The 72,089-nt window shown below is 40.7% G+C and overlaps 2 protein-coding genes across 2 annotated transcripts; one reads left to right on the top strand and one right to left on the bottom strand.

The window, feature by feature from the left end:
- Positions 1-39,076: 39,076 nt before the first annotated feature.
- On the bottom strand, positions 39,077-40,532 carry LOC147884888 (uncharacterized). Its single transcript, XM_087397713.1, has 2 exons — positions 39,965-40,532; positions 39,077-39,847 (listed from the first exon to the last, which is right to left on the bottom strand). Exons 1-2 carry the CDS (start codon positions 40,523-40,525, stop codon positions 39,350-39,352), a joined length of 1,059 nt encoding a protein of 352 aa, XP_087253839.1. The 5' UTR covers positions 40,526-40,532; the 3' UTR covers positions 39,077-39,349.
- Positions 40,533-48,731: 8,199 nt separating this feature from the next.
- On the top strand, positions 48,732-62,667 carry LOC147884887 (nudix hydrolase 11-like). The gene is made up of 4 exons (XM_087397554.1): positions 48,732-49,191; positions 59,347-59,489; positions 59,587-59,706; positions 62,353-62,667. The coding sequence occupies exons 1-4, from the start codon at positions 48,876-48,878 to the stop codon at positions 62,569-62,571; spliced, it is 798 nt and encodes a 265-aa protein (XP_087253680.1). The 5' UTR covers positions 48,732-48,875; the 3' UTR covers positions 62,572-62,667.
- The last annotated feature ends 9,422 nt before the right edge of the window (positions 62,668-72,089 follow it).

The raw sequence follows: 72,089 nt of genomic DNA, 5'->3' as shown, positions 1-72,089 counted from the left end.
ATTTTTCCTTATTTCGAATAGTATTATGATAAGCAGATGCTCGATTTTTCGTAAATGTTCTCTTCATTTCTATGAATGATACCAAATATTTCATAAAAGTACTTGGTCTTTAGATGTGCTTGTAGATGGCTCCTCGTATCAATTGCTCGCAATACACATGATATTGGAGCAGATGACAAGGCATGTGAATTGATGATAGAGTTCGCAGTGTATATAATCATATGATCATGTGAGAGCATGATCATCTTGGCACAAATTTCATAATACATTTAACCACATGTTCGTGTAACTACACGTTCCTGTGGGGGAAGAGTTGGCATAGCTTCTCTCCAAAAATTATAAGACCAAGGAATGTGCCATTCCTTGGGATCTTGTATCCTGTATTTTGCATCCTATATTTTATAAATCGCATAATGTCTTTTGCATATTGCATAGTGTATGTTTCTTTAGAGAATTTTTTGATTGTTTTTATTTCGATAGAGAAGGTTACAAGAAGTAGTGAATGTACCTGTTTAATGAAATTCCTTGTATGGAATAATGTTTATCAATCAGTCGCAATACCTACAATGGTAACATTTAGTAATGTTACGGATTTATAATATGTACGAAAATTGATGAGAAATCTCCTTGCCTAAATAATGTATCAATCTAAAAGCTGAACCAGACAAGTTAAATGCCAAAGCAATTGAGGTCTTCATAAGGATTTTAACGCTCGAATATTGGAATAGGACTACTATGAAATCTAGATCAAAGTTTGAGAGAAGATAGGATGAGGAGGAGGCGTGCATGGATCAATCACAAGTTGTAACAGAATACATCGCTTCTAAGCAGCTATAATGATGCGTAGATTGCTACGAGTAGGTCGACAGCGCGGGTATTGGGTTCTGTATAAGTATTGGGTATTGGGTATTGGATGTGGCATCTATAAAATGTCAAAGCGATCATGATGCATAGTTCTGAAACCAAAAAAGCTGATGGAAATTGCCCACTCTACTCGGATAAGATTCCCCTCAAATCTCTTTAGAACGAATTCTCTAACGTATCAGGCTTTTGGCTGTCATCAGGCTTTGAATTAAGCTCGGGGATACAGGCTTTCCTCCTCCGCATCCACAGCAGCCAAATTACCCGGTCGCGGTATTTCTTGCTTACATCGAGCATCTCAAGCTTCAAAACATTCTGAGAAATGATGCAGAATTTATCGTGGGTCGAGGAAGGAATTGAAGAGCTCTTGCTGCCTTCAGAGGACGAATACAGGCAAGTGGAAGGGCTTGTGTGGGCGGATTAGGAGATAAATTTTGCGGAGGTTAGGTCGCATCGAGCCAGCATTCCGGCCTGATTTCCGCCAATGTTCTGGCCTGCTTTCAAGCCCCAGGTCAGGGGAAATGGGTTTCCCGGCTTCAACGTCTGAATCGCCCTTCTGCTCAAGTTCTCCCATTAATGGTCCGCTCTACAAACCATCCATTCTCGATTCTTCTCCTGCTCCCTCTTGATCTTGATTGATTGCATGACTGCTCCAAAGCCCCGCCGTGTGCGCTCATGACCAAAGGATTCGGGAATGCAGGTGGAGCGCTCGTGAGAGGATTGCAGATGGTGGGGAATTGTTTTGTCGGCTGCTTCTAGCTGTCGGGAAAGCAAAATCTCCGCACTACGGATGAGTATGTCCTTGGCCACTATTTGGCTCCATAAAAGGATCCGGAGTTGAGGTGTTTTGGGCAAGCCGTAGGCATTTAGGAAGCTTGGTTTGCCGTGTGCGTACAGATCCGCATGGAAGCCAAGAAGTCAGGAAATAGAGGCGGGATCCGCATTGGAAACGAGTTTCTGTGCAAATAAATCTCCCAAAACTCGACAAAGGTACGTCAGGGAAATCATGCAAATATCTGGCGTCTTGGTCATCTTTCTACCATTTAGAATGTTCCTCTTAGAAGGAAATAGCTTGGAATGTATACATTCCGTCAACAAGCCACGGGCATTGGTAGGGCGTCGATGGTGAAAGTGAATCGCAAAGTACTTGCCCTCCCGTCAAGATCGTCTGGACCCTCCGAGACAGATCTTTGTTGTCAAGGAATCAGAGATCGCTTTAGCGGACCAAGCAATCTGCATTCAACGACGTGCACAATATGCTTGCCATTGCTCTCGCTCTCTCTTCTGATAGAGAGCACAGCGCTATTGCAAGAACTGATTGGCGAACGGATCCAGTGGTGAGCAGCAAAAGTGTTCTTGTTGTTGAGGGCGAGTGGAATTTACTCCAGGGCCAATTCCGCCTGGCTACTTGTAATTTCAGTCGACTCTCTGGCTATTCACTGACACTCGAACCTCTCAAGTGTGGCATTTTGGTAGCTCTACAATTTCCAACTAGCCTTGATCTGATCTTTCGATATGCTTTTGTGGGACACGCGAAGAGCGAACGTGAACGGGGTATCGCCACAGAAGCTTGCAGAATGCAGCTACCTCAGAGATGAGAAACGGAGTGTGGGCTAAAAGCTGGAAGAATTCTTTAACCTTGGAGTTATACAAGGAGGCGCATAGCGTTTCGGTTCTACTCTGTAGCTGCGTTTACAGGTTTTGCTACAATGATTGAATGACACTCTTGTCTGTCAGATAAGAAAGCTCATGGAAATATGTTCTGAGACCTCATTTGGATCAAAGCCAGGGCGGATGTGCAGCAGCAAGCTAAGGAGCTCATTTTCCAGGGGAATGGAGTAGTAGAGGATTGTTCAAACCTCTGTCAGCTAGCAAGAAAAGCGAGGAGGTGTGTTCCTTTGAGTTCCATCGTCACTTTGTCATGCTTTGCAACAGCCTTTATTTTTCAATGGTCGGCCATCGCTGCTGTTTTTGAGGGGCCTTCTCATCACCATAGTCATCGTTATCGCTCCTTCTATACTTGAAGATGAAGAGGCTCACGATCTATGCTGCTAAAGAATAGAAAACTTGAGGTTCTTTACAGACTTATTGGGGCTCTTAAACGAACCAAAAGGTGGACAATTTTCCAGCACGACATGATCTTGTTGCACAACTTAAAGAAGATCATGAAGGCAGAATGAAGCATCACTTGCTACCTCGATGATTTACTCAATGCATAAAAAATCCACATACTGATTCATGCGTTAGCAGTGGCGTTGAGGTGCCCATGACACTACCAATCCTCGTTTTGCTGTTCGTGTTCGAAATTTGCTTGGCAACACGGTTGATTCGTCTTCAACAACCAATCCGTGGATGGAACTTGGTAATGATCGCATATACAATGGAAAAATTATGTTGGGATTGCCACAATTCACAGAGAAAAGGATGAATTGGCAAACTTCTGGAGAAATGGCAAGCGCACAATTTTAGTTGAGAGAAGGGATGCACATTGCATGGTAAGATAGTACCAGGGATAGTATAGGTTTGATGAAAGCCTCCAAGCTACTCAGAAGACCAGGGCTCTACCAGAGGCAAGTGGGCACTGCGCATCAAGCGATATCTATTGGTTGATCAATCAAGAGACACAGAGAGAGGGAGAGAAGGAGCACTACGCTGAATCTGCTCCGCATACAATCCAATCACCTAGAACCAATTTTGTTTTGATCCAAAGCCTCTGAGCTGCACGATTGCAAATTGCTCCCTTAATCAAGACTACAAACCACACACGGAAAAAAAAGGTGAAGGGGAGGGAAAGGCGAACCTCACAGGCTCCTTGCTACTCTTGACAACATAAGCTTTCAACTGACGAACCGACAAATCAAAGGAGTGGAACATGAAGGTGAGTAGAGGCAGTAGCAGCAGAGAGTGTCAGACGACAAGGGATGAAGAAGATGAAGACTGAAAGCTGCATAATTGATTCAGTGGCATCATGCAATACCGCTATGCAAGCAACAAGCAAAGAATTAGGACCACAGCTTGAATTTGTAAACCATCAAAAAGCAAACCGTTCAAGGATCATGCAATACTGCTATGCAAAAATCAAACCGCCCTTATCAAAATCACGGCTTGAATTAGGGTAACACGTGGCTCAACCACGACTTAGATTTTGTATTGATCCCGCTATGCTGCCTACCTAAAGAGGAATTCGACAATGCGACAGAAGCGTTGACCAAACCCTAACATAGCCAATACCTCGATTAGGAAACCCACTGCACCCTATCATATGCCTTATCTAAATCAAACAGAAACTTTTGACCCGACTCATACGCATAGTCAAGTGCAAGAGGGACATTGAGAATGTTTTTGAAGATGTCACTACCTTTTGACCCGACTCATACGCATAGTCAAGTGCAAGAGGGACATTGAGAATGTTTTTGAAGATGTCATGACCCTTAACGAAACCACGTTGCTCGCTGGCTCTCTCATGGAAATATCCTTAACCCAACTAGCTATGGCTTTGGAAATAATATTGTGAGGCATGTTAAGCATAGTTATTGGCATGTAGTCCCCTACTCTTTTCTAGTTGGGTTTCCTAGGGAAGAGTGTAATTAAACCTGTATTGACATGCTCAGTGGGGGCCCCACGAGCTGCTAGTCCAACTAATTAGATCCCAAAATTCTCTGAAGAGCTTTGGAGTGAATCCATCCAGTCATGGGGCTTTGTCACACTTCACCAATAGAATCTGTGTTTTTAAAATACTAAGGGCTGCACTAACCTTCTCATTTCTCATCCTCTTAATCTTTGCTTCCTCCATTTTCTTATGAGAAATTGCATATGCATCCTTGGCAATGCCTGTTCTTCTTTCTATATCTTCAATTAAAGATTTAATTTTCAAGGCCTCACCTTGTAGCACGTGATCTGCAAGAGGGAAAGTAAAATTGCCACTATTTGGTACTTCTTTTGACTGAGTAATTATTTCATTTTGGAGAGGCCCCCCTTGCTGTCCTCCGTGCCGATGTTACCATTGTATAGCCTCGAATGCATATAGTGGCTATCAAAGTATCCCCCTTCCTAAAGGTCACTATTGTGATCTTTGGCAACAATAGCCCATAGCCAAACTATATCCGCGATAGGCAAACAGTGAGGCGTAATCATAAGCACTGCGAACTGTGCTGGTTTTTTTTTTTTTGTCACAGTTTTTATTTAATTGTCAAATGAGAAACGAACACTAATTTATTTTGTAGTGTTTTGAAATTCAATGTAGTTAACTGATAATTGAAAGATCCAAAAATAGCCATAAGTGTTTATGTTGGTAGGTAGAGACTATTAAATGACACTGACAAAAGAACATTGTTTTCGTAACGAAATAATTGATTTTTCAAAAGGAAGACTGATTTATTGAAGATTAATGTAGGTAAATCATAACAAAATTACTCAAAGTAGCCAAAAGTGATGATATTAGCTCAATGCTTTCGTACATGATTCGAAATGGAGTAACAAAAATATAGGCTTAATTTGAGCCCCCAAAAAATGCAATTAAATAAGTCTCCTTTGCTTTAACACTATTTTGGTAGCATAACAGGACATAAAAGTGTATTTTTCAGGTTTTGGCAAAAAAATCACAAGTTAATGCAGATGCACTTTTTAGTGATTTCCTCTCTTAAGCTTAAGGTAATCTCATAGGAATATTTTCTAAAAATATAAGGAGCACAAAAAACTATTACATGTGATTACAAAATGCTCACAAATATATGGTAACATAGCATTTCATGCATACATCACTCAGATTTGAAACTTTATTTAGCATGCCTTAAAATAAAAATGATTTCAATGAGATCATTTTTTAGAGAGTGTTTATAAGTATATAAAACACATAAGAGTGACAAACATTTATTAAAAAATCATTTGGCAAGATTGATTTAGCAATTAACAAGAGCGGTTAGCCTAGCGGGTTGCATTGTAAGTCGCATTTCATAAAGAAGCATCATCATATACTACACATAATAGCCACAAAGTGTCACACCTTAACTATAACAATAATATATTATAAGGAAAGTCACCACATCACAGTAAAGGCTAAAACTCAAATAGATTATGTTCTCCTAATCTCATCTACCAAAACAAGTTCCATATTAAACCTTGCGTTTATAGTTTTGAATTATCTTGCATATAAGTGTTTTGCAATAACCCTTTTTAATTTGTATCACTCTTCATGATTAGAGGAACCATATAAGTATAATTTTATGTCTTGAAGGTTCTTATGATACCCTTTAAACCTTGTACCTTAAATTTAGCATGAATTACAACATAATGAACAATCAAAATACGGTTTGAATTTGGCGTTCTACATGATATTAGGTCTCCTCAAAACTCACGATACTCTATAATATCCTATTCAAGACATATACAAAGTATGGTTGAATTTGGAACTTGCTATAAGTGTCAAAGAATTTGCAAAAGATCAAAATTTGCCTCGCTGTGTTAGCATTCTCTAAAATTATGGTTGAGGCCATAAACTTTAATAGGTATGATTATCTAGCTTTAAAGCAATCTAAACATATGTGTTATAGTTATCCTTAGACTCTAGAACTTACAAAATCTTAAAAAACTCATTCTAATGAAAAAGTATGGCCATTTTATCTAAAACCTAAGAAAATAGCTTCACATTTTGGTGTTAGGTTGACCTTAAAACTTTCGATAAAACTCAAAGTAACAAGTCCAAGTTCCAATCCATAATAATTCCAAGTTTTTTTCAAGATATACGCTATTATGGCAGAAAACAAAAAATCCCAAAATAGCTTATGGATGCTTTTGAATAATTCTAGGAATTGGGTAAGTTGACATGACATAAAAGTGTCCTAGGACATTTTTATGTCCTTCTACCAAACTAGTGTTAAGTAGTAATACTTCCTAAGACTTGCTAGATTTCCTTTTATGTTATTGTAACCCCTTGAGATTGATGTATTTCTAGGCTTAGAATGTGTTGGCGCTCCAAGATATCTGCCTTCTTTTTGCTCCGAGTTGATGCTAGTATGTCCATCTTGAAGTGGCTTTCAAATGGAGCATACCTGTGTACATCATTGAGCATTTTAGTTTGTGGGTTAGTCTTGTGTTGTTGTAGTCGCTTTACGACGTCTGTAGTCTAGCCAATGTATTTCTTTCCGTTGTCAAGACAAGTGATGCAATAGATAAAATTCATTACCAAAGTCTCCTTTTTTATTCTGGCACTTTTGTCTGTCTTTGCAAGGTTTGTGGATCAGTGGAGCAAAGAGTTAGTTTAATTTCATGGTGTTCTCAAAGCAAGATAGTAGACATTTATGTAAACTCTACTTTACCTTCTGCTTTCTTCTTTATTGATGCTGGGAAGATAGTTTCTGCCTTCTTGTAATGTTGTTCAGTGAATTTTGGGTCCACCTTGTACGTCACTTTTTCAATAGTTACCAAGTGATTGACTTGCCTCCACATCTTATACGTCTCTAAATTGTTGAAGTATGTCATTCGCTTCTTTTTTGTCTAATTGGGTGAGCTCTTTGATGTCGACATTGAGTGTAAAGCATAGGATTGTCATGCAGTATGTGGATATTCCTTTGCCATATTTATGAAGGAGGATCTACACCATCAAACAAGTTAATTATTCATTGACAGATTCATTTCCATCTGAGAGCTTCTGTATGATGTACTTAATTAGCCCATCTGCGAGGTTGTTGGACCCTTTTGGTTTGTCTACCAAGATCAGGGTTACTCTTGTCATTAGTGGATGATATTCTTCATGAGAATTGAATCCATAGATGTATTTTGCTGGTACTAACACCTGCTACGTTAGCTCTTTGCATTTGTTTGCTGTTGAAGTATATCTTTGTTGCCTTTTTTTGCATCTTGGAGGTGCGTTCTTGTTCAACTATCTTCTGTATTGCCTTTTGGAAGAGCTGCAAAGTAGTGAATGTCAAATTTGTTGAATATCGTCGAGGCACGTTTACTTTGATATAGCAAAGCCAAAATGTAATACGTTTACCTCTTTTGCGCTAGCCATTACTCTGAGATCTCCTCTCTTTTTTTGGGCTGCTTGATCTGGCAAAACGAGATATGGCAACTCAGTTATATTTTATTACATTTGTTTGATTTTATCCTATGTCGGCCTTATTTTGTTATTTATTCTTAGAAAACTGCTAGTTGGAACGTAAGAGTGGACGTGATGGTTGTTCTAAAGAAAATACCTCTTTTATTCCGATGGTGCAATGTATGGCATGGATACAAAGTTAGTCGATTTTATGCCATGCAAGATACGAAGATCCTGATGAGTAGTCACTTGAGAGAGCATGACATACGCCAATCCTAGAGTGAACGACTACCATATCATGATTAATGCCTCCCCTTCTAGTGTTGCGCCTTGTGACTTAATCATGGCATATGCGAGTGTGATTGGGAATGTGGTTTTGTGGTACCACGTTCCATTTAGCACCCTTCATGTGTGCTTTGAGCATCTAAGGATTATATGCTCTCATGTCGAGTAGAGGATGGCATGAATCCTTACCAATATGGATGTTGTATCGTCCCACTCCAGTCTTTGAATAGTTCTTGTTGCCCCGATCATCAAGTTGATATTCTCTATTAGCATGAAATTTGCCCCAATTGCCACATGAGAAACTTTGTGGAAATCTAGCTCCATGATCCATTCTTGTAGTTCATCAGTGCTGGTGGCATTTGACACGACTTGGACTGGTATGATGTTAGAGCCCGCGAATCATGATGTCAATATTTCATCGTTAAATCGATGTACATCCTATCTATGAGTGCACAGAATAGTCATCTCTACATCAATGAATGTTGCTGCCTCCTCTTCTATGATCATGAGCCCACTAAGGTATCGTTCGATCTGCTCTTCTGTTGGTGGTGTTGTGCGAATGATGTTTAAGAACGTATTGAAATTTGGATCTTCCAAGTGCCATATGGAGGCGTGCATGTAGTGAAATCTTCCCATTCTCCAGAAGGGCGAATTACTGATGTGGCATTTTCAGCAATAGTCCTTTGCAGTGACTCTACATTTGCATATTGGTGGCAATTGTTGCATGTCATTGAAAAGAATCACCTTCTTGGATTGGAACGGGTCTAGCATACTGTTGTTGCAAACCTCACATAGCTGTCGAACCACTAGGTTCATCATTTAAGATGTCATAGATATCCCGCTTCCATCCTCGCAAATGCTCAGAGAAGTATCATCCATGGCTCATAGAGGACTCTTTTACAACATCATGTTGATTATTTATTGTCTTGTCTCATCGACAAGCATAGCAATCTTACAGTAATTTGAAACGAGTGTATCGATGTCCTACTCTGTATAAATAATCCCACACGTGACATTCTAAAAAGTACGACCTTGCTTGATTGGATGTCGAGAGCAATTTGTTCTCATTCTTGAAGGGGACTTTCTTTAGCAATTTCTTGAAGAAGAAAGCCCCCAAAGTGGTGGGCGGGATGGTAATCGATAAAGCGTACGAGTTGTGTGCTGGGATATACGTAGTTGCCGAATAAATCCTTCATCATTGCATGGGTTTTGTCGCGCCTTCGTTCTTTTTGGGACATGAATGATTTCCAATACTGTTGAAAGGTGCTATAGTACAACGGATGTGCACAATAAGTGTCAATTGGATGCATTGTTGTGACACAATAGTTTGGCAAGTATCTTTGACGAAGCTTCGGAGGGGAGGAGTCAATCGAGTACACAACTTCGTTGTGATGGATTGTTTGTTCTTGCAAGCATGCCAATGTTGCCTCGGTCGATGATGTCAGTTTTGATAAGACGTATGTTGATATCATCTTTAGCTTCCATGGATCTAGCGTCTCAACATCCAGTCGCTTGGCATCCTTGACATTTAGGTTTACTCTGCCTACCGGTTCTGTTTTCATAGCATACTTCAGCAGATAGTATGACAGACTAGTATTTGTGATTCTTTGAATATTCCTATGTCCTTGCCATAATAATAGGACTACAACATGATATGGTACGATATTTCGGTACTTTTGATTTGGGCAAAATACAACCATCGATGTGTCTTTGGATCCATTGATGACTTTGTGCCTAGATGGTCATCAAAGCCATACTTGCATTTGCATGAAATCTGCGGATCATGCTTGTAAGAACTATTGCAATTATGGATCTACTTTCTTTGCACCAGCCTACGTAGTTTTATCTCTAAAGAAGCATGTGAAAGCTGTGAAACCTAGTCTTCTTCATATGGAACGTGAGCGTCTATTTCATTTGTCACTTGCTCAAGCATAATGTGTGCATGAAGTGATCCACAATTTTGCATTTCATACCTAATCAAGTAATGATTAACTCTTCCCAACCAGCCGTTAATATATTGGTGCAAGAATTATAAAATCATAGCACACTCGACAAGGCAATCTCTCCAAGTGAACTCTCGGTTGTACTGCTTTACGAGTTGCTCGAGATCATCAAACTCTAGCCATCGTGTGTCTATAACCTCATCAGTCCCATTAATGTCAAGAGTGAATGAGGCTCGAGGGGGTCACTCATCATATGTAACCCTATCACGTGAGTTCAACAGAAGGATTTTTTTTATTTCTAAAATTTACAGAGATAAATATACATAAGGGACTATTTAAAAAAGTTTTGGAAAAAATTTACAGATTTGTATAGAAAAGGGGTACATTTTATTAATGAAATTTTTTACAGATAGGCCTTGAACACACGTGATATAGAGAGTTTATACATAGTGACCCCCCCGAGGAATGAGGTAGACCCCACTAATCCACCATTGCCACACTACACACGGATCCTATTGCGACGTTTACGTATTGACATTTAGCACGCACGGGGCGCTAATCGTCGATATGAAAAGCGCGTCCCGTAAAGCATCGCTATATAGTGACGATTATAAAGGTCGCTATATAGCGACTTTTAAGTGTCGCTATATAGCGACACTGAGATACTATTTCATAGCGATGTTTTCCAGAGATGCTTTTTACTCATATAGGCCTTAAAAGTTAGTTTTTTCCAATGACAAAATTTTTTAAATTTTCATACATGTTTGATCTCATAGAGAATAAAAATACGAGAGCATGTACATGTTTGATCCTTTGAAAGAATAAAAGTACAAGAGCATGTACATCAAGTTCGAAGCTCATATATTCATGTCTACATTTGAGACTTGGCTTCATCTTGAGCCAAGTCTAGTGTGCCAAACAAGTTTATCTCCAACTCTATACTGAGTTGATCTCCTATATCATCATCGCACATTCACCATAGACTTGATTATCTTCTTCAATAAAGTCAGGCGATTCTTGATGATCGTCACCTTCTTCCTCAATATCGTGATCTCCATCTTCCTCCCATATGATGTCATTATGCACATCTTCCTCTTGGCTCATATTGTGATCTTCATCTTGTTCTCTAAATCCATCTAGATCAATTGGATCCGACATTGGTAGTGGTATCTCCATGTCCACATGATCTCTATCTTCATATCCACATTGGTAGTGTGAAGGTATACGCATACCACCCTCCTCATCCTATCTCAAGATTTCGTGTCGTGTATGCATGCAATATTAATCATAAACTCAAATAGCAATGACTTTTTGATGATCCATCACCATGTGCACCACCAACGGTGGGTATTGGTTTGGGCTCCTCCCCATACATCCTCAAGTGGTGCATGACAATACAGCATTGATGTCATACTTCTCGCTTGCAATGAGTGCAATGACAATACAACCTCTTCGTAAGCCACTCTGCACTCCTGAGCATTGGCGCATCATCTGACAAGATTTCACTCGTCCGTTCCATTTGCACACCTCTAAAGTCACAACACAAAATGCAAGGAAACCATTAAGATCCAAAAAATAGCCACCCATGAGCTCCTTCCCTCTCTTCTTAGATCAAGTGCCTTGAATTGACACTTTTATGGTATAAGTGTCGCTATATAGCGCTATTTAGCGACTTTTAGGGTTAAAGGTCGCTATATAGCGACTTTTAGGGTTTAGGGTTTAGGGTTTAGTGTTAAAGGTTGCTAAATAGCGACTCTTTATAGCAACGGAAAAGCATCGCTATATAGCGACGCTGTGGGTTAAAACCAAAACCCGTTGCGACGCACAACCTTTCTTTAGCACTCTATAATCTCTATTGTAAGCAAAGCAATCTCTCCTCCCACCTATTTCTAACGACCTCCCACTCTATTCTCCACTCCTTACCACTACTCACCCCTCTCCTAGCTCTTGTGCTCCCCCTTTACCCTTCTCCCTCTTTGGTTTCTTGAAAGGAAGTTTTTGAAGAGATGAGTCTCTTTGAACAATGTAAGTAGGTTTTTTGTGAGATTTCGTTTTGTGAGTACTTCTCCTTGTATTGCTAAAGCTGCTTACTAGTTTTCATGCTTGATTTCAAAGGATTGGAACAAAAGACGAGATTTCAAGAAAGAAAGAAAACTCCTCTTTTTTGTAAAGCCAGTCCACAAAACACCGAGCAGGACATACTATTCAAGGTAAGTGGTCTTAAGCGCTAGCTGCAGTGATGGACATAGGAACCCTCTCTTCCCCTCTCTTCCCTCTTCTTTCCCTCTTCTCTCCTCTTCTTTCCCTCCTCTCCTTCTCCTCCTTCAATCTTTCAATCTCTTTCCCCCTCTTTTTTCCTCTTTCGTTTCTCTCTTCTTCTCCTTTTCCCCCCCCTCTTTTCCCTCTTTCATGCTCATGCTCTTATGCTCATGCATAAGCATAAGCATAAGCATGAGCATAAAAGAAGGAGACATATGCTCATAAGCATGAGCATAAAAGAAGGAGACATAAGCATGAGCATAAAAGAAGGAGACATAAGCATAAGCATGAGCATAAGTCTCTTTTTCCCTCTTTCCTTTTCCTCTTCTTCTCTCTTTCTTTCCCTCTTTCCCCTTTTCCAATCTCTCATTTCTTTCCCTCTTCTTCTCTCTTCTCTTCTTTCCCCTCCTCTTTTCCCTCTTTCATGCTCATGCTCTTATGCTCATGCATAAGCATGAGCATATGCTTATGCTTATGCATAAGACTCCTCTTATGCATAAGCATAAGAGAAGGAGGCAAGCATAATCATTGTTTAATCATATGCTTATGCATAAGACTCCTCTTATGCATAAGCATAAGCATAAGAGAAGGAGGCAAACAATGCTCTTTCCTTTCCCTCTTCTTCTCTCCTCTTTTTCCTTCTTTACTTTCCCTCTTCTTCTCTCTTCCTCTCTTTTTTCCCCTCTTTTCCATCTTTCATGCTCATTCTCTTATGCTCATGCATAAGCATAAGCATGAGCATATATCTCCTTCTCTTATGCTTATGCTTATGCTTATGCATAAGCATAAGCATAAGCATAAGAGAAGGAGACATATGCTCATGCATGAGCATATGTCTCTTTTTCCCTCTTTACTTTCCCTCTTCTTCTCTCTTTCTTTCCCTCTTTTCCCCTTTCCGTTCCCTCTTCTTCTCTCTTCTCCTCTTTTCCACCCTCTTTTCCCTCTTTCATGCTCATGTTCTTATGCTCATGCATAAGCATAAGCATAAGCATATGTCTCTTTTTCTCTCTTTCCCTCTTCTTTCCATCTTCTTCCCTCTTCTTCCTCTCTTTCCTTTCCCTCCTCTTCTCTCTTTCCCCTCTTCCAATCTCTTTTCCTTTCCCTCTTCTTTCTCTTTTCCTATGCTTATGTTTGTTTTTTGTTTTTTATTTTCGTGTTTATGTCTATGGGAGTGACGGTCGATTGGGCTGAGGTGGCTGCTTGCACGGTATAAGTCTACTCCTACTTGTAATCTCACTTTTTAAATTGTTTAATTCTTCAAGTTCCAATCTAATTTTCAATTTATATGGTTCACTCTTAGGGTGCAAGCTCCAGCATCCCATCACCGGAGGAAAGCGATCAGTAGGGCCAAGGATCAAGGAGAAGGCGCAGCTCAAGAGGACCAAGGATCAGGCCAACAAGATGAGGAGAAGGACAAGGCAACGAGGACGATTCGAATGAGTAGTAGCAGTAGTAGTAGTACTAGTAGTAGTAGTAGCAGTTTGCATGTACTTCGCCATGTATGTCATTTTGTATATCCGCTCGTTTGAGCAATTTTGTATCACCCTTTCGAAAGGGTAATTTTGTAATAAACAATGTTGTATATGTTCGACATGTATATCCTTTTGTTGCTCCATCATTTCATTTGAGCGATTTTGTATCACCCTTTTCGCAAGGAAAATTTTGTAATAAAAAATTTTTATAATTAAAAAAAAAAAGCATAAGTGGGGCAAAACAGGGCTTGCTATGGCCCTGTTTAGCCCCACTAATGCTTTTTTTTTTACTATATTAATCGTCGCTATATAGCGACGTTTACCAGTGTCGCTATATAGCGACGATTATCAATGTTGTTATATAGCGACGTTTAACAGCGTCGCTATATAGCGACGGTTCTTTTTCGATGCTTTTAGCAGCTTTTATAACGACGTTTGCGCCCATGAAAAAAAAAATTTAATATAAAAAGCGTCGGTATTTTCGTCGGAAAAGAACCTATGCCTTGTAGTGCCATTAAATCCTTTAGGTTTCTTTTATGCTAGGAGGGAGAGCCTAGGATTATTGTTGGGATCTTGAATTTGACTATGTCTCTTATCAACTCCTCAATTTTTGCGTTCGATCTTTCACGGCACTTTTGATTGATTTCTCTTTGAAGGATAGTTGTTTGTGTCATGTTTGCTACCGCAAATGCTTGATGGAGTTGATACATTCAAAGATACGACTTGTATAATGTGAATAGCGAGAAGAATTTAGACACCCTCATTTTTAAATAGTCATGGAAGAAAAGATGACCATCGTGCCAACCATGCACGAAAGGGAAAAGAAATGGAAAGAGGGAACTCTCGATCGTTAGTTCCTTGCCTTCTATCATGCCATTTCTTGTGTGGTGATTGCCGCTTGCTCCCTTGAATTTTCTTTTGTACGTACGATGATCGACCCAACCTCTCTAGTTACCGGCCTGAGAATTGACTTATTGGAAACTTGGTCAATGCATTCCAATATGGACAAGTACTTCCTTTCATGTGGAGCACCCATCGCCTCAAATGGAGAATTCGTAGAGTATTTTTCTAGTATTGTTGCGATAGCATCTGACGAGACCACACTAATCCCTAGTCTTTGATGAGGTCTTTCCAGCATTGTCATGTATTGCTTTAACCATGGGTTCGAGGCAAGATTTAAAGAGAGGATGTCTCTAGTGGCCATCCAGATATCTTCGATGTTTTGATAGAATTGCTCTTCTTGATTCTAGCAAATGAGAGGATTATCTAGCAATGATCTTGATGTCAACTGCCCTACTGCCAATGACTACATCACTTTGCTGATATTTATACTTACATCTAAGAGCGATAGCATCTGCATCTAGAAGACATTTGTGTGAAGGATGCCTTGTATGTATTCAACCTCATATGGAACTGAGTATAACTTTTGAAAAGGCTTACAGACACACCCCTTACAGAACATTTGTGATGCCGGGTTACCATGCGCTTTCTCTGCGTGTACATGAAGTAGGATATTGGAGAAGAAATAAGGAGGAACTATGTTTGATTCTACCACATTCTGAAATTGTGAAAGTTTTCAACTTCTGCCAGTCTAGAGCTCACACTTTCCACACACAGCACAAAATTGGAGCTTCTTAATTTGTTGTGAGTAGTCATTATTCTAGTTTGCCAATGTTTGATCTAGAAAGATCCAACTTCTTGTTGATGGCTCTAATTTACACTTCTTCATATTAAACGTTCTTCGTACAACGAGGTGACGTCTCTCAATAATCAACTGCCTCATCATGAAGGTAGTTGTGTGTAGCTATCTTATCACCAGATGCAAGCATGTAAGTTATTTTCTACATTTCTCATACCAATCGGTACACATTCTACATGAAAGTAATATCACACGCCTACTGTATGTGTTTTCTAGAATTCAATAACAATTGCATGACAAAGTTGGAGAGAAGGAAAGTACCTTCTGCTATACTACTGTAGTGTCGAGATGGTTGGAACTTCGAGGAGAGAAAAAGCACCTCACAATGAAAGGAAATGAGGTTAGATCATGAAATAATAAGGTGATAAGAAAGAGGAATGAAATATGATCGTCTAATAATATATTGTATAATTATAGTAACCACACATAGTGTGGGCGGGGAGGTAGCGCACTTCCATCCCCAAAGAGTTATAATCTGAGGGAATGGGCCCTTTCCTAGGCATTGAGTTTTTAAGAATCAAGAGTAGTAGCATCCAATAGCTTCACAAAGAGGTAGCGCCAATGCATAGGATGTTGATTTTATACCTAAATGTTAGTAGTTGGTCTTGTACTACGCTGTAGGAAAGCAATATCCTGGTCCAAATCAGTACGTGTATATGGGTGTCCTACAAACGCTGGAAAAGAAACTTTAAAAATGGAGTGCATATCTAAATAACACTGTCATTTTTATTACGGTACATTGACTACAACGATGAACTATTCAATATAGACAATGGTTTTGCTCAAAATCTCTAATGCTATGGCTTGTCATCATCGACATGAAACCATACGTATTTTCCCCTTGATTACATACAAAGAAAGTCAAAATTTCCTTTGCCATATATATGAAGCACATCAAGATATGACCGAAGGAATTTTTTGGGTCGAGTTTGAAACTTCATTTTCTTCTTCTTATGAGCTTGCTGATTCTCTTTTTTATTTTTGTCCATTCTCTTCTTGTTTGAGACCTTGAGCTTTTCTTTATTGCTAGACACTTGCATGCTAGTTGATAAAGTCATTGATGAATGCTTGCTTCTGGAGGAGCTTACTATATTGAGATTTCGTACGAGCTGCTGTTGCTGCTTTGGATGGCCGGTTGAATCACATAGTTGGAACCACAAAGACAAATTATTTGAGAAATTAATTCTATGTTTTTAACATAAAAATATTTATGTAGTGAAACTATGGCATCCTTGAATCTCGCTGTCATTGAATCTCACTCTCATTGAATCTCTCTCTTGAATGGAACAAAGGGACGACCCAAGTCTAACACATCTACATCTAATAAAGGAATGATCCCAAAAAACAAAATCACCTCTAAGACCATCATAATTCCAAGAGTAAGATAATAATTCAATTTGAGGACCAATGAGATTGATGTACAACAACACGAACATGGCTTTCACACATTCTACAACTATGACGAGTAAAAGCTTCTTTGCTATACTCCAAAGCAACCAGAGGAACTTAAAATCGAATAGTTTGCAAAAAAGCCAATTTGTCTAAATTTCTCCTGACCTCATCGTCTTCCACATATTTTGTTAAGTGCGTGCTTAAGGAAGTTGCTGTCCTCTCCTTTGCGTAATGACAAATTTTAAAGTTTCTCATCTTAAGTATATGCATGACGCAACGTAGGAAGACTTGCAAAACCATCGCATGCATATTCTTTATTAAATCCTCCCCCTGCATACCATAGATCTGCTACTTTGTAAGCCCGTTTGAGAGCCTTCCCCGATGCCACATCGGCTCAAGAAAAATGAATGTTCCCGTTCAGTTTCGGACGTGTGTTTCCTGAAGATCACGATCAGCCGCAGTAGTAGCAGCGCTACCATGATCATCATCATCATCATCATCTTTACTTCTACCATCCCACTTTCGCTCTACCCTCCCATTACGAAGACATGGCATGGGCTCTCTCGCCACTCTCTAGCGTTTGCGGGTCTCGCCTATCTGATTGAACCTTCGCCCCCATGACCTTAGAATGCCCGTCTACTACTTTGCAGTGTTCGTTTCTATACATTCAGAGTGCCGATTAAATTGTTAGATGCGGAGAGCTTCTCCGTGGCCAGCAACCTATTTGATCGTTGTTTTTTGAACTACCGAATTTCCTGCGACCTGCTCAACTTCTTGAATAATCAATTTTTGAGAGTTTCCACTCCAGGTCGTGGATCACGTTGTTGAGCTCATCCTTGCTGAGTTTTGTCTCCACGTTACCCTTCCTGTTGAAACCATATCGACAGAAAATCTTGGTGTTGTCACGTTGCTTTACGTTTTTTGTGTGGTGTAAGGCAATCAAATAGAAGGCATGGCAAATCTATTCAAGAGACAATGAGGAAGCCCATTTTATCAAGATTGCCTCCACAAACGATACAAGCACCGATGAACTTATGAGCCAGGTCGGAAACGCTTGATCCTGCACACGATTTGAGCGACAGAGCCTCCAATTACATCAAAGCTTGTACCAATGTGTTCCCTACTGCTAGAGAAGACATCACCGGTAATTTAATGATGCGAAGCAATCTTTGTTCTTCACAACCTTGGAAACGTGTATACGGCCGTTTCCTCAGCCGAAGCGAACCTCCAAAGCTGCACAGAGAGCTCTCGTAGCTCCAGCACGGTCTGGAAACCACAGGCTGCACAATGGACTGGAGTCGGAGGTCATGCCATTGTGGGCTGGGGAAGGAAAGTTGAGTCAAGCACCAAAAGTGTGGCAAATTGGGAATGTGATTCTGGTAGGGTGTAAGTGAAGAGCAAACGCGGACGACTGTCGAGATTTGTGACAGCTCGTGCCTTTTCGAGGGGGTGCGATGTACCCGAAGGGAAGAGACTAATTTTTCTGATTTGCAGCGTGGATCTAACATAGAAGAGAAGCCCTCGGTTACCTTCGCTATAGTTCGGTCGACACGAATGGCAAAATTCTAGATGAAACAGAACCTCTACACGCAAACACGGATTGTGGAGTGTGGAAGAGGCAAAACAGATTCGGAGAGACCAACACCGCAGATAGTTAAATAATAGCAAACGAAACGCAGGCTTGAGAGAGACAAGAGCAAAGTACCTGGAGCACGTAATTGCACCTGGCGCAAAAAGACTGAACAAATAAGAGTGCGAAAAGCTATAAGGCTTTCAAATAAAGAGTTTCTTATTGAAAAGCGAGATGTAGATCAACCATGTAAATCCAGACACATGGATGAAGGAGGGCTCAAAAAACCCAAACACCTCTTAAGATCAACGATGCAGATCTAGACAACAAACCCAAACACCTCTTAAGGTTGCCTACCGTAAAGACATTTCCTTCCCTGCTTTCACAACCTTCGCACTAAACTGTAGCACATACACTGTAACAAAAACCAATCCAACCTCCATGTTGGTAGGACGCTTTTGCATGTATGATTGAAGACTAACAACCATCCAACTTCTAAGACATCTGAATCCTTTAATATCATTAGGTCCTTGCCTTCTATGTTAAGCCCAGGCTCTACATGGAAATCCTCTTTCAGGAGGCAAAAGAACTTAGTGGTGGATAATCCACCTTTTGTTCCTTCCACCTTGGAGTATAACGATCATGCATATAATGTCAATGTCAGCCAAGAAAGATGCCAATGCATGTGTGTGTGTGTGTGTGTGTGTGTGTGTGTGTGTGTGTGTATGTATATATGTGTATATGTGTATATATATATATGTATATGTATGTATATACATACATATATATATATATAACACTTATTTCATTAATTTTGGACTTGTCAATGTACAAATTCATTTTTACATATACTTTTGGACTAGTTTTCAGATGAAATTTAAGAAAAACCCAATCTTCAAAGCACATATAAAAACATAAAAACAAGCATTTTTTTATATATTTTTTAAGGAAACTAAAATTATAAAATTTAACGCAGCCTAGATAAGTTACATGAAAAAATAAGATTTAGCAGTTGTAAACTCTCTTAATATTTAATGGTGTTAATAAACACCTTCAAAAGTTACAGTATTGAAGAAACTCTCACCATATTTATAATAGAATTTGACAAACACCAAAAGTTACAATAAGCCTGAGATAAGTTACATAAAAAAGAGTGGTTTACAAAAAAAAGAGTGGTTCAGTAATTGTAAACTCTCTTAATATTTATAATAGTGTTTAGGAAACACTTTCAAAAGTTACAAGTGGAAGTAGCAAACTCTCACAATATTTATAAAGGTGTTGAAAAACACCAAAAGTTACAATAAGACTCTCATTGGAAGGCAAATCTATTTTCAAGACTACAGCCATTCAATTTGATGAATTTTCTATTTTCAAGCCTTTAGCCTAAATTCAACCCATTCAAGAGCTGAGCTCATTTCATCCTCATCGATGTAGTTAAAATTATAGAAGAGAAGTAAGGATTGATGAATTTTCTCCTACATAACACTTTATTTATTCCGAATGGCTTGCGCTTCCTGGGGTGAAAATCTTCCATAACGAGCCACACGCGAAGATATCTCACTTTGAAAGTCTATCAGCTCTCTCCTATATGACTGCAATTTATCTATTTCAGTAGTAGCCATACTTATTTTTCTTTTCTCTTCCTTCTCTAAGCCCTTCTGACAAGCAAAGTCATCCTTCTCGTACTGGGTTAATGGAGCTGGATTTTGCTTTTTCTCCTCTCTCTTTCCTTGGTTCTCGGCAATCCATACTTTGATGCTGCTAATGGCTTGCTCGACAGAATCGATTACCTTAAAAAGATCCATAAAAATGAGAGGAGGAAGGTAACGAGAGTGAGAAAGGTAACTAGAGGAGGTAAGGCAAGATGAAATCATGATTGCTTGAATTTCTTCCTTCATTGTAATTATGTTGAGGATATGGACGTGGAGTCTGTGGAAGATTAGATTGTTGAGAAGATAAGAGATACTAATTATGAGATCTTCTAGTGTGATCTTGGCCTCTATGGCTTATAATAGTTTTGTATTCTCTGCAACAAGTCTGATAGGGCTAAGTAGATCATATTAGAATTGCTAATACAATTTATTTTTTTAGAATTGCTAATACAATAATAATACAAATTGAATAAATATCATAAGTAAATATCCTAATGTATTGTAACATTTAACATAAGTTTAAAAAACACTATCATTAGTCAATACAAACAAGATAAAAATCTTCAAGGACTCATGTTTCTTTCTACATGTTTTACAACTGAATAGAGTCTGATGAGTCCTCTTGAGGCTATGATTCTCTAAGAGTACATTGAGTCTCTACTTCTTGTGTAGATGGTGTATATTGAGATTCTACTTCTGGTGCAATCGGGATCGACTTAATCTCTTCCTCCTTTGCAAGATGTGATGTTGTAGATGCACATTGAGTCTCTACTTCTTGTGTAGGAAGAATGCATTGAGTCTCTAATTCAAGTGGAGACTGTAATGCTTCTACTTGAGGCTGTGATGCAGAAGGAGACTGAATTGTCTCTTGTTTTTCTTTGGCTCCCTCAGGTTCTTCATTGAGTCCATCATGTTGTTTCCCAATGGTAGCAGTTAGGTAGTGAACAGTCTTAGCCATAAAATCTTGTAGCTCGAGCTTTGTATATGCTTTTATTGAGACATGTTCAAAATTTTCATTGAGGAACAACATGAAGTTGTAGGCAATTCTCCACCCACTACTAAACTTGTCTTTCTGCTCTACTGCGAGGTGTGTCTAGAAATTTGGTTGGTCTTGATGCTCCCTAATTTTCATAACCACAGAACTAACTTGTTTGCAGACCTGTCCATCATGACATATGACAAAGTAAATTTGTGTAGTAAATAGTAAGATGCATGTTCATAATGATATGATAAAAGAACACTTACTTGAACACCCCGTGAAAGCCTGTAAATGAATTGACAAACCAACAATGGTTGTCATCAAGATCCCATACTATCAAGCTCCAATGTGAGCTACATCACCAATAAAGAGCGATAAGATTTATCACAATATTAAGTATTAATTGACACAATATTGCAAATAAAAGAGTAAAAGAAAGATTGAGACGATACTTACTTCTCATAATATGGCATAAAGACAACTAGCATGCCATCCAAGTCTAAAGGTTGTAGCATTGAACAAACATCATCTACTGTCTTCTTGGTATCACTAAGTACAACTGAAAGGAGAGAATCGAGCATACACACGCGATTCTGTACTGATCTAGGAAAGTGAGATATAACCGTACTGCAGCAATAAATAAACAAAAGTTAGAAGCAGATTGAATCAAATGATTGAAGTATCAAGCCAAGAGATGTTCATATCAAACCTGAGGATGGCCATCATGACTTTGTCATTAGCCTCTTTCAAAGGATCGGAGAGGATTGTAACTTCCTCGCTACCAAAAGTCAAAACACGAGGTTGCTTGCTAATGATAACCCTAACCTCAAAAGAGCTCCCCATTTCGTCCAATACAACAGTTACATTAGGACAACTTATGGGTGTAGCAACCAATGTTTCCTCTGGATGCTCCACCACGTTATCAATAAATGCCTTAATGATAGATGACATAAATGCATATAGATGCAAGTCTATATATGTCGACAATGAGGTTTCACCGCCGGTCAAATTAAAAATTTGAGCAAGGAGCAAAAAGCAGTTATATCCAACTCTCCACCCACAATTGTGGTCATCATTCTGCTTCGCTGCAGGGCATGTTACATACTCTATTTGATCTTCTAAGTCACCTTCCATTTGCATAAGTGCATCTATAGCACCTACCAACTTTCGAGCCGATCTACACATCAAAATAGAATACATAAATGAATGTGCACATTGCATCTCATTGATGTAATTATGACACAAGTAGGTTATACTTACTCTAACACACTGCCATGGATAGATGCTATTGAATTGACAAAGGTTATACTTACTCTGACACACTGCCATGGATAGATGCTATTGAATTGACAAAGAAACATTGCTTGGCTAAGATGTCCACAATTACCAAGCTTCAATGCAAGCTGCATTATCAATTAAGAATAATTATTATTTGATATAATCCTCCACAATGTGAGAGATAAGCTAGGTAGGGATTGATACTCACTCCTCGTGATATGCAGTAAAGATAACTCAAGCCCCAGTCAAATCAACAGGTTGCAACCACTTAAAAACATCATCTATGGTCTTCTGCTAGAAACAAGAGGATCAACCATATATGCACATCTCTGTATATATAGGGAAAGCTGTTCTAAAACCATACTGCAATGAAACGAAAAGAATATTAGTTCATTTGATCCAATGGAAATACAAAAGCATAAAGTCAATAAAAAGTTTGTGTCAAACCTAAGGATGGCTATTATGACCTTGTCATTAACCTCTTTCTTGAAGTTTATAAGGATTGAAATGTCCTCTTCATCGAATAGAAAAGTAAGAGGTTGTTCTCGAGCTTGAAACCTAACTTGAAATGACTTCTCCATTTGCTGCAAGGTATGATTATTTTCTAGAGTCATCCGATGGATAGCCAGAGCAGCTTTGCTTTCTTGAGATGAGCTTTCTATATTCTCTACTCCAGCTATGTCCTCCTCATCCTCCTCCTTTCCCTTCTCCTATAAAAGGATAAAATAATTATGAGATTCAAAATTTTAAATTAATTATAAATTTAAAAAGACCTTTAAATGAATAAAGAAAATTAAACATAAGTTTTCATACCTCTACATATCTTCGTGGTCTTTTTATGTAACCTTCTGAGGCAAGGTCAGTGTCATATCCATCTTCTTCAGCTTCCTTACTATCGCTGGTGTCCTCACTATCATATCCAGAGCTTTCATCATTTTCATCACCTTTCTTGCTCTCATCATACATGACCATCTCTATGTCAGCATCCTCTTCATGTGAGATCGGACCTTTCATATCATACTTTATTGTGAGAGAAGCCACGGTATCAAGGTATTCCAAGCAAGCAGGGCTCTCAATAATATTTACATGGTGTCCTTTTCTGATAAGAGCTTCAAACAAATGTCCCATTCGACACAATGTGACTTCCCATCCGGACGGCAGCAAAAATTCCATCATACTAATTAAAAGATCAGCACTTCTTGCTGGCCTTTCATAGTGATTTGCATTGTGATGGAGGGGACTTGGAGCTTCATGCTCTTCTAGCAGTAGTTGCAATCTCTTTGCATTCCCTCTTATATTGTTCTGTAAGGAGTGATCATTGTAAGGGCTCTTCATGCACAAGAAAAAGGTTTCAAGACTCTGTATCTTGAGACCGCATTCTCTCTTGTCCCTTTTTCTTGAGTATATACCATTGTAAATCTTAAGCTCATTGCCATATTGTTTTTCTAGGGTAGCAGACATTTTTTCCTTGTCATCTTTATCAGCAAATATGACTATGTTACATAGTCCCACTCTACCAATGGTGGTATGTAATATTCTATCAAGGAGTCGACGAATGTCATCCGGTGATATTTCATAAACAAAGAAAAGCTTAGGCCTCTCCCAAGTAGTGTCGTCGGACAAAAAATCATTCAATGAAACTCCCTTGCACTCAACACTCTTTCCAGACTCTGAAATGATTTCATGTATGAAAAAAAAGCCCTTGTTCAAAGTTTTTTCTTTTCTGAGAGTGTGCTCATTGATGACTTTTTGTGCATATGCATACACATTTTCCGGAATGTCACTTGTCATAAAAGGAGTAATTGCAAATCCATCATCTTCTACCTTCACCCATTTATGCGCCCAAGGCTTCTGTTTAGCTGACGGTAAAGCTGATGCCATCTGCCTCACAATGCTATGATCAATTTTGCATTGGTTAATTGGAATATTTTTTTCTGCCAACAAATATTCAATTGCACTTTTTACTGCATCACGCTTGACCTGTTGGATGATGCAATCTTCCATGCAATGATCTTTATCCTTTTTGCCAAAAAACCATTCTTTGGATATTAATTTCTCTGCAGCAAGACTTGCGTATTTGTCTGGTAAGTTTCTTAAAGGCCTCCACATCCGAGCTGTCATCTCTTTTTTCTCAATCTTCTTTGCCTTGTCTTTAATCAATGATGGAGCCTCATATGTGACATCTCCTTTCTCACATGCAAGACACACGTCTTTGATCTGATGAAAAACTTCATCACTATGGAAAAGTATGCTTGTGTAGTCTTGATACCTATCCCTTACTGTCTTAAAGCTTGTAATCACCTCTGCTCTTTCCTGCTTTCCCCTTGGTACAATGGCACTCAAGCATGTGTAGAAGTCAACAAGATTATCTGCTTCCACTTTAGTTGCAGTTCTTTTGAGAGTGGTCACAGGAGAATGAAAAGTTCTCCATATGGTCCTAGCTTTGAGCAACATCTCTGAAGTGGAGGTGATTTTTCGTAGTGCATAAATGTCATGATTAAGTCTTTCCGACTCAATCAAATATTTTTTCTCATTCTTGAAGATACAAATGCATGCAGAATAGTAGTGAAATTGAGGCACACTCGCGAAGGTTTGATAAGTAATTTCTCCTTTCTTGTATGCCTCTCTAGAGCGCTCATTACAAGCATAGGCATAGTGCTGACCATCTATTGCCTCAAATGTGCAATGAGCTAAGAAATTTCTCTTAGCATCCTTTATATGTCGTTCTAGATCATTCATCGAACTCTGTCCTTCTTGAAGTGAGGGAACTTGTTTTCCGAGGAACTTAGTGAATTGCATCTCAAAATCTATAGGCTGAGAGAAATTGATGGATTGACTATAATCTCCCATGACTGGCCAAAATGCTCTTGGACGGAGTACCAAATTAGAAACAACTGGTTTTTTTCCATCAATCAAAGCCTAAAATATCTTTTCAGCATAGACAGTATCTAAGGTCCTGCTGTTGGTGAAGACACTTGCTTTGACCACCGTTGAAGCATGTATAACTTGAGTCTTCTGGCCCCATATATATCCTGGATCCTCATCTGTCACACCCTCATTCAAGCAAAGATTTAGGTTCTTCATTGATAACATTTCTGCTTCTAGATCTGACTCCATTTCAAGACCCTCCGCATCCTCTTCGTGTTCTTCCTCTTCTCTTCTTTGCCCTTTCTTTGTATATGAACGACCTCTTTTTCGAGTTATAGGACTTGGAACTGTAGCTCGTGAAGTACTTGCCTTTTGTATTTGACGTCGAGGTTTATTTTTTAGGGGCTCTATGTGAACCACTTTAGATCGCCCTACTTCTTCTTCTATTGCCTCAACTTCAGGTATACTTAAGGGCTTCACTTGTTCTGTTATTCCATCAACTTCATGAGTTACACCATCTAAGTGAGTAATACCATGAACAAGAGATGTGTGTGCATGTCCTGTCTTATCTGATGCATGTCGTGTCTCACTCAATTCAATTTCTCTCTGAGATGCATGTGCATGTCCTGTATCATCTGATGCATGTCCTGTCTCCACCAATTCAATTCCTGTCTCAGATGTAGATCCCTTGTAAGCATCCACGTGTACAAGACCCTCATAAAATGCTACAATGTGTTCTGTCTCATCCACTCCAGTTCCTCTCTCATTTGTATTACCATGAACCAGGTCTACATGGCGTGTCTCATCACTTCCTTTCTCATCTGTGGATTCTTGCACCTTAGGTCCCTCCAATGAAGTTGAACCTTGTTCAATGACACCCTGAAAGTATTCAAGGATAATCTTTGACTGCATTTTTCTTGCTTCCTCAATGGGAAATTCCTCCCACACATGTTGGAGGATCTCCAATACAGGAACTAATTCAGGAAATCTAGGTGCTTTTGGCGGCGGCATCACAAAGTGCATTGCATCTTTCTTAGAAAGAAGAAACAATCTGTTGCTCCTTCTTGACTTTGTGTAAATCATCATTGTACTGCTATCTTTTTTAATTTTTATTCCTAGTAAGGTGCCCCCTTGAATCAAATTGCTCTTTAAGAAAGATACATTTGATGCCCACTCATCTTTCTCCAACTCTCTCTTTGTCATCACTAGAATGAGATTTCCTTTACTTAATACCAAGAACCATGCTTTCTTTGTTGTGTCAACAACGGTCCAGTTTGTGAAGTCCTTTAGGGCATAAATTCTTCCATTGTATTTCAGTGTCATACCATTGACAAATGCTGTAGCCTCAAGATCCATCCTATATTAACGCACAACACAAATTTTAGGTACTTTGACAAACTACAATTACTTTGAAAAATCAAAAGTACAATGAGTCCCATTAATACACCTCAAGTTTTTATTCTTCCCAATCGTATAAGTGTCAATTTCATGTTTTGGGAATAGCTTAAAAGGCTTTACAAGGCTTAGACACATGCATAAATGTAGAAAAAAATAAGGATTTACAATGATCTCCGAATACAAATAATATAAGTGCAAAATGCTATGTCAACTCCCGCAACTGATATAAGTGTAAAATGCTCTATCAACTCCCACAACTGGTACAAATATAATCTGCTATGTCTAGTCCCTTAACTGATTCAACTATAATCTGTCATATCCACAGATACAACTTTCAATCATATTGAAAGTTTAAAAACCTTGATCATTGCTTAAATGGTAGGGTTGTTGTGAGTGTGAAATCGAATGTGAACGAATGGACTCACTCCGATTAGGAACTAGTCGGGATATTTTGAGCATGGCTTTGATTGGTTTTTTTGGAGTTCTCTCCTCTAAGGACAAACTAATCTATGCTAATCTAGACTACACCAACCGTCGAAGCGAAGAAAAGCAAGAAATAATTTATTTTCCATTGTTCTTTTTAAGATCCTTAGGTTGCGAATTAAAAGCAAAAAATAATCTATTTTCCATTATTCTTTTTAATACACTCAGATTGCGAGTTTAAAAAAGATAAAATTTATATTTTCAAAAACTAATTTACTTAGAACTCATAAGAATTGAACATTCACATTAACAAGAAGTTAAAATCTTAATAAATTTGAATTTAAATAATAAAAACTACAAATTTAATTTGACTCCAAATCCTAAACCCTAAACCCTAAACCCAAACCCTAAACCCTAAACCCAAATACCTAAACCCTAAACCTTAAACCCTAACTTCCAAACCTTAAAACCCTAAAACCTAACCCCAAAACCCTAAACCCAAACGTTAAAACTCTAAACCCAAACCTCAAAACCCTAAACCCTAAACCCTAAACCCAAACCCCCAAACCCTAAACCCTAACCCCCAAATCCTAAACCCTGAATCCCAAAACCTAAACCCTAAACCCTAAACGCTAACCCCCAAATACTAACGCCCTAAATACTAACCCCAAACCCAAACCCTAAACCGTAAACCCCTAATCCCTAACCCCAAACCCTAAGCCTTGACTCCGAAACCCTAAACCTCATCCCCAAACCTTAAACCCAAACCCCCAAACTCTTTTTTAATTCAAATTAATTTAACTTAATTCACAATCATAAGAAGTTTAAACTTTGACAAAGTAAATTCTTATTAGTTTGAAATCACAAAATTTGAAATATAAATAAATTCAATTTAACTTAAAGTTTATGAATAAATAACGTAAAATTAAGAAAACAAGACTTAAAATTAAAAATTTAATATTTACCTAGAAGAATATATTAATTCTTCCTAAAAAGAAATAAATTAAAGTAATAATAACGAATGTAAGTTAAACTACTTTTAAAATTTTTAAAAATGTAATTAAATTAAAATTATACTTTTTATATTCCAAAACAAAATGCATTTTTGTAAACTATATTTAAAAAAATTGAATTGAGAAATTAAACTAGTAAATTGAAAATGGAAGTGAAACTCATTTTAAATTCAAAAACAAAGGAAATTTTAAAATTCAAGTTTCCACAAGTTTTTCTTTTCGCACATGTTTGTCTTTTCACACTTTTCAAGTTTCCACACGTTTGTCTTTTCAAACACAAGGTTGTCTTTTATCACAATTTTCAAGTTTCCACACGTTTATCTTTTCAAACACAAGGATTCATAGTTTAAAAAAAGGCGAGAAATTTGAAATTCAAGTTTCCACACGTTTCTCTTTTCAAACACCAAGGTTTATAGTTTTGTTTGTTTAAGTTTCGACTAAATCACACACTAATCTCCTCTAATATGCCTCATTGATCGTAGCTCCCAAATTCTTCTATCAAAACATCTCTCCTTTATCTCTCCTTGATCGTCGCCCACTCATTTCTCCTCCTCATTAGTAAGATTTTCTATCTCGATCGTACTTTCTCTTGTGCCCTCCCTCTCTAGATTTTCATCTCTCGTCCATCTCTCGTCAATCTCTCTCATCTCCTCTCTTCTTCTTCTCTCTCTCTCATGCTAGTACGCTTCTCTCTTCTTTTTGTCTCTCTCTCTCTCACTCTAGTACGCTTCTCTCTCTCTCGTCTCTCCTCTCCCTCTCTTTTTCTCTTCTCTCTCTCTCTCTTTCCTCTCCCCTCTAGTCTACGTTTCCTCTCATCTTTATTTACTCTCTCCCCTCCTCTTCATTTCCTCTCTCTCTCTCTCTCTCTCTCTCTCTCTCTCTCTCACTTGCGCTCCCCACTCTCTCTCCCCCTCTCTCTCTCTCCCCACTCTCTCTCTCCCCCCTCTCTCTCTCGCGCGCTGCCGTGGCAGCGCGCCCCTCACTCTCTCTCTCCCCCCCTCTCTCTCATGGTAGCGGCCCCCCTCTCTCTCTCTCCCCCCTCTCTCTCTCTCACGCACTGCCGCGGCAGCATGCCCCTCACTCTCTCTCTCCCCCCTCTCTCTCTCACGCACTGTCACGACAGCGCGCCCCTCACTCTCTCTCTCCCCCCTCTCTCTCGCAGTAGCGGCCTCCCCCCCTCTCTCTCTCTCCCCACTTTCTCTCTCCCCCCTCTCTCTCTCACACGCTGCTGCGGCAGCGTGCCCCTCACTCTCTCTCTCCCCCCTCTCTCTCGCGGCTGCGGCCTGCCCTCCCTCTCTCTCTCCCCACTCTCTCTCTCCCCCCCTCTCTCTCGTGCGCTGCCGCGGTAGTGGCAGCGCGCCCCTCACTCTCTCACTCCCCCCCTCTCTCGCGACAGCGGCCTCCCCCCCTCTCTCTCTCGTGCGCTGTCGCGGCAACGCGCCCCTCACTCTCTCTCTCCCCCCTCTCTCTCGCGACAGCGGCCTCCCCCCCTCTCTCTCTCCCCCCCTCTCTCTCTCGTGCACTGCCGCGACAGCGCGCCCCTCTCTCCCTCCCCCTCTCTCTCTCCCCCCCTTGCGTTGTGCCTCCCCCTCTCTCTCTCACGCGCTGTTGCGGTAGCGCGCCCCTCTCCCTCCCCACTCTCTCCCTCGCACCGTGCCTGCCCCCCCCCTCTCTCTCTCTCTCCCCACTCTCTCTCCCCCCCTCTCTCTCTTGCGGCAACGGCCTCCCCCCCTCTCTCTCTCCCCCTCTCTCTCTCGTGCGCTGTCGCGGCGCGCCCCTCACTCTCTCTCTCCCTCCCTCTCTCTCGTGGCAGTGGCCTCCCCCCCCTCTCTCTCTCTCCCCACTCTCTCTCTCCCCCCTCTCTTTCTCATGCGCTGCCATGACAGCAGCAGCGTGCCCCTCACTCTCTCTGTCCCCCCCTCTCTCGCGGCAGCGGCCTCCCCCCCTCTCTCCCCCCTCTCTCTCTCGCGCGCTGCCACAGCAGCGCGCCCTCACTCTCTCTCTCCCCTCCCTCTCTCTCGCGGCAGTGGCCTCCCCCCCTCTCTCTCTCTCTCTCCCCACTCTCTCTCTCCCCTCTCTCTCTCTCGCGTGCTACCGCGGCAGCGGTAGCGTGCCCCTCTCTCCCTCTCCCTCTCTCTCGCCCACCCCCTCGTGCTGCACCTCCCCCCCCTCTCTCTCTCTCTCCCTCTCTCTCGCGTGCTGCCGCAGAGCGCGCCCCTCTCTCCCTCCCCCTCTCTCTCTCCCCCCCCTCGCGTTGTGTCTCCCCCCTCTCTCTCTCACGCACTGTTGCGGCAGCGCGTCCCTCTCCCTCCCCACTCTCTCCCTCGCGTTGTGCCTCCCTCCCCTCTCTCTCTCTCCCCACTCTCTCTCCCCCCCTCTCTCTCTCTTTTACCTCTCATCCTCTCTCTCTAAACGTCTCTCCTCTCTCTTTCTCTCTCTCTCTCTCTAAAAGTCTCTCCTCTCTCTCCCTCTCTCTTTCTCTCTCTCTCTCTCTTTTGCTGCCGAGGCAGTAAGACTCTCTCTCTCTTATAATCTCTCTCTAAAAGTCTTTCCTTCACTTTTCTCTCTCTAAGTTCTCTCTCTATAATAAAATTTCAAAGAATACAAATTTAAAAAAAAGTACCTGGAAAAAAGTTGAGATCTATGCTTGTGCTTGCTTTTGCTCTTCCTCCTCTTTTTGCTTCTCCTCTTGCTCTTTCTTGTTGAAATGAGAGAAACAATGAGAGAAGGAGAGTATATATAAGAAAAACTAGGGTTTTAAGTGCTTCTCTCTCATTGGTCCTTCTATATCATTATCTCCTCTCCCATTGGCCTCTCCATTAGATTATCTTCTCTCCCTCTCCCACCCCATTCCCACTCCCACCCCCATCTTCCCACCCCACCTCCCCCATTCCCACTCCCTCTCCCACTCCCACACCCACGCCCATTCTTCCACCTTCCCCATTCCCACTCCCATCCTCCCACCCCACCCCTCCCACTCCCACTCCCATCCTCCCACCCTCACCCCACCCCCACCTCCCCCATTCCCACTCCCTCTCCCACTCCCACTCCCATTCTCCCACCCCCACCCCCACCTTCCCCATTCCCACTCCCTCTCCCACTCCCACTCCCATCCTCCCACCCCCACCCCCACCGCCCCCATTCCCACTCCCTCTCCCACTCTCCCTTTCTCCCACTACCACCCTCCCACACTCCCTTTCTCCACTTTCCCACTCTCCCTTTCTCCCACTACCACCCTCCCAACTCCCACTCCCATTCCCACATTCCTACTATCAATTCCACTACTACTTATGAATTCTAATTAAAACTATTACTTAAATAAATGATATTACTGAAAACACTCATAGGATTTAAGGTTTAGGATTTGGTCGTTTGGGTTTAGGGTTTGGTGAGTTAGGGTTTAGGGTTTAGGGTTTGTGAGTTAGGAATTAGGGTTTGTGAGTTAGGGTTTGTGAGTTAGGGTTTAGGGTTTGGTGGTTTGGATTTAGGGTTTGGGGGGTAGGGTTTAGGGTTTAGGGTTTAAGGTCTGGGAGTTAGGGTTTAGGGTTTGAGGGTTAGGGTTTAGGGTTCAAGGTTTGGGGTTCCGAGTTTGGGGTTTAGGGTTTGGAGGGTTTAGGGTTTAGGGTTTGGGGGTTAGGGTTTAGGATTTAGGGTTTAGGGTTTGGGGGTTAGGGCTTAGGGTTTAGGGGTTAGGGTTTAGGGTTTGGGGGTTTGGGTTTAGGGTTTAGGGTTTGGGGTTTAGGGTTTAGGAGTTAGGGTTTAGGGTTTAAGGTTTGGGGATTAGGGTTTAGGGTTTAGGGTTTGGGGGTTAGGGTTTAGGGTTTAGGATTTAGGGTTTGGGAGTTAGGGTTTAGGGTTTAGGGTTTGGGGGATTAGGGGGATTTAGGGTTTAGGATTTAGGGTTTGGGGGTTAGGGTTAAGGGTATAGGGTTTAGGGTTTAGGGTTTGGGGTTTAGGGTTTAGGGTTTTTATTAGTTAGGGTTGAGGGTTTAGAGAGTCAAGATTAACATTTACTATTCAGGGATTAGGGATTATGAGTTTGGGTTTAGGGATTAGGGTTTATGATTTTAGGTTTAGGTATTAGGGTTTAGGGTTTAAGGGTTAGGGTTTAGGAATTAGAGTTTTGGGATTAGGATTTTGGGATTTGGGATTTGGGGTTAGGGTTTACGGATTAGGATTTAGGGGTTTAGGATTTAGGTTTAGGAATTAGGGTTTAGGATCTAGGGCTTAGGGTTTAAGGGTTTAGAAATTAGGGATTAGGGTATAGAATTTAGGGTTTAGAAATTAGGGGTTAGGGTTTAGGGTTTAGGAATTAGGGTTTATGGTTTCAAGGGTCGAATTAGGGTTTACGGTTTGGGGGTTAGGATTTAAGGTTTAGGGTTAAGGGTTTGATTAAATTTTTAAACAAGATCTAGATTTTTAAATCATTAATAAAGTAGATTATTAAGAAGAGACTAATGTTCTTTATAATGGTTGTTACAGCTTGTTTGCAAAGGAAACTCACAAAGGAGATGGCTACAAAATTTATTATGGGGATGGAGGTGATTCTATGTTGCAAAAGAGAAGTAGTTGCATTTGCTACAATCCATGAAAGTGATCCAAATTCTATTTATCACTTTAGAAGACTTGGCGAAGATAAGGTGGGCATTATCGTATCAAGGATTCTTAGTGCACATGTTGAGCTAAAGCATAAGAAATCCTTGGAGATGTTATGCCCTATAATACTTCCAACAAAGCATTTATTGCATGGGATAGAGATGAGACTTATCCAACACATGTCATCAGGAATACAAAGTGCATATCTTTGGATTTTAGAGTGGGAGATATTTTACAAATGTTATCATTTGCAAATAAGAATGTAGCAGAAGGTCAAGTCTTGGGATTTGAACAAGTGGAACACTGGACATTTGCGCAGATGAGAATTCAAAAATTTACTGATGATGGTATGGATGATAACTCAATGTCATTGGATGGTCCCTACTATGAGGTAGGATTATGGAAATCATGCACGATAGTATAATGAGTGATGTTCTCTCTGGAGTAGAGGAGTTTCAAGACTATGGAGCTATGAAATCCATAGAAAGTGCATCAATGAGTGATGTTCTCTCATGAATAGATGAGTTTGAAGATCATTCTAGACACTCTATCACCACTGACTATGGAAGTATGAAATCCATAGAAAGTGCATCAATGAGTGATTTTCTCTTAGGAATAGATGAGTTTGAAGATCATTCGGGACACTCTAATGCCATTGTGACAAGTGGTTCTACGATTGTATCAAAAGTAGGGATGAGATCAACAAAGGACTATTCGGTATTTGACTTTGATTGTGAAATAGTTAATGTTACAAATGGTTTGACGAATGTATCAAAAGCAAGGATGACATCAACAAAGGAATATTCAGTATTTGACTGTCAGAGTGATAAGATCAAGAATGCAACATCTCATGAAAACAACGTGACAAATAAATCTTACAAGGAGAACTACACAAATCCAAATAAGAATGTACAGAAGGTCCCAAAACGAACATACAGATGCATGAAAAGACAACGAGTCCAGACAGATCCAAAAAAGCAACCAAAGAGAATAAGAGTAATGAATGAAGATGTTATGCTAAAAGCAATGCGATCTACATGCTGTAAGCGTACATGTATGTGATCCATTAACTTACATGACATCAAGGGTTGTAGAGAACATGTCTAACAAAGGAAAGGAAGCAGAAGAAATGAATACCTACTCACGAGATTGTCTTGCTTTCTTGTAAATGATAAGAGAAGGCGAAGTTTAGGACTGTGGATAAGGCCTCTTATAAATGGAAAAAGTATATGCAATAATGCATATCGCATTATTACAGGATTATCACATGGCACATATTGGAATTTGGCTAATAAAGCAAAGTATGGAGTTAAATTTAACATTCATGGAAACATAGGAAGGCCCAAAACAAGAGCCTCAATGGTTGCGGCAACAGCAATTTTGAAAGATTACATTTATGAAAATGCTTTACCGCAACCCCACCTATCAGAAATGCATCTTCCAATAGGTTTGACCAAAAAAGAAGCATTTAACTCTATTGGAGAAACACAGAGGCAAAGAGGGCATGCACCGGCATCTTTTCATACTTTGTATACTCTTTGGAAAAAAAGCTTTGGACATGTTAAAATCCCAAAGAGGCAAAAAATGTCAAAGTGCAACGACTGTGATGATCTAAAGCGAGCACTTGAGAGTGCAACATCTCCAGAACAAAAAGAAGCTTACAAAAAAAAGAGAGAATTTCATCATGGACTTGTTCGACATTCTAGAATAAAATATGTATTTTGGAAGGAGCAAGCTATTTCTCACCCAAATGAGTACATGCGCGTTATTGTAGATGGTATGGATCAAAATACAACAATATTACCTCGATTCGTTAACACTCCACCTAAGCTACAAAGCAAATACTTTTTAAAGACACATCTATGTGGAGTGTTAGTGCATGGATTTAAGTTTTTTGCAGACATATGGATTGATTCCTTGCATCTACATGATAGCAATCAAGTTGTAACATCCGTTATGAAGGCAATTCACAATGTACATGCAGAAAAAGGTCGCCTACCAGCAACTTTGAGAGTACAAGCAGACAATTGCGGACGAGAGGATAAGAATGTACTCTTCTTTGCATTTTGCTCAATGCTAATCACTCATAGAATCTTCAATGAGATTAAAGTTGGGTTTTTGTTGGTTGGGCACACACATAAGGATATCGATCAGGTATTTAGCACAGTTTCAAGAGAACTAAAACACAAGGACATGGAGATGATGGATCACTTGACAAGAAAATGTGGGAGGCAAGTTGGTGGCCGTAAGGAAGGAACAATATGCTCGATGGTTGAGAGGATGTATGATTGGAAGAGCTTTATTCTACCTTTCATACAAAAAGGTGGTGATGCCTTGATAGGTCATAGCACTCCACACTATTTTCGCTTTTTCTTAAAGGATGAAAAACCAGTGATGCAATGGCAACACTATTCTCTTGATACAAAATGGGAACCTGAAGAACGTTACTCTCTCTTAACTTCAATCCCGAGCAAAGAAATGCATCCAACATGGGCTCCTATAAAAGAATTCAGCGAGAAATCCAAAGGTAAAATAGAAGGCTTAAAAGCTTTTATTACATACAAAGAGGAAATGCTCCAGAGATTTCCTGATTGGAAGCCCTCATGGAAGGAACACACTACTATTGTAATTAGCAAGACCTACCAATTGATAAAGGACCTTGCAAAAATGCGAGAAGATGATATTAAGGCAGAACGGCCTTTATTTTGGCCAAATGTTGGTAATGACTTGCGTCCAGCATGTGGTCTCTTTGAAAATGAGTTTGAATCGTTGCTCCCACGTCCATATCGTGGACCCAAGAAGAGAGAGTTTATGCCACAAATAGACATAGATGTCCATTGTTTTGTTGCAGTTCGACCATCAGATGATGAACATGAGAACGTGAAGTTTTGGGTTGCGAAAGTAGTTGACGTGAGCATGGATGACTGGGGGAGAGCTACAACATTTACAGCGGTATGGTATGAGCAAGGGGTAGGAAGGAGAACCAAGATAACAGTACATTGTCTAGTAGTTGTCTGAAAAAGGAATGGGTCCCAAACCATGAAGCAATTTCAAGACTTTCCACAGAGACAGACATAGTATCATAGAAATCAAGGTCAAAGAAAACAAAGAAGCACATGGGCTACGATGTAGAAGACAAAATAAAATTACCGCAACCAATTATTACGCACATTACAGAGTTCATAAAGATGCTCGCTCGGGAGGAAGTAGAAGGAGATAGCGCAAATGAAGAATGCCCATGATAATACCATTCAAATATCGAGAAAGAGTGAAGGTGGTGGTGGTAGTCAGATGAGAGTGAATGAAGATGGCACCCAAGCGACATGTGACGACAGAAAGGACATTCTGAACAAGCAAATGTTTGGATCACTCATTTCTGTGATCATGATAGAAAAGGACATTCAAACAAGCAAATGTTTGGATCACCCATTTGTACTAAACTCATTGTAAAGGAAAAATTAAATTATTGAAAAGGCCAGAGGAGATACTTTGTACAAAGACTCATCCAGAGCAATATTTGTTGTAAAACTTATGACATGATAATGTGAAATTGCAAGCATAGCTATTGCTATTTTTTGGAGTACAAAAGAGGCTTCCATCATGTCTCATGTCTATATAAACCTTTTAATTTCTTGAATATTCAAGAGTGTTATAGTTTTCTGCATTGAAAGTAAAAAGAGTCTTACAGGTCTCTTATGTATACATTTTTAAAATGTTGTGAATCCTCAATAGCATGGTTTTTCATGGATTTAAACTATTAACTCGGATTTTTTATTTTAAGAATATGATTCTGATAAACAAGAAATACAAATTTAGGATTTAATAGTAGTTTTGCATTATTTGTACAACATTGTAGAGAGATATTTTGAAATGTATTATGTGAAAATGATAGTGCCAGAAAGTAAACTTTTAATTCTCGAATGACAGTTTCATGAAGTAAACTTTTCATTTGGGAAGGATTTTAAGGAATAGTCCAAAAGTAGACATATGAGTCCAAAATTAATGAAATAAGTGTTATATATACATACATATATATGTATATATATATATATATATATATATATATATGTACATGTATGTATATAATACATATATATACATACATGTACATGTATGTATATAATACATATATATACATATATGTACATATATGTACATGTATGTATATAATACATATATATACATATATGTACATATATGTATATGTATGTATATAATACATATATACATACATATACATATATATATACACATATACATAAATATACATACATATATATACATACATATACATACATATACATATACATGTATATACATACATATACATATATATATGCACATATACATAAATATACATACATATATATACATACATATACATATATATACATACATATACATACATATACATATACATATACTTATATAGATATGTATATATATATATGTATATATACATATATATACATATACATATACATACATATACATATACATATACATATACATCTATAGATATGTATATATATATGTATATATACATATACATATACATATATACATATATAAATATGTATATATACATATATACATATATAATGTATATATACATACATGTATATATGTATGTATATATACATATATATACATACATATATGTATGTATACATATATATATGTATGTATATACATACATACATACATACATATATATATGTATAGAGAGAGAGAGAGAGGGGGGGGGGAGGCAAGGGGACGGATAAAGAAGACAGTGATTATGTTACGAAGATGATATTTCCTACATTAGTTGCTAGAGACATTATTTATTTTGTAGTCATAATGACTATGGCAAGGTATTCCATAGGAGCCATCGGATGCGGTAGGGGTCCTAGTGGATGCTTTGTGTGGTTCAGTTAGGGACACCTAACTATAATCGTGTTTTAAGAATCTAGATAGTTAGTATTGTGGGTGATTACATATAAATACTAATGCCACTAGTGTTACTGGTGTTATTGCAATTGGATTGCTATGTATTTTTACTTTTGTATATCAAGTGTAATTATGTTGGGAATAGTTGGTGTCATGATTCATCAGTTAATTATTAACTAACACAATTGGCAGCTTGAATATAGGTGATGAGTTGGATAATGAGGACTTGAGATGGTGAAGATGATTTGGATTGATCAAAGTATTGAATGGTTGAGAAAGGCCACGGGCCAAGATTGTGAATATTAAGTCGTGGGCTAATTCATTTAATTCTGAATGAGTGAATATAAAGCATTGGGATATTTTAAGCTCATGGACCTATGTTGAGAAATCCCTCCAATTGTGAACAAGGGATACTTCTAAATGTACTATTATTGGTTCTTTGCTTTTTGGAATATGCTACTAGATGGGAAGCAAGAGCCACCATCTAGAGGGGGCAGATTGGATCCATTGTCTTCTCTCTCCCTTTGATCACTTTGTTCATGATCTTTATGTTCTTGGTCATTCATGAAATTGTAATATGGCTAATCTTTGTTGTTTTTCATAACAAACTAACAGAGAGGAGTAAAGAGGAGAGATTGATGAGGATCCCTTTATTTATGAGGGGAGGCCCTCTTATTAATGAGGGTACAAATTCAAAACTCATTTACAACATCTTCATGTACAGCCTAGTGGTAAGACCTCGTGAGTGGGTAATAGATGTCTTGAGTTCAAATCTCGCATTTGCATAAAATTTTGAAGTGGCCCCTTTGGCCTTAGCTTATTTGGGAGTACTCCACCTTTACACTAAGAAATAGATTGAATATGTCAATTTAAAAACGGGTGAAAAATAAAGGCCAATGAGCCTATTTGCCAATAAGACGATACTCAAATTTTCCAAATAAAATTGAATACATAAACCTTGTTGGTCAAAACTTCCCAAAAAAGCAATGCTCTTTAGTACATCATGTGCTCTCTTGTTAATATATCTCTTTAGTACATCATGTGCTCTCTTGTTAATATATTACAAATCACATGTATAGATAAAGATGAACCCTATCAAAGCCTTGGGATATTCCACCTTTACACTAAGAAATCAATTGAATATCCAATTGAAAAATAGAAGTTAGGGGGACTATACTATTTGCCAATACGAATATAGGCCTCGTGTTGGTCCCAAGGGAGTGCTCTCTAGTACATCATGTGCTCTCTTGTTAATATATTACTAATCACATCTACATGTGAAGATGACTTGTCATTGGGTACTCCACCTTTACACTAATAAATCAATTGAAGGATCTATAAGCCAATAAGACAATACTCAAACTAGGAAATAAAATTGAATACAAGGGCCTTGTATTGGTCCAAAGGGAGTGTGCTCCGGATTGCATTGTGTGCTCTCTTGTTAAAATATTACAAATCATATCTACATATGAAGATGAGCTGTCAAAGCATAGCCTTGGGGTACTCCACCTTTACACTAAGAAATCAATTGAGGGTTCTATTAGCCAACAAGACAATATCCTTGGGGTACTCCACCTTTACACTAAGAAATCAATTGACGGGCCTATTTGCCAATAATACAATGCTCAAACTGCAAATAAAATTGAAAACATATGCCTCCGTTCTTGTTAATGTACTACAATTCACATGGACATCAGAAGATGAACGGTATCAAAGCCTTTCTGTCCTTTGGAAATCCGTCTATTGTCTTTGTATACCATAGTTTCGTTGCCCAACTTCGTGTACCGAGATAGGCAACAGTAGCTATTGCCATCACGAACGCTGATATTGTTTGACCGATCATTGCCAAGCCTATGAAGTCTATACACTCGAACAGATAATGCGGACAACACACCAAGGAGAACATCCCACCTTCAGGAATGGCATATCGTTGTTCCTGATCCCCCCACTTTCCTCCTTGACCTCCTGGCTTGCGTAGACACGCCAACAGATGATGGTGATAGAAATTGCCTATTATTCCCACAAGGAAAACTACCACACCGTATCGCATCAAATCTATGGAGGGAGGTTGCAGCATCAATGAAACTTGTTGTGCCAAGAGAGTAAATACTGAACCAATAGCATAGAACCCTGATATTTTGAGGCTCACCGACAGCTCCATGGATCCTGAATATCGATGTAATAGTAGAACCTGAAAACCAAAACTGCTCAATGGAAAATCGAAATAGAATGGAAGATGAGAGGGCATCTACACAAATGCACAGGATAGCAAAAGTCACAGAAAACACCAGGAGATTTGAGGAAACACCTCGAGAATCCTTTTCAAAAAATGCAGCGTGAGTGCTGAAGCAAAGACGATGAGGCGAAAATCGGTCTTTTCCAAGCCCGATGGCAGCAGCAATCCAGAAAAGCCGAGCTTGACCAGGAGGAATGCAGCGCCCAGCAGAAAGGCAGGGGTGTAGCAGATGAACATGCCCAGCTTGGAGGGTAAGGCGGCTCCTTTGTTGGGCGGCTGGTGCTGCGCGAACTTGGAGTATCGGAGGCCACTCCCGGACGATTCCTGCAAACAGAGAGGGATAAAACTGGCGATGTAAAAGACCTGCAGGAATCGAAGGCTAATGGGGTCGGGATGAGCAACGATGAGCTCCAAAGGCGTGAGAAGCCCCTTCATGCTGGTGAAGCTGTGGAGACGAAGGTGGTTGACGTCGAGGCTACAAACTGGAGATCTCAAAAGGGGGACACGATGGATGAATCTGTTCCGAAGATGGGTCACAGAAAATGGTGATGAAAGACGAAGATGATCAGCTGGGAAGGTAGATGTGTTAGTATGGTGCGCAATGCTTAACGGAGCAAACAAGACTACCGACATGATTCATTCAGACATGTGTCGGTCAAACCAGACCACCCATACAAATGATAGGCCACCTGATAGGCTTCTCCTAAGAGATGTCCCCATCCACTCAGCCTTGCCCATGGCATGGAAACAAGACTACCGACATGATTCATTCAGACATGTCTCGGTCAAACCAGACCACCCATACAAATGATAGGCCACCCGATAGGGTTCTCCTAAGAGATGTCCCCATCCACTCAGCCTTGCCCATGGCATGGAAACAAGACTACCGACATGATTCATTCAGACATGTCTCGGTCAAACCAGACCACCCATACAAATGATAGGCCACCTGATAGGCTTCTCCTAAGAGATGTCCCCATCCACTCAGCCTTGCCCATGGCATGGAAACAAGACTACCGACATGATTCATTCAGACATGTCTCGGTCAAACCAGACCACCCATACAAATGATAGGCCACCCGATAGGCTTCTCCTAAGAGATGTCCCCATCCACTCAGCCTTGCCCATGGCATCGAGGATATTGCAAATCCCAACCCACCCTTGGTTTTTAAAATCTTCAGAGCATCCCACATAACATAATGGAAATTTTCTTATTACGTTCTTTTGGCCTCAGGAAGCACCTAAACATCCTTTCAACGTTAGGCTGATGGGACTTCTTAACATTCCAAATGAAGGTCTGATAAAGAGTTGCTCCTGCAACAAGGACATGTTGAGTGATCAATACTCTAGTATTCCACCCTACAGATACACCCTACCAACCTTGAAAGTTTTTGTAAAACTTATCTTTGAGCGATTTGAATCTTTATTATCTAGCCCAAAGAGGCACCTATATAAATAGTAATATTTTGACACTAATGGACTGTGACCAAATTGGCCTCTGAATCTATCAGATGAGGTATGGTCTATGAAGATGAAGGAGGTTCTAGAAGTAGCAGAATGCAATCTCCTTAGCCAATAAGGTGAGTTGGCTAGCTCGTTTTTAGTAGATGAGCTTTCAAAAGCTCTCATTCTAATGGAGAAGGATAAATCCCTTAGCCCGAACGGAATGGTGGTGGAATTTTATTTGTCCTCGAAAATCGTCTTAAGGAAGATCTGACAAGCTTCGATTTTTAAGGGGTCCCTATCAGAAGATGTTAATGCAGGCTTGATGAAGTTATTCCCAAAGAGGCAGTCCAAACTAAGAGTGGGGGATTGGAGACCCATTATGATGCTTAATACCTCCTACAAGGTGTTGGCCAAGGCCCTCGTCCTTAGAATTGGGGATATTTGCATAATGGTGGTTGACAGAGAATAGAATGGATTCATAAAAATTAGGGACATCTTTGAAAACGTTTTTGCCACTCTTGACTATGTTTTTTGTTGGGGTTAGCAATATATTATCTTTGGTTTTGATTTGGATGGGGCCTATGATCATGTCAAATGTGATTCTATTAGTGGTATTATGGAGGAGCAGTTTAGGTTTGGAGATGTATTTGGAAAGATGGTAAAAATCTTTTCGGAATGCCTTTCACATATTTTGCCTTAATCGTGGCATTGTAGGCCATTGGTTTCACTTGCATTGGTCCATACAGTAGGAGTGTTCCTCGGCCCTTCTAGCACAATACCCTTAATTGGGCTTATAAAGAAAGGGATAGATGAAGGGAGACTCAAGGTTTTGGTTCTACGATTAGGTAAACACTTTCACTCGCAATCTTTGTTGATGACTTTGTTGCATTAGCCCAAGATGATCAAGAGAATGTTGAAAACTTGTTTGATGCTTTAAGGGATTTTTTGCCTCCACGCATAGTTGGGGGAAGACCTTCACACTCTGGTTAACCCCTGCTAGATCACCCACAATGTCCCCCATTTCTTTTTTTTATACCTTAGCTACACTCCAGAACAACCATACTCAACATCAAGTCATAAAAACTAATAACAAAATCATGCAAACAACAAGTCAACTCCATTTTTGGAAAAAAACCCAAAAAATGTGCATTGTTTCAAAATTATAGGGAAAAATATACACTTCATGTCAAGCATTTTAAAAAATGAGTACTTTTATGAAAAAAGAAGGCATAAAATATTACTTACATTTTACTCCAGAACCCAAAAATGTATAGTATTATCAATTGGAAAAAGTGTTCTCTTCTTTAATTTGAAAAACATGACAAATTACAAAGGAGAAGAAACTACTACATCCAACTAAGAGAGTTGTTAGAATTTTGCTTCAAAATACCAATTGTTTTTTTGTGCAAGTGCCCATATATTTGTAACTCAAATCCATAAACAAGGTTTCTACATCCTACAAATCAAGCATGTCCACACATCGATGAATTCCATTTTTTTTTCTTTTGTTGCATTATTGAAGCACCTCTGGATGATATGTTCCCTTAAGTGCATTGGTTGAAAGATTTTTTTATGAATTGACTTCCACATAAGTAACAACATTGCCCTCATGGATAAGTTTTATACCAATATACATTTCTAGAATGCTGGTTGTACATAGCATGCTATCCACAAATTGAAAGTTGGTAAAAGTGATGTTACTTAAAGATCTAATATAATTTGATGAAACACTTTTACATTGGGCTAGTGGATTGTCTAATAGAACAACTTTTCTTTTTCTATACAAAGTTGATCAAATGCTTGAATCTTAATAAAATTTGATATTAAGATGTGTAGGTATATATGGAGCCCATGACCATAGAAGAGGTTTATTCAAAGCAAACATGTCTTTAGATTTAGATAGAGCCCAATGATTCAAATGGTCAAATTGTAAACGGTCATGATTAGTATAATTTATCTTTTTTTTTTCCTAAAGGAAACATAGCCAGCTTTTATTAAGAGAAGACAGAGGAGGGGGTCAAACCCCTATAGGATCTTGACAAAATTTGGCCTACAAAGGGGCAGAACACTAGGCCTATGCTCTAGGAGTAGTGATAAACCTTCACCAAGAAAAGACATAGACCCAAGCTCATAAAGTCGCCCTAATCTCTACTCCTGGAGCAATTATAAACCTCCACCAGGAAAAGACATAGAGCCAAGCTCATAAAGCCACTCTAATCTCTGCTAAACAAAGATTGACCCACTATTAGCACAGTCACTAGACAAAGATAGGTCATAAAGAAACGCCTTCACCAAACCCAGAATTAGAGAATCTCTGTAACCCACGGTAGGCTTACTATCAAAGACAATTCATGTGTTACCCAAATTTCAAGGTGTAATGCCTTTTAGTGTAGAACACAACCATGTTAATTTGAATAATTTCTACTCATGGCATATTGTTAAATTCATATGATACCCTTTCCAAACATAAATCAGACACTTATCCCACCATAAATCAAGAACGACATAGACCCCATTTCTTGTTGAAATCCATAGGTGCATTGAGCTCTTCTAGAAGGCATTTATATCACAATGGTAAACACTTTCCTCTACTGCCCAAATACCAGTGCAGTAGTCTTCTTTGCTTAGCCAGAATACAATTAGGTGGCCACACATCCAAGCACTTGCAAAGAATTCTATGTAGAAACATTGACTCTCTCATTGTCAAAAGAAAACCATAGCTTATTTCACCCAGAGGTAACCACGACCCTCGGTGTGGATTCCAAATCTGTATCCATTGTAGGAGAGCCTTCCTGAACATACTCTTAGCACAAGGCATTTCTAACCAAGCCAATGATTTCTCATTGCAGCCAAACTCTTTGCCCCACCACAGACTCTCATCTCATCCTACATCTCTCCAACCTTGAGTCTTCCATGAGCATTTGGCAATAACCATCTTCTAAGCAATTACAAGGTCATGAATCAGCGTAGATCCACCTATGGAGATCGAGAAGTACGAGAATAGCCTCTCGTACCAAGATGAGCCCCTCCACAGTCCCACTCTGTAGCTGGACCCATTCTCTAAGAACCAATTCCCTACCTTCACCCAAGGAACACCTTTATGACACATTCTTGAGCAAGGAATCCGGAATGCCCAACCCATCTTTCCTCTAAGGGAGCTTAAGTACTTCCCAAGGGATAGCTTACTCCCACCATCCTCTATCCAGAGAAAGGCTTGGAGATATCTCTCAATCAGGAGCCATTGAGACCGACAGAAAAAGCAAATAAAAGCCACATAGGTAAGCATTGCAAAAAGTATATGCTTCACAACAAGAGCCCTGGCATTCCAGCCTAAACAAAGCCCATGCCATGCTTTGAGCTTAGAGATCATCTTCTCCCTAAACCATTCAAACCTCTGCTTTTACAAAATTCCCAGGACCAAGGGGGCTCCCAAATAACTAATCACTTCACCCCATTTGATCCACTTCACAGGCATGGGAACAATCCCATCCTGCATCTCATCCTAGGAGGTTTGGATTGCAAAGGACTTATTACAACTATAGGAAGATCATGAAGCTTGACAAAAACAAAGCAAGATCTCTTCTAAAGCATTTACACAATCAACATTCTCCTATAAAATGCAAGAAGGTCATCAGCAAACATCTATATACTTAGAAAGTCACCCGCGGGAAGCCGAATTCCTTCCATCCACCCAGCATGAACATCTTGCTTTAGCCTGATATGGATGAAAGGGGAGGAAAAGTGTAGATGATGCATTCCCAAACAAGGTCAAAACCTTCTATCAAAGGCATATCCAAAGCCTAACTTAAGCAGCATCTCTTCTATAAAATCCCAGCATATTCTTTCATACGCTTTATCAAGGTCAATGCCAAACAAGATGCACCTCCGATTGGTAGCACAAGCATAGTCTAGGGTAACATTCAGGATATTATCGAATATATCTTTACCCTTCACAAAACCAGCTTGCTCCCTATCAACCACCTAACTCCACAAGTATCTGATCCTAAGAGCCAAGGCCTTTGCCACAATTTTGTATGAAGTATTCAACATAGTAGTTGGCCGCCAATCCCCAACTTGTATTCGATTCGGCCTCTTAGGGAAAAGTTTCACAAGGCCCATGTTGACATCATGGGAAAAGGACCCTTTGGCTATTGAAGCATTTGCCATATCAGCCAAGTCACGGCCTAATACATCCCAGAAACAAGTGTAGAACTCAATTGTCAACTCATCCAATCCAGGGGTCCTGTCCCTTTTCATTCTTCTCAGGGCCTCATGGAACTTGGCCTCAAAGAAATGAGCAACTAACGAGTTTCTCTGAGCATCAGAAACCCTTGGATCTAGATCATTTAGTAGTCTGAAGGAATATGCTTCCAACTTTCATCTTGTTTAGTAGGAGCCACGACAATGCTATTGAGGTGGTTTAGAAAGAGCTTAGCTATGTGCCAATATTCTATAATCAATTCCCCATTTGAGTCTGGAACCCTATCCACCTTGCCATCTTAAGCCAAGTCTATCTACTGTGTAAACCCGTGCTGCGTCCACCCTTTCCATCTCACAACATTGCAATTCCTGTTCAAGCTCGGCTAGCAATGTCGAAGTAGTAAGGTCTCGAGGATGACTTGAAATTGCCGATCTCAAAACATCCTTATCACATTCACAATCATCTAAAATTTGACCGTTTAGATATTTGATTTTCTTTCTACATCTATCAAAATATTTTCTTTCAACAAGCCTCTTCTTTGGCTATGGACTACATATACCTAGTTACCTTAAGTAAATAATGTATTATACTTTACTTAGACATGCATGAATTATTAGTAGTTTCAAAGAATATTAGATCGTATCATTAATCTTGTTTTTTTCAATTTGTCATTTGACGTGAAAAGTAGAGACTATGTACATTTTTAAAAAGAAGTTTGAAACCATGCTTATTTTGTAAAAGTTAAAAAAATAGTTCTCATTAATGTCTCCAAAAGATTGTAAAATTGACCAATATTTAAGAGTAGTGAAAACTCATAATAGCCTGTTGCAAATGATAGCTCATGACTCGTCGTCATTTTTACAAGACTCGCTGTCACTCCTCTCTTTGCCCATCACCCTATTTGGAGTCTCCCTAGGATGGTTATGCTTCACTGCTTGAAAGAAAGCATGGGAAGGGCAATGGCCAACGGACAACCAAAATTGGCAACTCTTTATGCTAGCCATGTTGGCCCTCTCAATCTCCTAGACATTCAAAGCCTCATCCAGCTCATAGCCACTATGGCTAGGATTTTCTCCTTACGGCATAATTTGAGTGCTTTATGAACTCTTTCTTTGTGTCTCAACAAGTTAGCAACAAATTCTTATTTACGCACTTAATACTGCCTTGACCACTCACAAAGACTCCCCCCTTAGCCAAATAGTCATGTCCCACCTAAGGCAAGGATCCTCCACTTTCGACCTTCATTTTTGCCAGGTGTTTGACACAAGTTCACAGAACTGCCTGTTCTTTAGGTGGAAAGCATCTAATTTAAAAGGAATGTCATAGGATCTCCTCAAAGACACTAGAGCTAGAGCCACCAAACTAGAGGCATATGGTCACATATCCCAAAAGAGAAAATATAATTACCTCTAAGGGGAATCCACCACCCCTCCCTAGACACATAGAAGTGGTCAATTTGAACCGCATGAAACTCCTGTCCTTTCCTTCTATTCATCCAAGAGAATCTATTCAACCCCCCATGGACCAAATGAGTGAAGTCCCAAAGCATACATAACTCTTCCCAACTCCCATCATGGGAACTTGAAACACCCCACTTTGTCCCTACCACCATTTCACTCAGCATAAGCCAGGATCAAATTTAGAAATCCTTTCGAGGGGACTCAAACAGCAATCCCTCCACTCACCAGAGCTGTATGGAAGGTAAAGACATAGAACATTAAGCGTAAACCAAACATCAAAACTTCCACACCCAGTAGGTGCCCCCTTGCATCTTCTAAATAGCTCCTTGTTGGAAAACAAACTCTACCCTCTACAAGGATAGACTTGGTTCCTAAATGTATACCAAAAGGAATCATCTCCACATTTGACCTCTTGCAATCAGACTATTCAAACGGGTTGACATCCCTAACCCTTGCACACCCTTTATGCTTATATAAATCATAACACCCTCTCAAATTCCAAGAGAAAATCATCACAAACCAAAGATTAGCCTTGCCTAATGCTCCCCACTACCGGCTAGTGACCTCAATGTGACAAGACTTTATAAGCATCATGAAGTAAGTGGAATCGATTTTCCTTACTAAGCATCATGAAGTAAGTGGAATCGATTTTCCTTACTGTCTCCCAAATTTTGACTTGCATTGTTAATTCTTTTAGAGAGCATCCTTGAGAGGTGAGCTTGTTTTGAGCATCCACCTCCTCCGAGGGTTCTTCGACATCCCCTTTTCCTCCATGGTTCGCATCGGGTAAATCTTCTTCTATAGCCATTTCACCTACATATGATGGATTCGATGCCAAATCTCCATCAACCCCACTATCTTCTAGGGGAGGAAGGGTGTTCCTAGCAAGAACCTCCCCTCCATCAGCATCATCCACGACACCATTAGACCCCTCATATGTCCCCCCCAACGAGAGTATATAAGAGGGGAGGGAGACCACCCCCTTATGAATAGAGGGACTTCCTCACATTAATCTCTCTCCTGTTTACCCATCCCCTTGCCTTCGTTTTCAATTTTCCACGAATTAATACATTTTGATATTTCCTTATGCTAAGCTATGGAATAATTTGACAATGGAGATTTAGGGCTCTTAGAATAGATTACAAATGGGCAGGTGACCCCTACATATTGTTGTCTTTGGCTTCCCAATAGCTCATGTAAAGCGATCTTTCTATTATAACTTATCCCTTCATAAGACGTGCATCCGTGACCATGCTTGCATCATACTAACGACTTTGGAGTCTAGCCAAAGAAGGTTGAGATAAACATGGCCTTTTTTCATAATGGGTCGAAAATGCCCTATTTCCTTGATGCCCCATCCAAAAAACTTTCACAGTTCCAGTCTAATTCAAATTACCAAGTGGTCGCTCCTTTGGTTTTCCTCCTCCTTTACTCTTAGGGCATGTTCACATGAGGTTTCAAACCACCTTGTTTTGTTCATGGTCGAGGGGCTTGGGCAGCAACGAGGTTGTTCCTCCAAAACCACTACACGTGAACCTGATTTGAAATTTGACGTCCAGCCTAGTCTGCAACCGGGAACTCTGCAAGGGTGTCGTTTGACACTGAATTTTCCTTTATATATAATATATATTTTTAATGCCTATTTCCCCCAAAAAAAAAAATTGCTGCCGACGTTTTCATAAGTCAAATCAATCATGCCAGATTAATCAATCCACGGCCTGTGTAGTAGTGAGGGTCTCAAATAGGCACGAACGATAATATATTGGCTCTGGCTTCACGGTTTTTCCTTCACAATGCCTCCGGGAAGGTTCGTCTCTGTACAAATTTATCTCGGGGAAGGTTGATCTGTCGGAATTACATAAGTCCTGTGGCCGCAATGAGCAGGTTAACTACCCCCTTGCATCCAGAAGATGTACCTGCTCCACGAATTGATGGCCGGCGTATGTCAGAGCTCTCGAAATTGACAGCCCATCTACTGGGGCAAGAGAAAAGCCAGGATAGAGTAAATGATATCGCATCGAATATGGAAGAAATTGCATCCAACATGGACTTATCTGTAGCCTCTGAAAGTGACCCGAAATTGAGTATCGCCAGCGGGAAGGCTGCGGTGCTCGTTTGTCTTTTCCTGAACGAGGAAAGGGAAATTCGAGTTATTCTAACCAAAAGAGCACAGCCAATGTCTTCACATTCAGGTAAATATGTAGGCAAACCCATGATGGAGCATGTTCTTTCTCTTGTACAGGACCAGGCCAACCCTTAAAATCTTCAGCATTTGTAAAGTGTGTTTGTTGAGATATATCGGCCCAAGCTTCCATTTCACATCCGATTGCTGGCTTTGACAGTGCATCTGCCTATATTAAACGCAATGAATAAACATATTGTGGCACATAATATTGCAGTATCCTCTATTAGGTAAGATAATATCAGCCAAAAGCAGAGTTTGCAGTGTTTTGCAGAGCTATAATTGTTTGGGACATGCATGATAAGTCTAATCCTGATGCCTTGGGAAGCACAATTCCAGATAATATGCAGAATTTGTGGCTTTTGCTAAAGGTACAAAAAAAAACTTTAGAGCTTTCTTGTGCCTCCACAGCTATGTGCTTCAGAGTCATTGTAGTTTTACCTTTGAATTGGTAAAAGATGACGTCTCATGTCTGTCTCTACTTGAGACTTGTGGGAGATGGTTGAAGGCACATAGAAAAACGTTGAGGCAGGTGATAGGAGATACAATAGGAAAAGAGCATGTGGTTACGTCCTCAGATAAAGGAGGCCGACAACCATGATAGTGGATGTTAAATCTTAAACCGTAACTTCGAGGATTTGACCCTTTAAAAATATGCCATATTTACTCTAGCAGAGGGAATTGCTGAATTTAGTTCTAGGAAAGAAAAACAAAAGAGCTTGCTTATCCTAAATGGACTGATGTATACTTTTTGCCGCCTTCTGCGTGGGGACAAGCTGTAACCTTGAATTGATTTATTGCTGAAGCTTGAGAGAGTGAAGAGAACATATAAATGTTAAAGAAAGCTTGTGAAAGCTGAAACTGTGGATTATGCAGAAACCCTAAACCCTATGCTCTTAGATGTTACCACGTGGCATACAAGTATAGATCAAGAACACACTCTGATCTGGAATAATACATGGCAAAATCGGCAACGTCAAAATATCATTACCATGCTCTACAATGTGAGGGCTGGTGAAGTACAAAACTGGAACAACAAAGCTGCACGTGTAGCTAGTGCTACTGTGGGCTGTCTACCCCCCTCCTCATGCCTCCAACCCCTTAAAAGCTGGCTGATCAGCCTTCTAGGAGGACCCCAACCGGTTGAGCATATATGGGCCGACCCAGATCCAGGGCCAATACTTTCAACCCCCAGCCAGGTCAATAACAGGCCCTTATGCTTGCCTATACAGCCTCCTTTTCTTGGCGTCTGAAGGTTCTTGGCTCTATTTCCATTACTCCAAAGAAGATCCTTAACTATGAAGATGATGATGACAGCGAGATGTCAAATTAGAAAGAGAAGGATACACAAGCACTAGTTGTCATCGGGATGACGGTAGCTGATAGCGTGATACCAGTTATCCAAACAGCTAGAATCATGGCGCAGGGGTGAGAGATCCTTTGAGACCAATACAAGATCCAGAGTTTGACACGTGTGGTCAATCTTCAGTCTCAGCTTCTCTCTCTATGACTTAGTCACAGAGATTGAGTGTTGGGGCATATCACAAAGGTCAAAGAGATTTGGGATCAATTGGTTTCAGTCGGCACGATGATGGATTCTCAATTCGTTACGATGGTGGATTCTCAATGTTAAGCAGTAAAATCAACTCACTTGTACTTAACAGAATTTTGTCACGATGCTCACTCTTGGTGAGAGGAGTAAACTGCAACATTCAAGGAAATGAGCTCTTTGTTGATTCAAGAAGAGATGATGCAGAAATTGTATGAAGACCAGGGGGGGGCGGATGGTGAAGCTGCATTGGAGAACAAGACAAATGTGGAAAGCACACAAGGGATTCCACCTCAAAGAACGATCAGAAGAAGGACAAGAAGCATGCGAAGTGCTTCTGCTGTCAGAAGCTTGGGCATGTCAAGGATTGTCGGAAGAAGTAGGCAGACGACACAAAGCAGTCTGAGTCTATCCGGCAAAGCCAAAGGAAAGTCGACAAATGTTGCAAAGGACGAGTTACTGGTGTCGCAAATGTCCATCAGTTGGCAATTCTATCTACCTTGGAGGATCCTGGGCACATTAAACGTGGAGCTACTCGCCACACGCACAAGGAGTGGTTAACTTGAACCTGTATCTCGTGAGTTGGTTGTCACGGTCGGTGTTGACTCGAAGTGTTGGGTAAAAGGGAGAGGTTCTCACAACTTGGACCTGACACACACACAAGGAGTGGTTGTCACGATTTGGTATTGACTCTAAGTGTTCGGTAAAAGGGAGAGATTTCATTCCTTCTTATACTCTGAATGGTGTACATAAAACTCTATCTGATGTTCTGTATATGACAACTCTTGAAAAGAATCTGCTTTCAATTTCTACCATGACCAAAAACATCATGAAGGTGGAGTTTTAATGACAAGCAGGTTTTAGCTAGAGCAATGGCAGTGTCGCTCACGGAATCAAGGACAATGGTTTGTACTAGATAAATGCATTCTTTGCTCATGATTAGGATTCCACACTCTACTCCAGCAATTGTTTTCTGCTTGGATCAAGACTCATTTCTTAACCAAGCAAGAAGAGCAGATGGTGGCTCTCTCATCGGCTAAAGCAAAGTACTGCACAGCAAGATCAGCTTCTTGTGAGGCTAGCTCAGATAGTTGTTGGCGAACTTGGGGCACACACTAGATTATCCCTCATTGATGCAGTGTGGTAGGGAAGTTGCATCGCTATAGCTCACATTCGAGTATTCCACAATTGCACGAAGCCTATTGAGGTTGATCCCAAACTTGATTGAGGATGGCATGGAGGAGCTTTTTCATTGTTCAACAAAGGAGTATATGGCCAATGTTCTTACGAAGGCACTTTCTCACGAGCAGCAAGTGTATCTTCTTCAGTGTGTGGGTATAGGCCCATAGCCAAGTATTGAGAGATAGGTCGGCGAAACCCTAAACAAGGTTGGCTTGGAAGAAGGCCACTTAGCCAATTTAGGGGGCTCTTCCAGCCCCTAAAAATAGTGCTCCATTGTAGCCTCTCCTTCTACTTCTCCCCTCACTTTCAGCGCCTATTCTTTTGTGAACCTACCTAAATAATGCCATAACTTCAAGTGATTTGCCTCATACTTACATTCACACACATTATTGATCACTGCTCTATTGCCAATCTTGTGGACTACATGACTTTTTTTTTTCAAGAAAATTGCTTCATTAAGTATGAATGAAAACCGCTAGAGCAAGCTCAAATGCGGGAGTACATCATGCAATGCATGAAAAAACATCTCAAAGTGAGCTAATAAAGAACCAAGGCGGAGGCTGAAAATGCCATCTCAACCCTGAAGGCAACTCAGAGAAGAAAGGAGATCCCCTCTAAACTCTGGAAAAAGTAACTCTCCTGGCAGTGGCTGCTCTGGAGGATGCCCTACATGCCCTGTGTGGGTGTGTGGATTTGTATGTGTGAGAGCATACTTTTATACTATGGTCTACACCCACTGTTGGGCGCTGATGACGTCAGTGAGGATGTCATAGTAGCTAGTCCCTGCTATGCATGATGGAGTTTATGGTTTTCAATCTTATGAGTGACGATCGTGAGATTGAAATTGCACTATGTTGTGTTTTTAGAGGATGAGTTTGGGAATGTTCCTGGATTCATCTAGGTACATGCTCGCCCAAATGGCCATCAGAGTGTGTAGTGTGTCAGTCCAAATATTGGCCATAGTTTGGGAAGGGTGAACATGGATAACCTCCATCGCCTCTATACACCTGGCTCTCCAAATATGCCAAGCTGCAATGCTAACCAAAATCTCCCAAGACGTGTCTACTGAGGCATGAGCAGCTCTAAAAGTAGTGTGGGGAACATCTTGGAGGGAACAAGACTCCACTGAATGTCGCCATACAATGAAAGCTAGATCTGGATCATGTCCCTCGAAGAAGACCTGTGGGCCAGTAAGAGATAACCAAGCCACTGAACCCCAGGTCATATAGAAAGGTGTTGTATGAAAGATCCTGAAAATCCTAGCAACACCATTCTAGATTGTCCTCGCCTGTCTGCACTCCCAAAGGCCATGCTGTACTGACTCAACTGCCATGTGACAACGAGGACAAGTAGGGTCAGCCCCGAACCTGGATCTCCACAGGTTCACTGCAATCCCTCCATGAATAGAAAGCCAAAAGAAAAGAGTGACCTTTCTATTCCTGAGGGATTTCCAAAGCCTACGCCAAAAGTTCTTCCGCACAGCTGCAGAAATCTGAAAACTATCCCAGTGTGGCGCTCTGGAGGGTCTCCAACCTCTATGGCTGAGCTGAAATCTCCGGGCATTTCTAACTGTATATCGAAAGAAGGGAAAGCTCTTCTCTCGGTGCCCCTCGTCAATTCATTCCCACTCCCCTGGGTCCCACTGCAAGAACCTAATAGGGAAACCACCATACAGCCAGAGTCTCCAAGACCCCAGCGCAAGGAGAATAGGATCAGGGTCAAGATACTACTGTGAATCCCTGCCCCACTCCATGAATCCTGCAATCCTAACATGCTGAAATGCAACCTCCAAAAGAATATCATCAGAAGATCTGATAAGTCTGCGTCCCGACTGAACATCAAAGACAAGGGTATCCTCATGTGCATCCTGCAATGCAATGACCTATAATGGAACCTGTAATGGAATGCTCGTCCCTGTGCTGATTTTATATGTGGATGATATGCTCATCACGGGCCCAGATACTCAGCAAATTGCAGCTTTCAAGGCTGATTTGCAGCAGATTTTTGACATGTCAGACATGGGACGGCTCCATTATTATTTGGGCATTCAGTTTGCTCATGTTGAGGGGGGTATCATGATGTCTCAGTCCAAGTATATTGGACAGCTCCTTGATCGTTTTCAGTTTCAGGATTGCAAGCCAAGCTTCAAATTCTCAGCTCATGATGGGAGCCCACCATGTGATATCACTCTTTATCAGCAGGCTATTGGATGCCTTATTTATTTATGTCACACCAGACCTGACTTGCAGTATGCACTATCTCAGCTCAGCAGATTCATGCACATGCCCAGTTCATAGCATTGGCAGTCAGTGAAGAGAGTCTTCAGATTTCTCAGAGGCACTCAGGATTTAGCCCTCTTCTATGGTGATTAGGGTTCACTTACCATGCATGCTTACACGGATAGTGACTGGGCAGGATGTTCAGACACCAGAGTGTCACATACTGGCAATTGTTTTTTGCTTGGCAATTCATGTATCTCTTGGCTCAGCAAGAAGCAACCAACAGTTGCCACGTCTAGCTGTGAGGCTGAGTATAAGGCAGCTTTCACCGCTACAGTAGAGTGTGTTTGGCTTCGACAGTTACTTACAGATCTTGGTATTTACTAGACATCCTCCACTATTGTCTACACTGACAGCCAGAGTGCTTTGGCCATTGTGCGTAACCCAGTGTTTCATGCGCGTACCAAGCATATTGAAGTTCACTATCATTATGTTCGGGAGCGGTTGTCAACAGGAGACATAGAGTTGTCCTATCTTCCCACAGAGGACAACATAGCATATATGTTTACAAAGGCACTTCCTCGTCCCAAGTTCGAAGTCTTCCGACAGGCTTTACACTTGGTTCCCTTTGTTACATGATCTGACATCCCTTGTACATTCATAGGTGGCTATATCCTTTTGGATGAACATGTGCCACCATGACCAGAAACTACCAGGTATTCTGAGACGTTTCCAGAGTACTTCAGCCCATCCCATGGAGGGGGGTTTGTAGGCCATCTTCTGGTGGTTCTAGTGATGCCCTATAGGCCATGGTATGTGCCTTGTAGGCATAAGTGTAGGCACTTGTATTGTTAGTGCCTTTTAGGCCACATAGGACACTTAGTCCTATGTGACACCTAGGACACTTAGTCCTAGGTCTAGGTACAAGTACCTTGTACTTAGATTTTTTCATTATCTAAGTTTGACGTGACGGTTGAACTATCGTGCGACTCTTTGCTACCTGCACTCTCTCTCTCTTTTTCGATCGTCCCTTCAGGCATCTTAGGGAGAGGGGGGATCTCAGTAACCACTCTAAAGGCAGCTCCAATGGAATGTAGCAATCAATGGTAGACCTGAGGAAGGCCTGGAAATCTGATGAAAAGTGACGTCATCCGGCTGTCTTCCTCGACAGGATCAAACCCCAAAGAAAAAGGGGTCAAAAAAATCCTCCTGGAGCTCAGTGCTAATGGGCTAGCCTGCAGCACTGTACGAGCTACCTTCGAGGAGTCAAAAACAATCTGGAAGAAACCTCGCCCAAGCAGACGAACATCTGTAAGGTGCCCTACGAGGTCTCCAGGTAGAGTGGCGTGCATCCAGTCCCTGGCTTGTAACCTGGAAGGGTGGGACCCATGGATGCGAGCAAAGAGGGATGTTGAGCTCTCCTGCTCAGTATCTTTTTTGAGTTGCTGCAACTCCTCTTTTGAGAAAACAACAATTTTTGCGGCCGGTGGGAGTGGACGGAGATTGGCTAAAGGCAGAGCCATCACCAATCGAGGTGGGTGAGGCCTACTCGAATGCGAACAAGGCTCCTTCCGCACTAAGCTGCCCGGGAGAGGAGGAGAAAGGTTAGCTGAGGAGGAGGAGGAGGAGGGGCTGAGGAGGAAAGGGAGGAAGGGGAGGAGGAGGAGGAGGAGGAGGAGGGGAAGAGGGGGAGGGAGGAAGGGCAGAGAGCGGGAAGAAGGGGTAGAGGAGAGGGCTGAGGTGGGGGGTAGAGAGCGGGGGAGAGGAGAGGGCTGAGGCGGGGGGTAGGGAGCGGGGGAGAGGAGAGGGGGGTAGAGGAGAGGGCTGAGGCGGGGTAGGGAGCGGGGGAGAGGAGAGGGCTGAGGCGGGGGGTAGGGAGCGGGGGAGAGGAGGGGGAGTGGGCTGAGAGGGCGGCTGAGAAGGGAGGGGGCGGGCTGAGAGGGAGACGGAGAGAGGGCGAGGGAGGGGGAGGGAGGGATCTGATACCATGTTATAGAATAGGGAAGCAAACCTTCAAAGATGAATATGTGCTCCCAAGGATCTTCACTACTCCCACATCTCACTTACAGCATGTGTGCACAATAATGGAGTAAGAACACACTCAGGTTTGGAGCAATACATATGAAAACGAGCAACTCTGAAATGCATTGCTGCTTCACAATCGTTGAACTGGTCAAGTAACAATCGGTACAAGAGAGCTCCATGTGTAGGCAGCCTTGGACTGCTCTACCTAAAGGCATACAAGCTGCAAAAGTGAGCTGAACTCCTGCGTTTAACACTATTTGTATTCCTTGATGGATGAGATAATTGGCCAAAGTCCCTCTTTATGTAGGTGAGCAAGAGGCTTTTCATCCCCTCCTTGGAGCTGCATGATCAGCCCTCTTCTGATGGGTTACACATTTTAAAACCAACCCATCATGTTAAAAACCGAATGGAGTTTGACTTGATGTTTATGCATTATCATTTCTTCTCTGAATAAACGTATATGAAGGAGATGTTTGCACAGGATTCTCCTTTGATAAAGTGTTGGCAAATATGTCTCTACCGGAGTGTTCTTGGTAGAACAATAGATAAATTGGGCCCACGGGATTTTCACTTTTTCACAGATAAAGTGGCCTGTCATATCATGTGCTTAGTCATGGAATGATTCATAGAATTCTTAGCCAACGAAATGTGAAATTAGTTGTGACAACCGATGGAAATTTTACGATGGTGCACAATGCCAAGCTCACCAAGTAACCTGTGACGCCAAATTGCTTCACATACTGGTGCATTTGGGGCTTTGTACTCAGCCTTAGTGGGAAAAGGAGGAACAATGTTCTGCTTCTTGCTCACTTATAAAATACTGCAAATGAAAAAGTGTAGTTGCAGTGGATTTCTATCTCTGCTACCTATGCAATCATTCCTTGCTTTTTTGGATTGAGCATAAATAGTCCCAAAGTGCACAGCACCTTTGATGTACGTGAGGATCTTTTCTGCTGCACGGTAATGGTTGGTCTTAGGACATTCCATGTACAGGCTGACACAACTTACTAGATATGAAATGTCAGGCCAAAGCAAGCTACCCACGAATTGCCAATAGAAAGTGGCATTGAATTGTGTCAGCCACTTTCAACGTTTGATTTGTCTCTTGTCTCCATTGGAGGGATATTGGTCTTCTGTCATGTAGGTGAAATGTTCCCAGCAAGCCTTTAGTATACTTTATCTATTAAAAAAATTTCATCAGTGTGCTGCCATACAACTTGTCCCAATTTGTCATCTCAAACATTTAGTGCTAGTGAGAGCATGATCATTTCCTATAGTGATAAGATCAAAGAAATGACAAGAATAAAGCTGTCATTTTTCCGTAAAACAAAAAGATTTAGATCTGATGTGGTCTTTTTCATGTCAAATGTCTGAAAAAGTGGGTCTATATCTTGTGTGCCATAATTTGTAGCTTGCTGAAAATCCATAAAGTGACTTGTGAAGCTTGCAAAGGTTTTGTGCTTGTACCTTTGCACAAACCTGGATGGCTACGCCATACAGAACTCCTTATCCTATTATCGCATCAAGATCATCAAATTGTATTGAAATCAATAGAGGACTTGACATCCATTTGCCACAGGTGGCACTATTGGCTTTGAAAAAGGAAATGTTGACTATTTATGGACGAGCTTGACATTTCTCTTGTGGCCTATGGATGTCAAATTTCTCAAATACTGTTGGGTAAATACAACTTTTTCTATCAATTCATCAAATTGTATTTAAATCCTACCTGCTTGGTGCCAATATAGGCTGCTTATTATCTTCTCCTTATGCAAAAAGAACAAACTTGCATATCAGCTCCCAAGTCCCAGGTGTGCTTGAACCCTCACTTCACTATCATCTCCATATCATTGTAGTCTTGAGGAGATGTCCTTACACCAAGAGGGCGATTCACAATGTCATTTAGAAAGGTCTCGCAAGGTTGTTCTGCAGAGTCTTGGAAGGGGTAGTTCAGATGAGGTTGTGAGGAGGGGAAAGGACGAGGAGCGGAAGAGATTGGCAGGGGCCGGGGAAGATGGCAATTGACTTGGATAATGTTTATATGTAGTAGGAGGGGGGTTGATGGGGAGAGAGAGGGTAATAAGACTGATAGAGGGGCATTGAGGGAGGGAGGAGTGATGTAGCAAGCTTATGACTAGAAGAGAGCCAAGGGCAACTATAATACTAGGCGTGAGGGAGGGACACTGAGGGAGGAAGGGAGGAGGGATGTAGCAAGCTTATGACTTAGAAAGAGCCAGGCGAAACTCTACACACTGGGTTTGAACATAAGATTTGATAATTGATAAATCCACCATGTTTCTGTTCTTTCAACGAGTACAAAGCCTTATCGAAGGTAAACAAGAAATATTTTTGGTATTTTTCAAGGGGTGTCAGTGTCGGAGTAACATTATTTTGTCTCAACCAAAGGATGTCCAATTCTTTTAGCTTCACTCGAAGCTATGAATGCATATTGTGTTTTTGTTTTAGATCTATTGGTCCTTGGTTTCGATGTTTTTTTAAACAGTAAGAAGTAATTTATTCCATTCAAACAAGACCATTATAGTAGAGGTGGGAGTTCAATCTCCATCCCAAGCCTCCACAAATGACCCAACAATAGAGGCAGAGAGAGAACTCGATTCGTAACCTCTCATAGCCCTACACCAATATTAAAAACAAAAAAGACCTGCTCAGGACTGCATAGGGGGAACTTGTTTTCCTTCAACGAGACATGCCTAAGTAGCCAAATATTCCCCCGCTTTCCTCTAGCGTGAAGAACATGCGTCAAAAACCTGAATCGAGGGAGAAAACACTGAACATGTAACTCAAATGGTCGAACCACCTGGGGGAGAAAAGGGAGGGCAGAAAGTGGTCCTTGAAGTGCACTGGATGATGCAGAAGAAAGGGGAAATCACCAATGATGAGCTGCAGCGCCATTGAAGCGCTCTCCAAAACTATCCACTGCGTTGACGGGAGTGGTGTCGGCAGTGCTGATTGGTGAGAATGAGAGAAGCTGCTTCAAAAACAGGTGATAGCCAGGCCAGGGCCGGGCATAAGGGAGAAAGGGAAAATAGGGGAAGGGGGGCGGTGCTGAGCCCCAGCTCGGAATGGCTAGCGGCGCGACGGAGCAAGACTAGGATGCGGCTCATGATATTGGTTTCAATGTTTTGTATTTTTCATACTCTTGTATTTAATTGTATGAATGGAACAACAGGTGAAGTTGCTTTGCCCGGTGGCAAAAAGGACAAGGAGGATGCAGATGATGTTGCAACTGCTCTAAGGGAAGCTAGAGAAGAGATTGGTTTAGATCCTTCCCTTGTGAAAGTTGTGGCTGTTATGGAGCCATTTATTTCAAAGGTGCTATTCTTGGACTGATTACTTTTTGAACAAAAATTAATGGGGTTTTTTTTAATTATCTGCTAATTGAACATGCTATTGCATTTTCAAAACACAGAAACTTTTAAGAGTTACTCCAGTAATTGCGCTACTATTTGAAAGGAGCATGTTTGATCCTTGTTTGAACCGTGGAGAGGTTGATGCCATTTTTGATGCACCACTTGACATGTTCTTGAAGGTATATTGCATCCTCTTGTACAATGTTGCTTTGCATATATTCTTGTCATTTTTCTGCTGCATTTGGTTTGATGATTCTTACTTTGGATCTTGTTAGAGTGTACTTTGTCTTACTTAGATATAAAAGCCTAATTAATGTATAAATAGTCAGTCCATGAAATCTTGATTAGTGAATGCAGAAGCTATGCACAGCAGGTCAGTCTGAAGTTTGGGGATACTCGAAATGGGTGCTTGTGGTCACTTTTTTCAGAATCTTGCTAGACAAGCTAGCCTTTCTTGTTGGTCTCACTTAGAATAATCTACAAACTGGTGATCTTTCTAAAATGCCCTTTATGATTTGGTGTATGATGGCCAAGCTTTAACCTGCAACTCTCTTTCTTGTATTTTAAAAATGTGGGTCAGATAATCTTTTGTGAGAGGTACAAATGTTAGAAATGTCACTGCCCCACCTGTGAGCCCCCGATTCGAGGGGACAAGGGGGCAGGAGAGTCGAGACTATAGGGGGATGGGGTTGAGAGTACCTGACTTTCAGGAGGCAGCACCCTGCGTGGAATTGCTCCAGCAGACATGGGAGAGGCTGGAGCACACTTGGGGACCTGGCATCAGCAGCCCAAAAGGCCCACATAGGGGGCCTATTTATAGGCCAGACCAGCCTGGTCTGGTCGGCCAATATTCAGCCCCAAAAGGGGACCTGACCTGGTCAGTGCAGTTGGCTGAAGCCGACTGGCCAGGTTGGCCAGTTTGAGGGCTCCAGGCCCTCCTATAACAAGCCCTCCACTCCCCCCCCTCATTTCTCATCACTTGCACTGACAGGCCTTGCACCGGCAAGCGCGCAGGGAGAGGAGTAGACTCAGGATTTTGGTTCAGCATCCCTTTGCTGGTTGTATGCTCATCTCTTGAGCTTTTGTGAGCCCACTATTGTGGAAGAATATATCTGAGTTTTGTGGGCTTTTGTCAGCCCACTATTGTGGAAGAATATATCTGAGTATTGTTATCTATCTCTCTCTATCTCTTTGAGTGTTGTTTGAGCTGCGATCGGGAGTGTGAGGAGTGAGGGATTCTATCCTCTACTTTCCAACATGGTATCAGAGCAAGGTTTCCAGCTCTAGAACGGAGTTCCTCAGCAAGAAGGCGACTCCAATCAACACTCAGGTTTGCAAGTTCTCTACTGCAAATTCATTTTTCAGTTTGTTGTTTGCTATTACAGCAAGGATGGAGGACAAGGATTCAATTGTTGCCTCTTCAGCCCCTTCTCTTCCTTCCTCCTCCTCCAGATTTCTCTCATTCGCCATCCCGAACTTTGGAGAGTCAGGGAAACTAGATTCGTCGAACTACCCAATCTGGAAGGTGAAAATCCGGAGTCATTTAGTGGCTCGATGGAGGACAAGGATTCAATTGTTGCCTCTTCAGCCCCTTCTCTTCCTTCCTTCTCCTCCAGATTTCTCTCATTCATCATCCCGAACTTTCAAGAGTCGAGGAAACTAGATGGATCGAACTACCCAATCTGGAAGGTGAAAATACAGAGTCATTTAGAGGCTCGGAAGTTGTGAAGTTGACAACTGGAGTGGACGCAAAGCCGGAAGATCTGTTGGACAACAAGAGGAAGACTCTCATTCCAATAGATGGAGAGGAGCTTGAAAATTGGGAAGATAGAGATGCCCACTCCCTAGCATTAATCATAGGGACCACGGCGGACTCTGCTCTTCCGCACATCCAGATGGCCGAGACACATCTCGTATCTTGCTTCTTCAACATCAACTGTATAATCTGGATATGAATGAGGGGGACAATATTCATGACCATCTGACAAAAGTCAAGGTGGTAAGGGACCAGCTTGCTGCTGTGGGTCAGAAGGTAGACTCAAGTCATCTAGCATTGCTGACGTTACACAAGCTACCTCGCAATTTCAGGAGTTTCAACTTCAGGTTCCCTTGCATAAGGGGAAGGTTGAAGGCTGGACCCTTGTTCACTATGATGTCTGTCAACTATCAGGGACATATTCAAGCCATAGGGTGCTATTCTGCGAACTTCAGTCAGTGCCTGATGTCTGTCCTTGATAGATTTTTGTAGGAGAGAAATTTTAGCAATACCCTCTAGAGGAGAAGGTTAGGCAGTGTAGATCAAACTCAGGACAGCGATACAACTGAAGCGCGATTTCAATGCGCAAGGCAAGGCCAGGCATCTAGTTGGATGGTGACAACTTTTTAACTCTTTGAATGTGGCACAAATGTCACAAGGCACCTTCTTGTTGTTAAGGGATGCTTGGTATTGAAAAAATTTCATCTTGTCATATGTCATTTTGGAATGCAGTGTTACCTTCTGAGGATATTAAAGTAGTACTGATTTCATGCATTAGATGTGCAATGGAAAACGTTCATTTTTTTAAAGTTTAACTATGCTGGTGGTGTGGCAGCACAGTTTGAAAGGTGCTGCATTTCTAATGCAAAGTTTGAGGTTTAAGCGGCACATGCTTCCCTCGATTGGTGTTCCCCCTGCCCTTCCCTTTCTTTCCTTTGAAAAAAAACAAAGGGGGAAACAACAGTGGTGATTGTCTCTGTGCATGAGACTGCATCTAACGATTTCTATCTATAACAATCCAATATACATTAATGATTTTCATAACAGTTTTTTTGTCTGTTTATCTCAGGATGAGCAGCACCGATCTGAAGAAATGAAGTGGCTGGGACATACATATCAATTACATTACTTTGACTTTGAATCGAATAATGAGAAATATCTCATCTGGGGCTTGACTGCTGCAATCTTGATACGTTGTGCTTCCTTCATCTATCAACGGGCACCGGCATTTAATGAGTTGCATCCAGCCCCGGTCTCCAAGACAGCTGGGAAAGGGTCAAAACTCTGATTTGTTTGATCTAATTTATAATTAATTAATGATTGATTTTATTGCCTCTGATGATCTATCATGTTATATTTAGGTGAGCCCAACGTGGGCCTTTCCTTCATCTATCAACGGGCACCAGCATTTAATGAGTTGCATCCAGCCCCGGTCTCCAAGACAGCTGGGAAAGGGTCAAAACTCTGATTTGTTTGGTCTAATTTATAATTAATGATTAATTTTATTGCCTCTGATGATCTATCATGTTATATTTAGGTGAGCCCAACGTGGGCCTTTCCAAAGAAAAGAAGCGATAATACTTTTGCAAAATTCTTCAATGTATTTAGGTACTGATTGCAACATTTCAATAACTTCATGGTGTTCAATTAAGCAGGAAAATTGATATTTTGTCAATTTGCATAGCCGTTACCATGGTAGCAGCAATGGAAGGTATCATGGTAGATAATGTCAACGGATTCAATTTATTTTCAATCTTTTTCTGAAGGGAAAAAGCAGCTTTTTTATCTTTGGAACACTGGTGCCTCAATTTTCTTCAACAAGGGTCTTTACTCCAAGATCTGTGAAATATTGGCACATGGCTCAAATGTAGTTGTAATGCTGGGATTATGACTGCCGGTTTAATGAGCCAATAAATGATCATTGTTAATGTCCAGAAACTTTTTTGTCTGACACTAACATTCCTTTATCTTACATTCAGGAGTGAAAGGATGTGCAATATAGTAAATAGACTTCTGTCAGAGTGTTGCAGCAGACTTAGTGAGTGCCCAAGAGCTTAAGCTCCCAATAGAGAATATATTTAGGTCCAATTGTTTATTTACCTCCTCAAAGTGTCTGTGCCTGTCAATGCTAGGGGTAGATTGCTATTTTGTGTATTTTCAAGGATCTTCTTTCACAACCTAGTGAGATTCCCAGTACCAACTCTGGCAATAAAATTTATAAAGCCAAGTGTCAACTTCACCAAGAATCTATAGTATATACAAGGGTCAGTCTTTCTTGGATTGTTTAAAGTGCCATGGTTATCTGCTATATGGCATGTGACACCATCACAGTCAACGCTGCATTAGACCAAGTGGTGATTATTCGGCTCTAAAGGACAAGTGTATTGTATGTGAGTCTGATTTCTGCAAGTTGTTGGATGTGTCCCCAGCACAATGCCAAATGCAATGAAGGTTTGATGTTTGGGATTCTAAGGAAAAGGGACGTTGTGGCTTACTTTTCTTCAGTTTGATGCATGCTTCAGGATAATATCATATGCATCACCTCACGTAGATGTGAATCCTATCTAAGGATGCTCGCTTGTAAGGAGGTAATCCTAGGGTTGCAGGGGTCAGCATGATTGTGAACTGGTCAGGACAATGGTTTGGAAGTTGGACTTTTTATTTTGTCTGGTTCTTAGACAACCTTTCCGATTGACTCGGTGAAAAGAGCAGGGGAACGAGGAGAGAATATTTAGGAGTGTCGTGATAGACAGTAGGTGGCTTGGTGGTTGAGTCAACTTGCAAAATAAGTAGAGGGATTTGTGGATAACCTAGATTGTGTATTATATGGGACACTCACATTTTAAAGTTTTGATTGGTGGGTTTCTTCCTCATGGTAGCACGGCTGATACATCAAAATCACCCCATGTAATGTTTAAATGTGCATATAATCATGCAGGCTGTCTACCTACTGAAATGTAAATTCTCAAATACTCTTGATATGCAAGAGTAATTATCCAGTAAGACATGCTTGCTATTGTCAGCCTGAGAGACCAACGCTGCCCCTTGACCCTGGGTCCCTCTTTTGGAAGCTTGAGAGACCAAGGGCGCCTCTCTTCCCAAAATACGTTATGATGTTTATTTTTTGTCCCATAGAACATGTCCAATTTGTGCAGGAGGTAAAGTAACCATCTCTCATCTCATATCTTTTGAATGGAAAATGGATGCTGCACGCAGAGCTTTTAGGGTTGGGGCTTCACTAGAATTTGTGCTACGACTTTTTATGACCCTTGGCCATCCATGCCATTTAGCAACATGATTGTAACCTTATCCATGATCCCACTTGGTATTACTATCACCATATGCCTCTTAAGCGGTGTAATAGTTGGATTGTCTTGTTTGGACATTCCTTTTTACCCATCACGTCTAGAATCTTGATAAACCATCTTTGACCATTTGTCCAACATGGTAAGCCACTAACATTTTGTTAATACAATGCTAATACAAGTTTTCATATACATAATCCACCCAATACGTCTATGTGTATGTGTATGTGTATGTGTGCAGTGTCATCCATTGATAATTACTTTGCAATCTCTTTAGAGGCCTTTTCATTTGATGTGTTTCCAAGATACACTACCATTGAACAAAGATAGCAAACCCCTTCTTTCTTTATAAATCAATGTCCTTGATGGTAAATCATAGGCACTAGGAGAGGTTTGGAATATAGCAATCCTTTTCTTTCTTGATAAATCGATGTCCTTGATGGTAAATGATAGGCATTAGGAGGGGTTTGTACTAAAAAGGCTAATTAGGAATGGACCAATCAAATGGAATGGGGACTTAGATGACTTGTTGAGAGCCTCATCCTCCCTAAGGGAGGTTTCCATAGTCTCTCAAAAAGAGCATCCTTCTACCCCCTCAATGGGGGACACTCCATCCCCCAAAAGAGCACATCTCTTTCCTTCAAGGGTCCTTGCTCTTGTCCCAAAAACTCTCATGCATGGCACTCCCTTTAAAAAAGTAACTTTTTTCAAAAGTATTAGAATGAAGCCTAAAGCATCCCAAGAGAACTACAATGTAGCCAAAGCATTTTACAACCCCAAATGCTTCTTTCGATGTAACTAGTGTCAATTTTAAACACACATCTTTGTTGCTTTGAAACTCTTCACCTTTAAGCTCATTTCTCATATCTTGCCATGGTTCTATTTAAGTAAGTCGCCATTAAGAATTGAAATATTGAAGTTGCACCTGAGTATGATACAACTCGTCATTGCAATGGTAGTAACAATATGCAAAATGAGATGTTGAATGGCCTATATGAGGAAGGGGCAAGCATGTCCACCTATGGAGTGTTGGTGGACCCTATAATGAAGATTTATGACAATTGTGCCACCCACATTTACTACGGTATCAAGTTTGCTTTGATTCATAGAAGGCGGTTGCTAGGGATCGATTGGTTATTATAATCACATTAGCTTCGATGATCCACGTGACCATTTGTAGAAGCTCAATAGCACACTCTAAAGTAGAGGTGTAGGTTTATGCAACCAATGAAGTATTAAGCAATTGTTGGTGGACCAAGACAGGATAAGATGCAAGCTAGATTTGAAGACTATTTAGGTTTTTCATTCTTGTAGGTATGAAGCTACAACTCATGTTTAATGAATTTTTTATCTTATGTCTTTTGAAGGAGCTACATGGTTATTGGAAAAGATGCATCCTATAAACTTTATGCTATAAAGAGTGCCATCAAAGAGTTTGTTTCCATTATTGGGGATCCTAGCCCTCATGCCTTGTGATGGATGGAAGTTGCAATACAATACATTCTCTATAAGTATCATGATGGTTCAAGATACAAAGGTGCATGCTCTATTTTGAAGCTTGGACATTGGACAAAGCTTAATGATCATGTAGAAGAGGAAGGAGCTTCAATGTGCATTCTCCACATTGAATATAAGCCCTTGGAGGACAAAGAAACTTACAATCATGTAAGAGAGTGAGGAGGAAAGCACATTAATCTGAAATGCTCTCTCTCAATGGTCCACATCAAGAAGGCCTTTCTAGTAGGCTAACATCGTTGTGGTTTCTCTTTACTTTTTGGGTGCAAAATTTCCATGGATCACCATAATGAATCTCGGTGTTGCACATCAAGAAGAGCATTCTAAGGTACTAAATATGCTCTTCTTGGTGCATAATTTTGGATACTGGTACCCTCATGGTTTCTCTTTATTATTTGGGTGCAAATTTTTCATATATTTCCATCCAGTGTTACAAAAAAATAGGAATCATCATCTAAGATTGTGAATTATTGTTTTCAAATGTGATTCAACTCCAACTCTCTATATCATCATCACATTGGATATAACCATGGGGCTGCAATCTTGCGATCTGCCATATGAAACTTCTTCAAGAGACTGACTCATAAAGGTGCTGTCTGAATCTCTCTAGAACTCAATACCAAGACATTAGTGCATAAGTCCAAGATTTTTCATGTCCAACTCTGCAAATAAGTCTTGTTTTAACTTCTTGATAAAGCTATCATTGCTTCAAGTTACAATTAGATCATCTATGTATAAAAGTGCAATAATAATGTCTTTCCCTTGGACTTTGTAGTAGAGAGTATGATCTGCATTGAACTTCGTGTATCCCATATTAGAAAAATATTTATCGATTCTGTTGTACCAATATATGGGTGCTTGTTTTAAGCCGTAGAGACTTTTCTTGAGATGGCAAACCTGATTCTCTTTTCATGGTTCAACATAACATGCTGGTTGTTGCATGTAGACTTCCTCGTCTAAGTAACCATTGAGAAAAGCATTATTGGCATTTAGCTGGTACATATTCCATCTGCTGAGTGTCACTACTGATATCAAGAACCGTATGAAATCCATCTTTGCTACTGGAGCATAAGTCTCATCATAGTCTTGACCATATTGCTGTGCAAATCCTTTTACAAGTAGTCTGGCGTTGTATTTTTTCAATGCTTCCATCATAAGAGCATAGTTGGTAGTTTCAACCTGAATTGCTTTGCCTTTTTGAGTGTGTGTCAATCTTGCTGGTGGTCTACTTTCCCTAGTAGACTGTTTGAGTTGCTTTTGCTCTTGTTGGGATATCTCTGGCAATTCTTGCTCTTCTTCATCAACCTTTTCTCTAGGTGACTCAGTAATAATCTGTGTGTCTATCTCCTGTATATTTGAGGTTTTCCATTCTAATTCCTCATCAAAGATTACATCTCTAGAGATAATGACCTTTCAGTTGACGGGATCATACAACTTGTATGCTTTGCTTTCTCCATTGTTGCCAACCATGATGCATTTACGTGACTTTGCATCCAATTTTGTGCGATTGTCATCATGTGTGTGGGCATATACTATGCAACTGAATATGTGAAGATGCCCAATGCTTCATAAGGTATCATACCCTGAATCAGTTCAGTCGAAAGTCCAAGTACTTTGCAGTGGCAATTGCTTCCGCCCAATATTGAATCGGAAGGTGTTTCTCACTAAGCATTGCTCTAGCACTGTTTGCTAAAGTCCCATTCTTCCTTTGAGCTCTTGCTTTTTGCTGAGGAATATCTGCACAAGTTAATTGGTATTCGAATGTCATTACTTTTGCAAAAGTTTGTGAATGCTAAAGACATGTATTCACCTCCTCTATCTGATCTCATGACTTTGATCTTTCAACCATAGCTTTGAATTCTTGAAATGTGGAAAATACTTCAGATTTCTCTTTCAAAAAATAGACCCAACAATATCTGCTGTAGTTATCGATGAAAGACAAGAAGTAAAGTGAACCATTGATGCTATGGGTCTGGGCATAACCCCATACATTTGTATATATGAAATCAAGAATACCTCGTGCTCGAGAGGTGCTTTTGCCGAAATTGGTTCACTTTTGTTTACCAAAGCAACATGCTTCGCAAACTTTTTCAAGAAACTGTAGTTTAGAAATTCCAATTGCCATAATTTGATATTTGAGCTCTATCAACCTTTTCCATCTCTCTTTTGCAATATTGCGGAAAGTGGCATCTGTTGGTTGCAGTTGAGCTAACATGGCATGCAAATCGGGTAATGAAGCTACCATTTTGAACAAGTGTGCTTCCTTGACTGCTTTTCCTACTAGCTGATATCCTCTGGTTGGTCTCTTATAGTAGTGCATTCATCTCCATCAAAGATGACTTAGTAGTTGTGTTCCATCATTTGACCAATTGATAAGAGGTTCTTACTGAGTTTCAAAACATAGAGTACATCTTTCACCAATCCTTTCATACCAATGAAATTGTTCATAGGGATAATTCCTTTCCCTTGAACTGGATTCGATGTTTTATCTGCCGTGTAGATGACATTCTTATGTTCTTCTAAGGGTTTCATCTCTGTGAACCAATCTTGATCTTTTGTCATATGAGATGATGCACCACTGTCGATGTACGAAGGATCCTAATCTGCTTGGCCGTCTTCATAACTGCAACTTGATAACTGCATTCCCCTTTTGAATTGAAATCAATGTCAAGATACATTGTTTTAGTCTTTTGCATATCCTCGCTTGCAAAAAACATGTTCTCAGGTTCATTGGCATAATGACTGTGACTAGAATGTCCACCGCAATGAAATCCTCCTCGAAAATTCCCTCGATTGATGCTGGATTGACCGCCTTAGTCGTACTTCTTCTTGTGACAATCTCTTTCATAGTATCCAAACTTATGACAGTAATTGCACTGAATGTTTGAGACATTAGTAGATGCATTCCCTCGTTCTATGAATCTTCCTCGGTTGGAACGCGTTCCTCTTTGTGCTGATGTTGATGTTGCTGAGGATATGTTGATGCTGATTCTAACTTTGATGTTGACTTTGTTGTTGATGATGACCACTTCGCTAAAATGATCTACTTTACCTCTGCTTATGTGGCAGTGATGATGTGGTAGGCTGAATGAAGTGCTTAGTAGGGGGTCAATGCCATGTGGCAATGATGATGTGGTAGTGATGATATGGAAGGCTAACTGGACAGGTTGATGTGGCCCTAATGACATGCATGCTGATGTTAGTGTGGTGATATGGCAGATGATGTGTCTTGTGTGACATGGCAATGATGAAATGTCACAAGAAACCCTGGTGCTGACATGGCATCGTAATTATATGGGCTTGTGTGAGCTAGCAGGGTGACATGTGGCTTATGTGGCACTCTAAGTGTGCCTGTGCTGATGTGGTAGAGGATAAGGTCACCTTGTTGATGTGGCAGATAAGGTAGCCCAGGTGATGCGGTTGGTCACTGTGGTACCATGTCTCGACAGGTAAATGTATGGTAACCTTGTGATAAGGCTGTCACGTGTCGCTCTCTTGGAGGACCCCTTGGATGATGGCCAAAATTTGGGAAGATGCTGACGGAATCTTCTCAAATTCCATCGTCAACGTGGAGTCGTCATGTGCTAGCGGCTTAGTGTAGGTGACAGGTGACAGAGCGGGTGACTATGAGCTTAGCGTTGGCATGTGGCCACGTATGGGTATGCTTGTAGACCGTTGAGTGTCGGGCCCATTTGGCTGGCTATAGAAGCTTGCAGACCATCAAGTGGTCCGGGAGCTCATTGTCATAGAAGCTTTGTGGAGTTCGTTGTTGCTGTTGCCGTTGTTGCTAGGCGATAGAGGCGTATTGTATGGCGTTGGAGAAAGCTATTGGAAGAGCCAGCGTTTGGAGAGGAGGTCGCTGCAGATGGAGTCCGGTCTCTGTTGCAGATTGCCAGCCGATCGAAGGAAGTCGGGTGCTGCTTCGTTGTAATGGTCGCGGGGGCTAGCTGGTCGGTTGGTTAGGGAAGTCTAGCACGGATGTGGGAGGCGTTGTTACAGTCTCAGAATGGAAGGGCTCGTTGATAGCCGAGGACATCGTTGGAGTTTGCTGATGGAGGTGGACATAGATGGAGTTCATTGTTCTGATGTCGCAGAGCTGCAGTCGTAACTTTTATGTGAGCGCCAACGTGCTATTTATTGAAGAATTTGCCACTTCAGTTTCTTCTTCAGAATGGCACAGTGCCTTGGAGATTATCGATCCTTTACCGATGCTTCCAAAAACTCACTTGGCCACACTTGAATTTCGAAGGTGTGTTTAGGAGGCCGTTGGAGCAGTTGTAGATGGCGTTGCCTGGCTGTAGGAAAGCTTTGGGGAGCTTTAGTCAAGCAGTTTCAAAGAGAGCCTGAGCTCCCTCTAAGCTCTCTCTCTCCCTCAAAAGCTCACAAGTACCTCTATCTCTCTCAATCGACCTAGAATCTCTTTCACACAAGCTCTTGTAAGAGCTGAGATCTTTTGTCTCTTAGAGATCAAAAAAATAGAGAGATTTCTCTAAATAAGAATACCTCTCTCTCACAAGAAGCTCTCAATGAAATGGAAGAATCTCTCCACAAGTAGGAATCAAATAATAAATGGAATGAGTGAAATCTCTCTCTCTCTTTCAATAGATCTCTCAGAAACTCTCGAAAGAGATGAACAAAAACCCTAGGGACGGAAATTTCTCTATCACTCAATGCAAACCTTTCATCATCACAATGAAAGAATAATCACTCGCTCTCAATGAAGGATGGCGCCTCACAGAAGGCAAAACCATGCTCTGATACCATGACAAAATATGAAGAGAGGAGAGGAGAAGAGTGGAGATGAGGAGAGAGGGCACAACTAGAGAGCACAATTAGGGTTAGGGTTAGGTTATCTAACCCTTTCCTTTCTAGCACTCTATTGGGCTAGTGCTATGTACATATCTAACATATGATGTTGAGATGGTTTCTCAATAGTTTGGTCCCTTCAAATAGGTTGGGTGGAGTAAAATACGCTTTTACTTGATGACCCGCATCAAGGGTTTGGTGAAGGCAGCGAGATAGAGCCCTATGAGTTAAAGCCGATCCACAAAGCTCGTGAGGATGAAGATGAAGCATAAATTTGAAAGATTCCAAAATGAATAGAATCGGATGTTGGGGATAGAGTGGTTTTTTGCAAGAGTGATACTTTGAAAATTGATTGGAAAAGGCATGCCATTCTTTATTTTTTTGGAATGGTCATGATGTATATCTTCAAAGTAATTTACTAAACCATCTTTGGATATTACAAATGTTTCAAAAATATTTAATGCATCACATGAGGTAGATTTTTTCAATATATAGTCTTTTCTTTTTCTTTTTCTTTTGAGTATTCTATGGTGTATCATAGAGAAATCATTCCAAACTCTTTTCAAGAATTTTTACTAAATTTAAAAGAATAAAGAATGATTGCATTGATGTATTTCCAAAAGTATTACCTTATGGGCTACCCATGTCTTGAGGTGTTGAATGTAAAATTGATCTACTTCTTGGTATTCAATTGTCTTCTTGAATCCTTATCAGTTGAGTTAGAGGAAGAGTACAAGATAGTAAGGTAGATTAACGAGTATTTCATGATAGGTCATATTATACCAAGTAAATTTGCATTATTTAATAAGAAGGATGGTGGGATACATATTTACATTAATTGTAAAAAATTGAATAAGTTTACCATTTAAAAAAATATGCTATTCCTAGAATGGATGATTTCATGGATTGATTAGTGGGTGCAAAATTGACATACATACAGGGTACCATCAGATATGAATTGGATGCAAGGGATATTTACAAATCTAGGTTGAGAATGAGGTACGAGCACCATGAGTTCATAGCCTTACCTCAGTTAGGGTTAGGTTAAGATTGGGTTGCCTCATGACACTTTGTAGTTACCTTTAGATGGTGCAATTTACACCATTCTCAACACCCCCTCTTAAAGTACACTAAATAAGCAAAGGGTGCTTTACAAAAGATATTTTTAGATTTTTTGCAT

The sequence above is a fragment of the Dipteris shenzhenensis genome, chromosome 26, assembly GCF_047967505.1.
Source record: "Dipteris shenzhenensis isolate YYH24624 ecotype China chromosome 26, Dip_SZ_1.0, whole genome shotgun sequence".
Classification (NCBI taxonomy): domain Eukaryota; kingdom Viridiplantae; phylum Streptophyta; class Polypodiopsida; order Gleicheniales; family Dipteridaceae; genus Dipteris; species Dipteris shenzhenensis.
This window is presented reverse-complemented; position numbering and strand designations above follow the sequence as displayed.

Coding starts and splice junctions, on each gene's coding strand:
- LOC147884887 (XM_087397554.1), top strand. CDS start 48,876: ATGAGCAGGTTAACTACCCCCTTGCATCCAGAAGATGTACCTGCTCCA. Junction 59,490..59,586: donor TGGAGCCATTTATTTCAAAG/GTGCTATTCTTG, acceptor TTCAAAACACAG/AAACTTTTAAGAGTTACTCC. Junction 59,707..62,352: donor CACTTGACATGTTCTTGAAG/GTATATTGCATC, acceptor TGTTTATCTCAG/GATGAGCAGCACCGATCTGA.
- LOC147884888 (XM_087397713.1), bottom strand. CDS start 40,525: ATGTCGGTAGTCTTGTTTGCTCCGTTAAGCATTGCGCACCATACTAAC. Junction 39,848..39,964: donor TTTTGAAAAGGATTCTCGAG/GTGTTTCCTCAA, acceptor TTTGGTTTTCAG/GTTCTACTATTACATCGATA.